Below are 72,089 nucleotides of genomic sequence, written 5' to 3' on the forward strand. Positions count from 1 at the left end.
AACACTGTAGATCGTTTTAAAAAATATGAACAAAGTAATGGCAAAACAAGTTTTATTTAAATATTGTGGATTACGTTTTAAGGTTCATACTTGTTTAAAATGTACAAAAAATCATCTGAAAAAGCTCAAAATTTGGCTTACTTATTGTGTTGGAAATACATATATGTATGGAATGCATACTTCATTGTTGTAAGATGGTTTCTTAAAGACATTTCCTCTTGTATAGACAATTGTAAATTTTGAAGAAAAAAAGTGCACATGGTATATAGTTGTCCACATTAAAGTAAACACAACATGTCAAGTTGTCAAAGTGTCACAGTAAGGCACAACATGCAGAAAGAGGGGAAAATTGGTCCTTGGCAGGGTAAAACCTATTTCCTTGTCCAACAAAGTCCTTCATAAACAAAGAGGTTTGTTTGTTTGTAATATCTTTAAATAAACAATGAAATAAATCGGTGACATTTCAAAAATCTACTCAGAAATTCAAAACATATTCGTAAAGACCTTTCAAATTCTGGTGTACCTTGCTATTAATTTTTATACAAATGTTTTTACCGAAAATGGTAAAATTCACACTTAAAATTAAAAAAACGTAGATTTCATCATAACGTATATATATAACATTCTGGTAATCCCTCATATCTTAAAAATGTCTGAAATGTCTTTAATTTCTTAAAAATACAAAGTTCCAAATTTCTGCATAATTTGAGCAATCTGAAAAAGGCTGTCAGTAGAGATCTATGTCCTAAATATCAAAGCTGTTCAATTAGCAGTTTTGAAGAAGATTTTTAAAGATTTGTTGACCAAAAATGACGAAAATTGCCATGAAACATAAAAAAATTGAATATTTCATCACAACTAGCACAAATTTGACTAGGGTCATTCTTAGGGACATGTTTACCAAATATTGAAGACGTCAGTAAAAGAGAAGAAGATTTTTGCCAAAAATAGAAAAATATAAATTTGCATAGTTCATCATAATTTGAACATATGTGATTAGGGTAATCCCTGGGGACCTGTAATCCAAATATTAAAGGATTCGAACAGGCTGTTTTGAAGAAAAACCTTGGGATGTACAAATTTGAGGGCAATGCTACACATCCACCTATTTAGCTGACGGCAAAGCTAAAAACCAGTTGCTAAGAACAAGAGACGTGTTGAGCTACAATACAAAATTCTCTTAGGTTAGGTAGCATGCTATGATCAACTAAATGTTAGAAGGGCATAAGCTTCCAAAGACGTGAAGTCTCCGTTATCAGATACAAGGGGGAATGAAAAATTGAAGCAGAAAGGGACAGAAAATTCAGAGTGAAAATTTCAGAAAATTCAGTAATTCAGAGTGGACATTATTACTCTGAATTTTCCGTCGCTTTCAGCTCTTATTTTTCATTCCACCCTTGCATCTGATAAAGGAGACTACACGTCTGTGAAAGCTTATTCTCCAGCAACATTTAGTTGATCATAGCATGCTACCAAAGCTTAAATTAATTCAGAAAAAAATACAGAAACTTATCTAAATTCAGTTACTGACCCTCGGAAGTTTAAATCTACACTAGAGATGAACTGAGGTTCTCAAACTTGTTTCCAGACAGCTACCTGTACACTCATCTTCTTCATTATCTGTACCACCAGCTTCTGTAACAACTCTTCGATTTTCAGTTATATCCCACTTTTTACATCCTGAAAATAATGCAACACTAGGTAATGGCGAGATGAGACTTTAAATGAAAGACAAGGAGCTGATTAGGTTAAGGAAAAGGGGAGACTTTCATATACAGTGCCTCTTTTCAATACTGTTACAAAATATTGGCTTCTTCTTGTCATCAACTGATTAAAATAAAAAAGCCAAACTCTTTTATGCTGAAACAATACATTGTATACTCTACAATGTTCAATTGATTATTTACATGCGATTGTCTCTACTAAAAGACATGTGTTAGCTGTGATTACGCAGCGGTTCTATGCAAGGCGTATCGATCGCGCTCAGGTCAAGGGTTATCGCTACAGTTGTGTTGCAATGACCCTTGACCCGACTGAGATCGATCGATAGGCCATGGCCAAAGTACCACTGCGTATTCACAGCTTGTTGTTGGTATACCAGCCACTAAAAGGAAAAAGTTTTTTTCACGTAGTTAAGCTATTTCAAAGTACAATACGATTAATTTCGAAGGATATTAATACAGATGCTTCAAAATCTAATACCTTTTACTATTTTGGAGAGAAAACTTACCCTTTCTGGTCTTGCTTCCGCACGATCACGACTTCAGGGTGCGCTTACAAGAAAAATGTCGCAACTTCCGTTTTGATGCATCATGGGATAGGAAAAAGCACCAAACTTGAACACCAAGTGTTTAGAAATAGAACGCCTCTTGCACGCCGATGTTAAAATTAAAACGTTCATGATGGTTTTCTGATTTTCTTTTCAAATTTTCAAAATTTCAACATGTAATAAATGTATAAAATTATTTTGTATACTTTCTTTTTTAGAAAAATCATGCTTTCAGCAATTGTAGACCGGAAATATTTTTCACTTAGTGGGAAATTCGTTACACCAAAATCCGTGTACGTTTGCCGGACAGCGAGGCAGTAGTAAATTTAATATAGCCATTGTAAAGTAAAAAAAACAGAAGATTGTTAATTGTTTCACAGTATTGTAAAATTTCTGTGATGCTGAGTTTTTGAACACTTGAAGGAGATGGTTGTTAACACCATGTGTTCAGGTTAAGAACACCATTGTTAATAATATGAACACTAGTGTTAACAATATGAACACTAGCCGTTCAAATTTGAACACCGACACGTACATTTTGAACGCGTAAAGACGCGTCTGGCGTCCGCTATTTTTACAGTGTATATAGCTAATAGGTTGAGTGGCAGACAGAATCAAACACGGGAAAACCATTAAAGGAGCCCGGGCAGTAACGTGCTGACACTGCCTCCCACATATGACAAGCGGATAAAATGACACTGCTGCTGACCCAGCCGATCCAACAATGTTGTGGAAAAACACAGCTGGGAAACAAATTTCAAAAAGGGAAGACGCTGTACCCACAGCAACACCCTACATATTGGACCAGCACAGCCAAATCCAACCATGAGGGAAATTCCACAAGGGAAAAATGCAAAAGCTGAACATACAGCAACACCCAACATATTGGACCAGTACAGCCGAATCCAACCATGAGGGGAAAACCCAGCTGAAAAACACACTAAATTCCACAAAGGGAAAAAGTGAAAATGCTGTAAACACAGCAACACCCCACATTGAGAACCTGTAATGGGCTGTAAGCCCAGCAAAATTCAGCTTCATGGGAAGCAATAAGCAGGGCTGCCAAACATAATTCGCATGACTCAGTCTGACGCCACTTTGTTGCAGCAAAAGCTCGACCTCAGCAATGAAATGTACAGCAAGCAAACTTTATGAAGTACAATCTGAACAAATGTGAACTGGCTGATCTTGAACACATAACTAGTAATGGTAATGAAAAAGCACACTAGTTGTAACCCAATGTTGGGCGACAAGTCTCTCGCGGACATGAAGTCCACCGCGAATTTATGATATCTCTACTACTACTGCTCTCATAAATTTGAACTGACAGAAATTACTTCGCGTAGAATCCCTCAGACTGACAGCATATGAATGCTCCAAAAGTAGTGCATACGTCATTTGCCTTAACAAACTGTTTTTACCTGTAGGTGAAAACAGGTATCATATACTTACTTTAGCCCCATTTGTGGATAAGGTAATTGTTACCTACATGGAGTGATGTCAGCGTGACTCTACATCTGCCTTTTGATTAAAAGGACCGTGTTATGGATAGTGTTCTGCAGATGTGCCTGTTGTTGATGCTGTGGTATCTCAAGTAGGCTGTTTTGACTGTGAAGAAGCTGAGTTGAAGCCCTTGCCACTGTTGTAGAAGCTGATGACAATGATGCTGTTAACTGTCTGCTGCTGAAGACAACTACCATTGGCAGGAACCATACCTGTAACTGCTCTTTTACTTGAGGCACTTGAGCTAGATGCCTTCTTCTGTGCTACCTTTTTGCTTCGAGCCATGGCTATGAGCTAAGAAAAGGAAAACTAGGCAGCAAAAGGAAATTACCTGAGTTCCACTGAATAGTTTACAATAAACCAAACCATTCCAAACTTACGACAGCTGGTCACATGCTAAACTACTGCAAATCTAAGACAGAAAACTGAAATTGCAACGCTCCCTCAATTGGACATGTGCACGACTACAGGTGATGAGGAAAAGAAAAGCTCTGGTTGAGTGGTAGCAAGATTTAAGGCATGGAGAATCCACTCAGGGACGCTGCCCTGAAAATACATCCACCCCTTCCGCAGCCAAAATGTCAAAGTTGCATGCCCAGCCGGTCCAACAATGAAGGGCCCACAATTGAGGGAAAAACAAGCTGAAGAACACAGCTAAATCCAACAATTTGGGAAAAAAAAAACAGCGCTACAAGAGCAGCTGACATTCCACCGAAGTGGAAAATGAACAAGCTGTAAAAACAGCAAAAACCGACATTTGGGACCTGTAATGGGCTGTAAGCACAGCAACAACTTGAACAAGCCGCGTGGGGAGTAGTATGTAGCAAGATTCACACACATGATTCCCATGCCCTGGTTTGATGCCACTCTGTCGACACTTCGACCACAGCTAAAACTTTAAAAAAATTTAAAAGATGCCAATGCTCGACAAGCGCAAAGTAAAGCACCTCGTACACTCCGATAATCCCGGCGCATACCCGGCGCGTTAAAGTGTACCCCGTCACTGTAGAATACTTGTAGCGATGACCGCCATAACCCGACATGTGACCAGAAAAACACAAAGGGATTTCCCGCCAAAGCCTCCCTCAAGTTGTTGTACAGGGCGTCTACACGTGCATTGAAGTCCCGGATGTTTTCTGTACACGGGCCCCGGGCACGATGCAAAACTTAGCTTACAACTAATGATAATACTCGAACGTTGAAATGCCGATGGAGATTCTGCATGAATAAAATAATCCTATGAGCAATAGCCTCTGGTGAATCATGCACACTGCAGAGATCGTTTGTACCGATGTCGAAAATACAAAATCTGGCGATACGTCTCTCACGTACGATGTCCTCCGAGAAAGTTACCTCCGCTGGTACCCCTCACAAACACGCTTCGAACAAACAGGAAAAAAATGAGTGAGTTCCGGCGCGTATATTTTCCTAGACGGCGTATGAAAGAATGCCCCAAAAGTACTACACGGATAGGGGCATGGTTTCTTGTGAAGAAAGGAATGTTATATAAATACCGTTACCGTTGTTAAAGTTCAGATGAGGTCCAGCTGCCGAAATGGCAGTCTTGCCTGGAGGACGTCTCAGGGCAAAAGAGGATGGTACAAGCCCACACGATGACCTCTTGACCCCTGCCACAGGCGGCGCTGTATGAACGTTTGCAGGATATAAAATTCCTTACTTTTGTTACTTGTTATTTCTTTGGCATGGATGAACAATTTTCTAGATGCCATGATTTGCATACTTAGCTATTTCGTTAATTTGCATAAATACAATAGAGTCGCCAACATACATACAAAAGACACTTTCTGTCATATATCATGTATTGAACAAACTTTCAGCCATGTTGAAGTTTAAATATATTTTTTGAGCATGAAGAAACACCTTTTGCGGTTCAATGTTTTTAAAAAAACGCTTTGATAAGTTTCAGAAATTAAATATGGCTGCCAAATTAATGACCAAATAGCTTCTTATATAAATAAGGTTCTGTAGAGTTTTTCGCGACCGGAATATCAAGAAAAAACTTTTAAGAGGGCACTGCACCAAATGCAGGGTATTTTGCTCAAAATAACTTTTGCAAATATTCAACCAATTTGATTAATTTGTTAACCCAAGATTAAAAATTGGTTAAGTTCACCTTTTAGCTTGGCAAGCAGTCGTAAGTTGCATGATATAGGTTTAATTTATGTAACTTATGCAAATCACATGATTTCCTGCTTCCCTTTTATCCGAATTTCAATATTTCAAAAAAATATAACCCCAGTCTGGCTGGGTCAAAGTTTCTGAAATTTTCACATTGTTTTTTAAATGCTATATAACAAAATAACTATTTTATTTTGCAATAAAATTCCAATGCAAACAATGTCAGACTCTTAAAAACTTGATCAACACAAAAACTCAAAAAAAATATGAAAATTGCATGCTTAGGAAAGGCTTAAAATTAATTCAAACAACTCATCAGCCCAACAGAATCCAACTGTTACACGATACAAACATGTACATCTGGAAAAATGACACTTGAAAAAATGACTAAAGATGTACTTGTTTGTATTGTGTAATAGTTGTATTCTGTGTTTGGATGAATTGCAAGCCTTTGCTAAAGCATGCAGTTTTCAAATTTTTGGAGTTTGTGTGTCCATAGTTTTTTGATGAATCTAACATTGTTTGCAATAGTGCTAAGTTTCAATTTTTTCTGTTTTTTAGCTTTGTTGAGTTTATTGTATTTTTGCTGTTATGTGTGATGACTTCTTGCCTATCATCTAGGGGATCTTATAAAGATGCACCCATCCATGAGAAGGGGGTTCAGTCTATTTTAAAAACTAAAGTCTTTTTTTAACAGTAAATATTACACATTACATGTTTTGGCACTGTATAGTGTTAAATACCCATACAAATTACGAAAATGCCGTACACAGATGAATCCAATGTTATATTCAGAAAGAGAATATATTATTCAGAAGACTAACAATCATTAATAGTCGTCATATATAGAAAAATTAAAATTTTAATGAATGCCCAAGGACTTAACAGTTTCTTCTTGATAGTTTCCTAGTGCTAAACACTAAACCAAACCCTTATTTATATTAGAAGCTATTAAGCCATGGGGCAGTAATATGGCAGCCATATTTAATTTATGCAAATTATCAAAAGTTCTTTGTAAAAATTGAACCACTAAAAGTGTTTCTTCATACCCAAGAAAAATATTAAAAGTTTAAAATCACTGAAACAGCTTGTTTAATGTGTTGTATATGACCGACAATATCCTTTGTAGGAATGTTGGCCACCATATTGGATTTAGCGAGGGCGCTGTCTGACGCGTACACACGTCTGTATTATCGGTCCTGAAAATATTGCTAAAATTTCCTCAAACATCGACTAAACTTGTTTGGAAAGTTAGTCTGTGTTTTACTTTATAAACAAGGTAACCAGTTTTGTCAAGCTTGGAGTAATAATGACTTCTAACCAGGAGAAAAGACCGCGACCAAGTTCCACCGGTTCTGAATCTGGAGAGAGCAGCGTGGTAGCATCGAACAATGGAGATGACATCTTTGCATTGCTGCAGGAGTTACGTAATGGTCAACATGGTATACGGCAATCTCTAGACAGCAAGATAGACAGATTGAAAAACGACCTAACATCAGTGATTGATTCCAAGATGAAGGATTTGAAAGATGAATTTACCATGGAAATATCAAGATTGGAAGGTAAATTGTATGAATTGGAACATAAGCTCCGAAACACGCCAGGTGCGAAATATGGAAATTTGCAAAATGGTGACCCAACTGACGTTGCCGACATTACCGTCATTGCCACGGGTATTCCCTATGAAGAAAACGAGAGAGTTGAAGAGAAAGTAGATTCATTGCTGCAAGAACTTGGTGAAGAAGTGACCAATGTAGTGAAAGTAGTACAGGTTGTTCGTTTTCGAAGTCATCGTCCAAATACACCAGGACTAGTCAAAATTGCCTTTGAAAATGTGGAACAAAAGAGGAAAGTGTAACAGGCGAAGCAACGTCTCCGTGATAGTCAATCGTTCAGCCGGGTCTATCTCTCACACAGAGAGACTTATTGAGCTGAACGCACGTACAATCCTGAGTGAAATTCCAAATGGAAAAGATTATCGTATCACAGCGAATGGCAGAATCGTGAGAAAGACGGCTCGTAACCCTAATCAAGATCCTGGTTTAACACAGAGAACCATTCAACATGAGTAGGACACCCAACCCAATGGTATTAGGATTGCCCATCTTAATGTTGGTGGGTGGACAAACTTGAATGAAGATTTGAGAAGACAAATATTGACATCTATTGAAGCGGACATAATAAGTATCAATGAAACTCATCTACACCGAAATGAAACAATTAGTATGGAGAATTTCCACTGGATTGGTTATAACAGACAATTTATGCACGTTAATTCACGTAGGAATTTTGGTGGAGTGGGTATTTTTGTAAAGCGTTCCCTCTATGATGATTATTATATATCAATTATTGATAGGGATTATGAGGGAATTCTTGGAGTCCGCTTTAACAATAAGATATCAGATTATTCATTTATTGTGTTTTCCTGTTACTTACCACCTGAAAATTCACCCTGGGGTAGAGATTCTTGTAGTTCCGGTGTTCTACCTTTACGAATAGAAACTGGGAGATATAGGGGAGAAGCTGTTGACAATAGAATCTGTATTTTCTGTAATCAAAATGCTGTAGAAAATGAGACGCACTTTCTTTTCCATTGTAATCTATATGACGATTTGAGGGAAATGTATTTAAATTCAAATACTGATTTTCAAACTTTGACATCAGATACTGAAAAATGTAAATTTTTGATGTCTAGAAACGTTAGGGGAATATCAAAGTTTATTGAACATGCATTTACAAGGAGAAAAGAGCGTTTATATGTGAATGTTTGAAAGTGCATTGGTTTCCGCTTACAATGCCCTCGTGACCTTTATTTTGAATTGTCTTAAAAGTGACATATAAGCCCATTGGGCTGGGAGGTGTTAACCTTATGTTGAATTGTATTCTTTTTGAACCATTGATATCTCATGTCACTATAATAAACTTAACTAACTAACTAACTATAAGCTCATGGGCATTAATATGGCAGCCATATTTAATTTATGCAAATTATCAAAGGTTCTTTGTAAAAATTGAACCACTAAAAGTGTTTCTTCATACCCAAGAAAAATATTAAAAGTTTAAAATCACTGAAATAGCTTGTTTAATGTGTGGTATATGACCGACAATGTCCTTTGTAGGAATGTTGGCCACCATATTGGATTTATGCAAATTAACAAATTACCTATGCAAATCATTGCATCTCGAAAATCATTTGTCCATGCCAAAGAAATATACTTTTAACTTTAAAATCACTGAAATAGCTTGTTTAATACGTGGTATATGACCGAAAATGTCTTTTGTAGGAATGTTGGCCGCCATATTGGAATTATGCAAATTAATTAATAGTGACTCTCCCAGAAATAAGTAAAGGCAACTGACAAAGGTTCATCCGTCCAACCGCAGTTTTAACTGGATGTGAAATTTCCGTTTGCCAAAACTCTTTCTATTGGAATATCAGCCACTTCGTCAGCAAAGGATGGCCGCCGTTTTGTTTGTTAAAATCGAAACTTCCTCTTGTATTGAGAATTTTGTAACTTCCACAATTGTTATCGTTGAACACTGCAGCTGATATGTTAATTTTGAATTTTAATAAACCCTGTGTATAATTTCGGAATTTGTGTACGCCAATATCATAAATTTGCGAATTCAAGTTTTCAAAAGTGTTGTCCAAATTGCATCTACTACACTTAGGAGTATATTTACATCTTGTACAAATCATCGATAAATGTTCTGAAATCTGCATAGACGAGATCCTGTTGCATAGCGCCATGACTAGTAGCCAGGGACCATAGCAATCATGCAGGCTAAAATGTGAAGATACGTTGTATCATCCCTCCCCTCGTTAAAGCCATATACTTATCATGTTTTCTAGCTTACTTGATATTTACTACAGCTACATTTAACAGATGTACGCTGGACAATACATTGCGCTAAAATTACTAAAAAGTATTGATGCTCATTCCCTTATTTCATCTGAAGTATGTTAACAATCGAAATAGTATCTGCTTGATAAAAACTCCCTCTGTCAAAAATCATGTTTAAAATACATGGCAATTCACAGAAAATTTCGATATTTTTCCTAACAACATATGGTCGGGAAATATCATCAAATTTCTTTTTCAAATTTATTTTCAATTCACCGTAAGGAGAGAAATTTTTCTTATCTACATAATGTGGCCATGTCCCCAGCTTTTTGTGGATTACAATGCACCAATATTTAAGGTTGAGGTTTAAGGCTGCAAATCGATGTCAGTTTACTTAGTATATTGAATTTCAAAACTGAAATTTCAATATCTAGTATTACAAAGGACACAATTGCAATTTGTTTTGCTGAAGTCGTATAAAAATTTATAAATGACATCTTTCACAGGTTAATTATTCTTTGGTCTTGTTCGTGTAAGGGGATTTGGCTGGATGAGCTCCCGTACATATTTTACTTTCAAGCAGTTTATTCGTATGTTTATTGTCATACAAAAATACATTGTCATAAGAAATAAATATGCCCTTTTTTCATTCTTATGTAAATTAATCGTCCTTTGTTTTTTTCAGGCCATAAAGAACACGCCGGGTACCTAACATCAGAAGGGAATTTATTTAATTAAATGTGCAACAGCAAGCCTCGGGATTATTCCTTCTGATTAATTGGAACTGAATTCCACTGGAAATTCTAAGACATTTTCAATTTTTCTGGAGATGACAATAGTCAAATGGACTATATAAGTACAGATGTACTCCAGCGACCATTTGTAAATGGTGGATATTTTGATACATGTTTGTAAGCGTATATCCACAGTGCCAATTATGTCAAATTTGCTCTATTGTAGGCGATAATTCTGGCAATGCTGTTAGACCAATTCGAGTGGTATACTTATCAAACGCACTGATTTTGCCTAAAGAGTCTAGCAAGTTTAGCCAAAAGATTTTGAAAACGTTAAGAAGATCACAACAGGTCACGGATGAAATGCACAAAGTAAAATACGAGTTCAGATAAAAAAAACAGTAGCATTCTACCATATGTGGAAAATATGCTGCAAAATCGATTTTAGCAAGGCTCAAGATAAATTGTATTATACTGTGCTACCATGCGACATTTTGATTTGACAAGAGCTTACTCTACCCATGCTTAAATACAGTTTTAGCACTGATAACAGTGCTATACGGCCCCTAAGTCAGAATTTTTGAAAATTGCCCAGTCGGTGCATTTGAACGCACCTATTTTAAACTTAATACGAAACAATCCGCTTTGTTTCAACAACCGGAGTCCTAATTTCGATACAGAGAGATAAAGTGTGGGTATGTAACTTACCTCTTGGTGAAAATAAGTGGCGGTCGATATAAAAGAAATCTCCGAAGCAAAACATTTATTTGGGTATGATGATATACACAAATGTTTACGGTAACAGCGCACAGTGAAGTTAGCTTGATTCAGTAGGTGTCGAGACGCGACATACCGCTCTTTAAAATGAAGCTACTATTCGTTCATGCACAAAAAATGACATTTCCTTACAGTAACCGTATGTCAGATATTCCTTCCCAAAGTTTGGGCTGTAATAGACCAATGTGTTCTTACGATAGCCAAAGAAGTTAAAAAAACAATCCGATGATTCCTAGTGACTGAGACGAAATTCGACATCAGATGCAACACGATGCAGTGTCAGCGTCCAGCTGTCGCTGAATCAGGCAACACACTCTTTTCAACTGTTCAAACCTTGTCATCCCATGCCTGGATTATTCAAAAACTGCACGGTTTCAGGTAAAATAATCCATCATATTTTCCGTCCAAATTATCAGTCAAAATATAACCTGTATCCTCACAGAACTACCTATATATATATATATATATATATATATATATATATATATATATATATATATATATATAATATAATATATATATATATATATATATATCGAAGTATACAGATGTCCTCGAGGGAAATTACAGTGCTCAATGCAAAAAGCAGAGCGTTATAAATAATTATATTATAGCTTTGTCAATACCAGTGAATTTTGTGACGTCATATCCATACATTATTACTGATAATGTATTCCATTATTCAGCATTGCGGCCCCACAGCGAGCAAGTTTTTTTTTGGAAAACGAAAATAGGACTGCGCATTTAAAAGGAGGGGAAATATCGGATAAACCATGTAATACACAAAACTATAAATCTTGACAATGGTTCACAATATTGATAATAATGTCTTACTGTACGATTTATTACATTTTTGAGTCCTCATGCACGCACTTGCCGTCTGTCTGGCTGGCGCTCAGCATGCAGTCCCCGTCCGATACGCTGGTTGTATTACTACGTTTGTTTACAACATGGTTCGCTTCGTTGCCGTATACTATAGGTGAAACAGAGCTCAGTACGTTTGCAAACTCCTTGACGATACTGGGTTTGACACATGGCATATTATGTATGTCAGTGGCCATGTAAACGATGCAAGCGTGAAAGGCTACTCGAACCAGCCGTAAACAGGCCAACAACGGCAGCTTGCTGTCATCAACCTTGACCGGAAGAGTCTACGGAAATTAATACGGAGCCATTCAAAGTCTCGGTCCAAGGTCAGCTACTACCAACAATCATGACGACCGTGGACTCTCCGTTGATCTAACATCTCGGCCACCTAATTCTGATGCACTGACTGTAATCGGAGACAACTTTCATTCATCGTTTTTTTCTCCATGTCTGTGATTTTACCTTGCCTTGTTCTCGATATCGCGACGGTACCGAAACCCTCTAGTATGTTTGTCAACTGTACCTTTCAAGCACCCGTTTACGTCAAGTTCTGTCGTTCGCCGAAATAAAATAGCTCTTCTCAAGAAGCCATCGAAAATTAAATTTATAGACACAGTTATTATTGAAATATAAACATTTGAATAACAATGTTGAACTCTGTTGATATCGTTTGCAATGAATGCTGTACTACTAGCGACATAATAATGATCGTATCCATGGCATGCAGCTCGCTGATCATACTGATGTCGATGCGTGAACATTCCGTTTTCTTCATCTCTGGCATTTCACCGTGTCGATTAAAGAATGGCATGATATTTAAAGGTGATGTTTCAAGTTTGATATAGACGGTAGGGATGCAGTTACTTTTCATTTCCTTCGAAAATACATCGTTTTTCAATTCAAAATGAACCGTGAAAGTGCTGGTCATTTTTTTGTGCTGAACGTGCGTGTTCAGTGCAGTGCACTGTAGAGTGTAGAGTGCATGTAATATGTACAGAGTCAGGGCCGATCATGCTGGACGACGCTCACTGGCTTCAAACTCAGTTAAAATTTCCTTTTTTATTCGTTTTCTACAACTACAAATTCACTGGCATTGCCAAAACTAAAACTAATAGCAATAATGCACCCCCTCCCGGCCCATAATGGACTCAAGCAAACTTTGCACTCCATAATGTACTCGGCTTCGCCTCGTACATTATGTCGTGCAAAGTTTGCTTTCGTCCATTATGAGCCGGGAGGGGGTGCATTATTGCTTAAATAAAGAGATTACTTCAAGTACAAAGTAATGAAATCTATTACTTAAGTTTCATGCATCTTGCAATCCTCAGATAGAGTGAAAGGATTTCTAGCTCGACACTCTTACATATATGATTGGGACGAACCATTCTATTTGTAGGTAGTGTTAAAATTCGATAAATAATATTTGTTTTGGTGGCGACATTTTAAAACCAACTCAGAGCGTTTGTTTAACAGTGTAGACTTGTCAGCATTGATAATGTGCAGCTTTTCTGATATACAAAGATTACATCGCTTGTTCATGTTAGAGTAGCTCAATGATTTATCAATGATTGACCATGAAATGTCAAAGTCTTGTCCCTTATTTCTTAAGTTCCATACATATTTTGATAACTCGGTGTCGTTTTCCGCAACGAGAGATACAATCATTGATAAAGCATGTATGTAAATGTACGCACAGTGACAAGAAGGCGGCAAACACCTACTCACCAAGCACATCGAATCGGCGAAAAGAAGCATAAAAAAGCTAGACTTATCGCCAAAACAAACGGGCCAAGCGCTAACAAAAACCCATACCAAGCGGCCCTTTTCAGGGCCACCAAATACTCAAAAAAGAGAACTACTAAAAAAACATAAAATTACATAGAACACACAAACAAAAATCGTACACATAACAAACAACTGTAACACAACATTAAATACAAAATAAACAATCACCGTAACGTAACAGAAAAAATGGCAGTGGAAATAAATCAGCTATTTCAAAAGAGAAGCCGACAGCAACATGAAATTCAACAACAACCTATCATCGCTCAAACTATGAAACTCCGTAAAATAGTACTAGGCAAAAGCCTTAAAATTAATTCGGACACCAACAAAACCAAACAGAATAAAACCACCTCAGGATTTCAACAAATAAAGTCGTAAAATATGACTACGCTACGTCGTGAGACACAAACAATCGCAACAACACCAAAAGTCAAATTGGGCTCCACGAACAACAAATTACAAAACCTTGAAAGCTATCTGAAGCTGCTAAACTCGCACTTCTAGAGATACCCTTTCAAACAAGGAAACAAAACTTGTCGCGCGCTAAAAGAATCGCGATAAACCAGCTTGCAAACAATAGACAAATTTCGGGAAAAAAACCCTTCGACAAGGGTCGGGTGTTCGTCATTGTCAACACAAACGATTACGTACTCGAATGAGAAAGACAATTACGCAACACTCAGTACTATACACAACAAGCCAGAACAAACAGTAAACAAAGCAAACGAACTGTTAATCAAAATGTACGAGAACAAGCACATCAACCAGGATACTTGTAAGTATCTTGATCCAATAAACATAAAATCCGTACCCCGCAGTGGTACTTATTGCCTAAAAATTCACAAACCTCCGCAAAAATCTAAAAGACACACCAGTCAAAACAAAATTTACCGAAGTAAAGAAATATAGAACAAACAAACCGAACCACCAAACGGACTCACAACGTGACCAAAAATTAATATACTTGCCTCGCTTATCGAAAACCAAGACCACTAAAATGCATTAAAATAAATTTTCACATACACAAACTAAGGAATGAAACAACACTGCGACTTATGAGAAACCACACTCGGGTTTCGAAACGCTAGCGTCAAAGGGCGACTTTATCAACTTTTGTAACAACATAGGTCCGGCTGCGTCTCGCCATAAGCTTTCCCCACACAAACAAAACATTACCGTACACACTAATCCAAACTTCTCTACAAATATCCAAAGCGAAACAAATATTTCATTAACACAAACAATCGGATAAGAATGTAGGAACACATTTTCGAAACGAATCAAACACAAACTCGATACAAAAACATTTAGGATAGTTACGTGGAGAGCCTCTTTCACATTTTTACATCTCGCTATACTGTCTATGATTCTAAAAATAAAGTCATCTGCCACTTTTTCTGTATACGCGGTTTGGCAAAACTCATCTCTTCGATCGAAAGTTGGGTGATTCCATGGTTCTTTGGGGCACTTAAGTGTACGTCAAGCTTAGGGAATGTGGTTACATTCGTGATGTTTTATTCGAAATTATTTATTTCTTCTAGGGCAAATGCACGTAATTCATGCTGTTGGAAATACTGGCCGCTCATAAACAAGACAATAAACTCAATATCTGTTTATCTTTACTTTTATTGTCAAAGTATCACCGACACCCACAAAAAACCAAATGGTTCAGTCCAGGTATTTGCAACTCTGCCATCCGACTGGTCAACAGGAAATCAACCATAGGTGTCTTTTGGCATGCGTATACGCCAGTCACCTAAGCGACGGTAATCTGCACCACTTATCACCATCGGGAAGGTACTTCTCCCCCTATACCACTGGCGATCCCACCCTCAAGGCACTGCGTCATTCGACCAAGCATTGTTATTGTAATTTCCTGCATAAAATTAACAGCGAGGTCAACCGGTCAAACTCTCTTGGGATTTCCTGGCATGGATCAGGACTTCTTGGCAAATATTTAATTGTTGAGTTTTCCGTAGCCCCTAAAATATTGTGGTATTTTTGCTCCCAAAATTTTCTTGGGGAAAGGGATGCCCCTCCCCTTAAAATCCTCCAAGCCCCTATCGGCTCGTGCTATATGTCGCGCATTGTACCAAAATCCCTTGTATACCCACCTGTGGCGGGGTTACATGAGTTACATGTATTTGAGGTCCATTGCTAATCTCACTACACTTACTTGGAAAAGAGCACCAAGGTAAAGGTGATGGCGTCGTGTAGTCAAAACAACAGCCAACACTTTCACACCCAGGTTGTCCCCCACCAGCGTCGTTACAGTTGATCCTTTCGTCTAGATCTTCAACAATGTCGCATGATTCACCTTTGGGACATTGGAAAGAACGTATAATCTATCGTGAGTGCATTATCTTAACTGTTGTTTCAATTCTCTGTAAAGACTACATCGAAACTTAGACTTGTTTTTACTGTTATCAATATTTCATTGCGGTTGTTAACAGGGCGATATTTAATTAACAACAGTCATGTGATCGTGTGGTTTTAGAATAGCAGCTACTGCATGCGATGCTTATCAATTTCTTCTGCGATACCAATCCCCTTCAAGGTGGCTAGTTGAATGCACTATTATGTAAAACAATTGCTACGACAACCATAAGAACGTGCACCTAACTGCGTTTCAGGAGACGTTCTTCACGTATTTGACTGTTAACGAGCCCAGGGCATTTTTTTGCTCGCACAGGATGCATAATACTGGTTTTCACATTCTTTAAAAGTTTCTTTGTCTGAAACAACATCAAATCTATTGTAAAATTTATTATACGGTCGATATATGTAGATACGGACACTCCGGACACAGCATTTATGACTTCTCGGTAGTTGTAAGACTGGCAACTGTTATTATGAATTAGGAAATCCCGAAACCTGCCTAACCGTTGACGTTGGCCTTGAGATTCGTAGATTAAGTGTTGTTTGTATCAAAATTCCCTGCCATTAATCCGTTCACAGCATAACAGTGAATATCGTGTCTTGAAGCCCTGTTTAAACCTTGTTTGTTAATGGACATTGTGAACACCAATATCTCCATCATCTTCAAACACAAATATAAACACGCACGTGCATATGAAAAGAACAAAGTCAAAATCTTTATAATATGCAATATAGAGTCCATCAGAAAAATGACAAGATAAATCCGCTGACGACAGCTTGACTTAGCAACTTCGGGAACACAGGATTGAGGAATGCCACTTCAATGTATTGGTTATGTCATTGACCATTATCGAGCATTATTAACATGTACCATGTCATCTGTCAATCGCATTTTCATTGATCCAGCTAAACTACGGGACTGACCACAAATACACAGTAATGGTTCAGTGAATAGAACATTTGTGTATACAGGTTCTTGGGCGCCATTGACTTTTGCGTGGGGAATTTTGATAAATTTCGGCGGTTTTCTTTGGTTCGGTGATAAATATAATAGAATTAATAGACTTCGCCCTGACCATTAACATTTACTTATAGGCGCGGGCGAGAGGAAAGCCAAATTTAACGGGCTCGGCAAGCCTCGCCCGTTAATTTTTGGCTTTCCTCTCGACCTTGCCATAAATAAACGGTAATCGTCAGGCCGTTGCCAATTATTTCTGTAATATAGATTGGTAAGCGGTAACATTTTCCATAAAAATGTTATGTTGCAACTCGAGAGACTACAACTGCCCAGCAAAAGATTGCAGTACAGTTTGTGTCAAATGGTCCTCTAACATGTCTCATAACAACTTTTCGTATTTACATTGCTGAGTCACTTTCTTAAACAAGCATACCGTATTTCAGCCAGCTTCCCACCGCTCAAAATGCAAATACCTGTGCACCGAAGCTCTATAACGACAACATGCTCTATGCATTGCGAACAAGTTATATGGAGCGCCATGTTCATGAAGTAAGGCTTTTCATTCAAACGTGTACGTACATTGTATATCACGGTGTATTTCAGCGTAAACATGATTAACTAATAATGACAAACAATGATCTAAATGTCAACAGTGTATACATAGATAAATGTGTACGCTTAATTCACACCTCTCCCTGTTTCGGATGCAAAGGGCATGCCGATGTCACAAAAAGTGTAGGCTCTCCCACCGACCATGAAAATAACGAAGTTCTATATCTCTTAAAATAATCGCAATCATACCAATCCATAATCCGAAAACCCTAGGTCAAAATTCATAATACAATAGCTATAAACATAGACACAGAATAGCACAGAACAGACAGTAACGCACCGGTACACACAACAAAGTCAAAATCATGAAAGAAAGACATATTGACCTCTGGCCAAAACAATTCCACGGGTATTCCTTGCGAACATATATTAAATGTCGCCATGTAATTCTGCTTGTTAACTCTATGATCATATTACAGAGCAAACGCTCATTTTTCGTGCATATAAACTAACAGAAACGAAACTCGTTCCCATCAAATTATACAAGACAGTGGAAATACCGAGAAGCAAAATCCAAGTCCTCGATGGTCAAAGTCGATGGCTTCAAAAAAGTTAGTCTCTACACACTGCATTATCGATTTAAAAATGCATCTGCAAATAGAAATTCACTTCAGTCTATTCAGCATTATTTGAGAAATTGGTCAAAAACTGGTGCCATGTAAATGTGAAACCTAACTTGCTCATCAACGTTAAAATGTTTAATCAACTTTTTAACTGCATTGATGTTTACGGAAAACATGCACAATTTCATTGTAATGAAAATCAGATAAGGTTGGTAATATCAGCACATCATAATATACGGGGCACCTGAAGAACAGTGGACCCTGTAATAGCCAGCGTACCAAACACATTTTCTTAGGGGGTACAATTAATGGAAATGCCATTATCTCTTAACGTGACTTAGAAGGGGCGACGTGGTATTATGGAGGTAGGATTTGAGAATGTGGATCGGAATCTTAGAGAAAATGATGGGAATAGAAGCGACCCATCCGCGCATTTGCTATTCATTGTACTGTATTCTTCTTCACCCTCGTCTTGTGTCTTCATACCCCTCCAGACTTCGTCTTGCACTTCTTAACTGAGAAGGAAGGTGTTATTACATGAATAACGACGACTGTAATATGACCCTGGCAAGGATTTGACCCGTAAGTCTGTCCCAGCAAAGTCAAACTGTCTAACAACTGACCCACAAGGACACCGACAAAGGCAAGTCTCCATCGTACAAATACAAGGTATGATGAAAGCAGAAAATCTACAAAAGTCGTAGACAAAAATAAATAATTGTAAGATATCTAGATTAGAAAAGTTCTTGACTATCGCATGCCGCTGAAAATACACTCGGTTAATAAAGATTGATATTGTGATAACGTGAATGTCAGGAACATGTTTATAAAGTTATATTTACCTTGAATTCTTGCAACCGACAAGGTGACGATAAGGTAAACCGTGAAAGGCGAGACACGAAGTCCGACTCTGTAGATATCCATTTTAACTGTGCGTATAGGGAAATGTTATCGATGAGGAAGTAGGGTATGTTTACTATAGGAAAATTGAAGTATTTAACCTCTGACTTTTAATCGTACGGTTTCGAATATCGATATCAAAGTTTAAAGGTCTACCAAAGTCAACAAAAGCATGAATGTCCGTCCTTGTCCTCTTCAGTACACCATCGAATCAGAAGTAGCGGACGCCATAGTAAACATATGGTGCTGGCCAAACGAATATGCGATAGAATATTAGATTATACATCCCTTGCAAACTCGTGACTATACTTTCTTGCCAGAGAATACTCCCTTCTACGTTATTTGGTAATAAAGTGCACTTTTTCGAAGATGAGGTATGTAAAAACGCAATAATCAGTCTTTGAAATTAAAATGGCGGCAATTCTCCGTCGAAATTACTTGGAAAAACTCAGCTAGATATTCAATATGTTCGACATTCAACAAAACGAGTGCAAATGAATTAAAGATTGCAAAAGATTTTTAGTACTCTTTGAGTTTAAAAATCTGCTCCTCTAATTCCACTCTTCGTTGATTATCTTTCATCGTGAAGGTTTAATTATTTTAAATAAATAAACGTGAGCATTACATACACCAGCAATGCTTGACACGAAAAGGGTGGCAATGAAAACGCAATGAACACCAAAATAAGTTACATTTTAAAGATTAGACGTACTAATTTGGTAAAAACTGACTGGATAAAGGGAGAAGTAGAGGTTGCTACTCCGACATTTTGACAGTTTGATTATTTAAATTTTACTGGCATATGCCAAAACAACCGTCCTGTCGAAATCGGTGTAATATATCCTTGCAACAAAAATGTTTCAAATGTTATTCATCAGATTGAAATTTTGAAAGTCTACCTGTCGGAATGCGCCAATGAATGGCAATGTCAGAAGGACAAAAACATATAGATGATGCCCGAGTCAGGGGCACAAAATTAGGAACGAAATTTCCAAATATCGAAATCTCTCCTGACATTTTTGTTTCCTTTACTGTTCAGAAGAGGAAGCTGTTTAAGAACCGTAACATGCAATGTACACAGTCAAGCAAGAGCAGAGAGAGAGAGAGAGAGAGAGAGGAGAGAGAGAGAGAGAGAGGAGAGAGGAGAGAGAGAGAGAGAGAGAGAGAGAGAGAATGAGAGAGGGGGGTGTGGAGGGAGGAAGGCAGTGGCTATTTTAATTTAACTACATGCCTCGTATATCGAACGTCGCGCGCTCCATGGCAATCATTGAAACACACCACATGTTAATTCCGTGCTGTGATTTTTCAGAATAAGTCATGTGACGAGAAAATAACTGAATTGACAAAAGTGACGTCAGAAGGTATTTTTGAAAGACCAAATTTGAAAAAGTGTCCGGTCACGTGACAATACGCATGGTGTCGTCTGCAGCTCGGAAACAATGACAGGAGACTAGATTGTGATGACCGCCAGGGATTAGCGAAGAGCCTCTCTCTCTATAAAACAGCCAGATTTTCCATTCTAACTGCTTAGGAACTTGAACAGATCATCCTAGACAAAGATTAAAGGACAAGCATGGATGTTACTGGGTCGCTGTAGAGAAATCGCCAAGTAAACTCGCCACAATGGATTGTTGCAGAGAATAATATCAAATCACATTAAACGCTATTGACCATAAAAGCAACATGAGTTTGTGGCTTACTATAGAAAATTAATAACTTGGTCCTTATTCGGGCTATAGCACCCGTTGATTACCTCCTGTGGCAGTGCGTTACGAGCGATTCGATATACCCCTCGACCTATGGCCTACGCGTTTCTTGCAACGAATGGCCCCTCCAGGAAATAAACGGGCACCACCCTCATGACCAGGTAGTAGATGACGTCGCGGGCCGTATACATGCAGTTCCTCAAGTTTCACAGCTCCCTTGTCAACCTATTTTTGTGACTAGAGTAGAGTGACATCCAGTCGAAATGGACTTGTTTCTTTGTTTTCCACTCAACCATGAAACAAAGGAGAAGCATAGTCGGACGAAGAAGACTAGCAACAGAAATGCGCAAATAGTGGTGATAATCTAAAAGTATCTCCATCGCCTATCCATAACGTCACATATTCGTTAACGCACTCTAAATAAATAGTTTAGGCTGGGCTCAAAGTTAAGTACCGTGTCAATTAAGTGAGTGGTAGGTCACATAACAGTATTCTTTGTAGTTAGTGCAAGGTCAATAGGAAAATCCCATCCCGAGTTCACTTAATCAGTACACGGAGAATAAGCTTGATTGTTTGCGATTCGCAGCCAATTTTCGATTGGTTTTCGATTTGTGAATATAAGTGATACCTAATGTTATGTGTAGCGCCACAGCTAACCTTACTGACCCAGGTTAATACAACATAGGTAATTATCTTAACTTGAAGTTTGTGTTTAATAATTTAAATTTTGTCCCGCTTGCCTATTTATTATTGGAATTTTACAACCTAACATATACATCTAGTTACTCGTCAAGTCATCGTGTGCCAAAGTGTGCCAATTATACTATAGCTCGCTAAATACAGGGTGCACTTTACTTCGTTTCGCAATGATTATTTTTTAATGCCAAAGGCCAACACAAAAGGCATCATAAAACAACAATATTATATAAGCAACAGAAATACATAATCCTGACATGAAAAGTGTTTCATAATTGGTGTTTAAACGAGAAATACCTGCAAGGACTGTCGAAGACGTACCAATAATTCAACTAATCATACTCTACACTCTTGATACAACTTTTTGATCGCTGCTGTATATACCTTGAGGCCTCGATCGTGTAACCTTTTGTAATTGCTCCTTCATGAGAGCAATAATCAGGGACACTAGCATGATGATAGTTTGTACTAGTTTCTACATGTCAACGCGCAAACGAATAGTCTCTTACTGGCAAGTGACTCTCGATCACTCGTCTTTGGTATTGATGTGTGGTCAATGTTTACCGACCAAGTGTTTCACGAGTACAGTCCATTATCCGGCTTGTTGTCATCTTTGACGTGAGAGGAGTTGACAATGCCGTGACTTTACGTTACCGCTTTACCTGATCAGCTGATGACAGCAATGAGGAAAGTTAATAACTATATGCAAAGTTAATTAGCAAGCTATATTCCAATTGACGGGAGTAATGAGAGGTTTATCAAACAATCTGTATTGTTTAACGTCACTCAGTGCACATACCACCCAGCCGCTTTTGATGCATGGCTGCAGATGCAAGCTTATCACCAAGTCAGTGATTAAAGTGAGAAACTTACTGCCGATTTCCGTTCATTCAACGCACGCATAAATCCACGACCAAGGGAGTTAACGTTTTACGCGCGTGAAGACTGCGTGGATTCGTATTGTGGAATCTCGGTCAATGCATTTTAGGTAAAAAGGAATACTAATGCCTTAAAAAACTTGCTGGAATGATTGAAGCTTACACGAGAACAGACTTTAACCAAGAATAATATTAAGTGCGAACATTTATAGACATGTCGTTCGAATGTCCAGACTTTTGAATTGACAACTACAATTTCATTTATTTTCTCTTTATCCCAGAAAGTTCAGACATCTTGTACAAAACCTGCATATTGTCTTGGTGAGCTTTGTATCATCAGCTAAATTTGATACAACAGTCTACACAATTTATTAATACACGATCGAACCACAAACTTAAAGTTTACATAGTGCAAGAACCTTCACATGATTATACATTTGCTATGTTTGTGTAATATGACAAAGAACCAAAGTCACACGTTTAACTGGTAGGTTAAAAGTTTATGCTAGTCACTGCCTGATTTAATGACTGATAGCAGCAAGAGACAGTGAACTTGAGTTGCAAAGGTAAATAAAGAAAAATATGCAAAACGATTGGAACTCTTTTGACGAATGAAGTCTTCACAATGGAAATCTATTGACATGTATTGTGGGAAAATTATTACTTATCAATAACTTACATATGGTTGCCTCACTGTTATCTCCCTCAGATTATTAAGCAATAATGAACCCCCTGCCGGCCAATAATGGACGACAGAAAATTTTGCACAAATAATGTGTGAGGCGAAATCGAGGACATTGTGGAGTAAATGTTTGCTTGCGTCCATCATGGACGAGGGGAGTACATTATTGCTAATATTTTGTAGTTTTGGCAATGCTAGTGAATTTGTAAATGTAAAAAATATCTTGGCTACAATACTGGAAAAAGGACATTATCAGCGGTGATCTTTGGGATAACGTCACAAATTAACTGGTATTGATATAGCTACAATGCAATATCGTACAATGTTCTTTTTTCTCTCTCAAATCGCCGTGGGATTCAGATGGAGCTTATGAGGCTGCATTGGGCCCACGAATCTACATGATTGTCTGATATGTCGTGTACTTAAATGACATGATTGCTTATGTAAGTAAGAGGGCACCGCCTAAAATCTTCAGATCATTACATTTAATGCTGCCCTGACATAAAGTTTGCAAATGTCAGTCAAAAAATTATGAGAAACAAATAACGTAATTAAAGTTAAATGGGCTCAGGAGTTGAAATATTATGCACTGTCTCTCACATGAAAAGTATTTATTATATAGCTTGCACAGAGTAAACTTTTTTTCCAAAACAAGCAACTCTCCATGCTAAAACGACATATTTTCTCCTCGAATAAATAAAGTATTGTTAATCATACCTTTAGTATTGTTAATCATACCTTTAAAGTCAGTAGTGCCATGACTCAGTTATGTTAAGGAGTGTATATTACCAAAAAACTATGCGTCAAATAATGCAACTACAAATTATACTTCAATCTAATTAACAGACATCCGAGAAAGGGTTACAAACATACGATTTTCTTGCACTCAAACATATCGCACAGAAGTTGAGCTACCATATATGTCGATAACTGGGATTCGGAAGTACCAATTCTCGCTAATCCCATAATTCTAAAAATCAGTAATATCACCAACACCATTTCGCACCAAGCTTCGGCAATAGGCCTTGAAAGCGGAAAGTAAACAAAATCGGGGGAGGAGGGTTAGGTGGTAGAGTACAGTCAATACGGGTGTCAAAAGGTATGTGTAATAATTCTTGCTTCTGCAAATTATCTAACGTTCCATTATTGAAACTTCTTAATTGACATGACTGCCTTGTATGCCGTTTATTTGAGATACCGTAATTTAAGAATTACATTTCCCTAATCTAATGTCTTCCTTTTAGGCTTGGGTAAGAGACATGTACGAGGACTCGGGTACGATATCCGGGCAGGAGTAGAGTGTGTCGGAATCAGGAACTGTTTTGTCATTGTTCTTTTCATTTTGCGACCCTTTATGTGATACTGCAGAGACACTGGATTGGCCTAAAAGAAACGGAACAAATTTTCACAAATTAATCATCGGTTTTCAATAACACTGAACAGTTAGAAAATGGTTGTGTTTACTTAATATATGTTATTCATAACGGATATTGTCCACAAAAAATACTTCCTCACAGAGCTGGAGAGGGAAAGTTATATGTCCATTTTGCTATGGCCTCATTTCTTAACGCATGGCTATCTTGAGCATCAAAGTTTTGCAGAACTTCATACTGATGTGTAAATACAAATAGCACAGAAATATTAATGCAATTAAAGGTATTTGTATCACATTTGCCATAAGTTCATGATATCACGTATTCTCCATTTATTTCATAAATTTAATAGTTAAGAAATCCCAACTTTTCAATTGAAAATAGAATACCTTGCACATCTTCATATTCATTAAAATTTGCATCAATCGTTTTGTGGGTCCTAAAATGATAGAGGTATGGGGTAAATACAGAATGAAGATTAATAATACTTGACGCATTTGAAATTTTGGCACACTCCAGCTCCAGATAAATGTCAATGTCATTTTAAAAAGTAAGTGCGTTGCTTCAAAATACTGTTGCCCTAACACATATGGCATACACAGTAATAGGTACTTTAAGCAAAAATAAAGTAAAAAAAGACTTCATTTAGAATCTATACAGACAAAGACCAAGGTTGACTTAATCTAATTCCTGAATGCAAGATACAACAGAGAAACCAAAATCTATCTTAGATGCAAATCTTCTTCCTAAATTATATCACAAATTTATGAATTCATAAAGAACCCATATTTCAAACACTTATCTGTACAACTGTGCAAGAAATTGGAAATTGACTTTTTCCGAATATATCAAACACAATTTTTCAATGCAACGTCATAACTGCTTTGTCAGCTGTATATATCAGCAAATGCTGACATACACTTTGTACAATTCGCATACCCGTTTCTCGTTTCGGTGCTGAGAGACGTATATGAGGACTCGGGCCTCAAGCCAGGGCAGGTGTACGTATCGTCTGAGCCATTGACCGTGACGTTTTGTTTCTTCTTCTCTGTTGCGACAGTAAAATGTTTCAGAATACACATGAGCTTCAGTAATTTTATAAAATTGATAATGTTACTGGTACTGCACACACAAATTTTCCGGTTCAAAGGAGAATGCTCTGCAGACAATGTACATTTTAGGAGCAATCAATGATTTTGACTTGTGCAATCAAAATTCACAATTCCATTGATAAGGCGTAGCTACCAGTACAGTGGTAGTATCTGAATTAAAATACAAATATAAATTATGCAACTGCAGGGAATCAAATTTGCCGAAATACTGAAAAGCGTCTACCTGGTGCAACATCTTCATTCACATTTTTGTTTTCATTGCTCGATTTACTTGCCCTGAAAAGGTATATTTTATATAAATTTCGCATAGTTCTGTCAAGCATTCATAAAAATCGAGATATAAATAACTTCTAATAAAAGATCTTAATAAAGTAAGTGTATCGTTGTAAAAGAACTCTCATTGCCTGAAATCTATACCAATATTAAACTTCATGCTATCTCATAGTACAGTGTGTTACTCGTTTAAGTTTATGTTGTAACACTCACTGAGACATTTAACATTCTTTATGATTACTAATTACAACGATAAACGCAAGAACATTACAAAATATCTTCGTTTCTTTTACAATCTACCACTAAGCAATGCAATATATTACTGTCTTTGTTGCTGCACAAACAAATAACTCAGTTCGTCGCAACGTGTTGTGCTAAACTCGAAAATAAAACCATGCAATCTATAGTTAAAACGTAAAATACTCACCGTTTTCTGAAATAAAAGGCTACGAACATTACGACCAGGAAACAGACACAAACAGCTGATAAAACAGAAAATACTATAATTCCAGATGAATTGGATCCTGTGAACGATTGAATTCAAAAGCATTATACATGTAACTCTTTAATTATGAAATTTTCATACGTAGTGTTTGGAAGCGTAATCAATACACATCTTTCCTTCAAAATAGTCTTTCATCAATGCAGACTAAGCAGTAGGTAAATATTATTCATGTCAAACATAATATATGCATTATTTGAGTTGATGTGCCAACATCAATTGCATGGCGCTCAATGAATATTCTACTTCCAGTCATTTGATACATGCATCCATTGCAATTATATGATACAGTAAATCAGTACCCGGTAAAACGAAGATAGAATGGGCCAAATAAGGAGGATACACCGGCACTTACATAATACTCTCATCAGTTGGATTCACAAAATGCTCCCTATTCCTTGAATTCTTCTGGTAACCCCTTCCAAATAAAAGCTCATCATCAAAATATTAGATGCACATTCAGTTACGTTGGTTCGGTGTTAGATTTGTATCGCACACCTATGAAACAGTTACTTGTTCTTTCTAAGTGGGCATGCTCACTTTGTAGCTGGCTGTTGGTCATGTTTACCTGTCCTAGTAGGATGACCAGTATGAGACGAAGAGTTTTCTCCAAAATATTGGATGACATTTGGCCTACTTTTGCGTATCTCAGCAACTGTAAGGGCTACAGATCATGTTTTTGTCGAATGTGACCAAAATGAGAAAATTTTTATTTCTTTTAAAGTGGGACGACCGTTGATGACCCTTTAGCTGCTTTCTCAGTAACTACCTGTACTAGAAGTTTTGATTTCTGCTGTATATTGATATGACTAAAGATTTCCTAAATTGTTGATGACCTTTGCTCTATTTACCGTATCTCGGCAACTGCAATAATTATAGGTACAGTATTGTCAGCCTTTAGGTACCTTTATTAGCTAATCAGTGGGACAGGTAAACCTGGCCAACACCAAGCTTCAAAGTAAGCAGGTTCACTTTGAAATAACAAGTAACTATTTGATGACGGGCTATTATTTGGAAGGGGTTACCAGAAGAATTCAAGGAATGGGGAGCATTGTGTGAGTCCAACTGATGAGAGTATTGTGTACGTGCCGGTGTATCCTCCGATGTATGAAGCGTAATCAGTCGTTGATGACCATTACCGGAATATGCGGAACAATTTGTAAAATTGCTTCACATATAGAATATGGCTATTTACTTGTTCTCGAATTTCACACTTAAGAATTAGGGGCTTTTTTAAATTTATAATTTTAAGAGAAAATCCTTGTTAAGAACAGAATATCAAAAATATTTGCAAATTAAACTTTTCATGACTTTCCTTACGAATGATTTTTCCGACATTTTACATTAAGGGCAGCATTTCTACTATATTTGTGCATCCAAAACCTAACCAAAATTAACATACATACTTTTGCCTCCAAAACCTGACATTGCTTTGTTTTACAATATACCTAGAAGATCGCAAAATAAGGTAAAACAAAGTATGTAATATCAAATAGAAATTTACAGTATTTATTCATTCGAAATAAACAGTATAACGTTTTCACACTTTCAAAAACTGAGATGTATATTGTAATACGAATGTGATCTGAACAGACAAGAACAGTAGATTGTAATATTATCTGTGTTGGATTTTCTATTTACACTTACCTAATGTTGAATTAATTATTAAATTTCTGTTAGGACAATGGTGACGCTAATTATGCATTAGTATTTTGGCTGAGGTTGTGTATTTCAATCTATACAACAATTGTACAGCCGAATGTTTACATATTGGATCGACAAAACAATGTTAGCTGATTAACCGATCGCAACAACGAACCAGGCGAAACAAGAACTAGATTGTCTTCATCTATCACAGATGTTAATGAAGATATCATGTGACACAGAACACTACATAAGGTGACCTAAGCAGGAGCATAACATTCAGTAAAATGACGGGCAGTGAAACGAGAATTTGAAATTCTGTTCTGATACTATTTCAGATACTATTATTGGCTTGCAACGTCTATTGAATAGTTTGGAACCATATTGCAAAACGTGGAAATTAAAACTGAATTTGAATACGACAAAAGCCATGGTCTTTAAAGGTGGTGGTGTGCTTTCAAAACTTGAGAAATGGTATTGTAATCAAGAAAGACTTCAAGTTGTGTCATATTACAAATATTTGAGAGTCCTTTTTTCATGTACATTAAAATGGCCAATGGCTACTAAAACGTTAGCACAGCAAGCACGTAAATCCCTTATGGGTATCTGTAAAGTTACAAGGAAAATTGGTATGTTGCCACATGAAACATATTTTAGGATCTTCGATACTATGATCCTTCCTGTTATTTTTGGCTGAATTGATTTCTACTCAAAATCATAGGTAAATTGACTCTGACCATATGGCATATGCGACGGAATGCAATTTTTCAAGGACCGATAAAACGTACGACCGATACGGTTATGCCTTGTGTGTGGGCGGACTTAAAAGTTTTCGCCAAATAATTTTTTCAGAGGAAGTTTGTATAAGGTGATATGTGCTGACAGTGATAGATTACATGGCACTGGTTTAGAAATTAAATCTGTAAGCCCAAGCACGATAAATACTGAAGCCCAAGCTTGATAATTATTAACATCAAAAGCAGTTTGTTAGCTGAGAATGTATGATCCTTACTGCCCTATTTGAAAAGAAACACAAGTATCCGACAGCAGATTCAGCTTTAAACTAAGTACATGCCTACAATTCGATATCATTCAAAATATTCAAAATGTGAAGTTTCAAAATCTTAAAAGCAGTAGTTTCTGCGATTAGGACCGACAAAGCATCCATGGAAGAAGAATTAAAGAAGAAAAGTGGAATTCGAAAGAAACGAATAGGGGTCAAGCCTATAGTTGTTTTGGCCGCTAATAAGGACGTTTAAGTATGACACAAAATATTGAGCACGTTTACAATCCTTGCAACACGTAAACCCCTAACGTATCTTAAAACACTTTAAAAGGTATGGTTATGGCAATGCATCAACATTTGTATCGCATCACAGCCTGTTCCAGCATCTTGTCTTGTTGTATCCTAATTTATGAAAATTCGCTGCATTTTAGATGGGTTTTACACTTACTATCACTTAGAGTCTGCCCCACAACAGAAGGACCAAGATCCCCTCCACCGCCGACACCGGGTCTGTGTGTTTTCACTGCAAAGGTGTAGTCAGTGTACGGAGATAATCCTTCCACTTTGTATGTCGTTGTCTGGTTTGTGGTATTACCAGCCTGTCTAAACTCATCGTTGCCAGTCTTTTTGAAGAAGATTTCGTACATTTCTATAGGACCATCTCCATGATCTATTTCGTCGCTCCAGGCATGCCAGTTTACCGTCAGCTCTGTTTTGTCACTGTCGGTGATCCAAGGCTCGCGAGTCAATACTGGCTGAACTGGAAATAGGACAAAATACGGTTGTATGAGTTATATGAACAGTAGGCATAATTTTCAAGTGTGTTTCACCAGTATTCTGTGAAACCCTTGTGATAAGGTACATCAAATGTATTTCCGTTGGCAAATTGAACAGTTGCGCGCCATGTAATGACAACATGGCATTATATAAATGGCTTCAACATTTATACTGTCAATTTGATCAAATCTGCAATCAGTGTCTAGAATATTGCTGCTTTGCAGTTGAATTTACCGATCCATTTCTTCGACATCAAGACACTAGATTGTCGAAAAATCTATGCATTCGCTTCAGAAGGGGTTCACCTTCTCCATTTAACTATTTGTATTCACAATGATAGCCTCACCCACTTTTTGCCTTGGCTAGATATAACTCATTGCATCTCATCAACATGTAGCGCAAAATATGACACCTTTTTCCTTACATGTATAACATATTTCATTTCTTGTATTTCTTATATTTCATTAAGGTAATTCAACTTCTTCAAAATATGAGAGAGAGAGAGAGAGAGAGAGAGAGAGAGAGAGAGAGGAGAGAGAGAGAGAGAGAGAGAGAGAGAGGGGGAGGGGCATGTTTATGCAACCCGTTGCAAGAAGACTATGAGGCATTATAATAAGAAACATGACAATTATTCTCAGTAAAGCATTCAAATTGTTTCCGTAGTATGGGTTGTTGCATAATGATTTTAAGCAGCAAAACATTCAATTTTTTAGTATCATACATATTTTTGAGGGGTATAAGGTGATGACAGTAAATAACTTAGCAAATTACCATATGCATCGACTATGATGCTGTCTGCAACAGAAGTAGGCATCACTTCACAAGTAACATTTTCGATATTTGTTACAATGACATCAGGGAAAGTGTTTGTAAATGTATAACCAGGATGGTTCCCACTTGTATTGAAACCGATGTAAGACATCGAAGATGTTTTCAGAGTCACTTCCATATCCTCGTCATTGGCAGTAACATTGCACGTAAAGGTAGTTGGCTGGCCAGAGTTGACTTTCTCCCCTTGCTGCAAACTTACTGAACGGGTATTACCTGTAAAAATGCAGTCACGGTCGACACACTAGACTTAGAGTTTTATTTTTTTCGATTTCTCTGTCTTCAAACTCAGAGCATTAACTTGCAATTAAGAGCATTTATTGTGCGTTCAAAGTTTCAAGGAAAGCATATAGTGCAGTTCAATCTGGCAAGGGCCGATTATTATATATATATATATATATATATATATATATATATATATATATATATATATATATATATATATATATATATATATATATATATATATAACACAAATTACTTCAAGAACAAAGTCATAATATATGTTTAATTACTTAAGTTTCATGCATCCTGCAATTTTCAGATAAAAGTGAAAGGATTCTAAGCAACACTCTCATTTAAATGTTTGCAACGTGCCATTCTATTTGTAGGGGGTGTTAAAATTTGATAAATAATATTTGTTTTGGTGGCGACATTTTGAAACCAACTCACAGCGTTTGTTTAACAGGGTAGATTTGTCGGCATTGATAACGTGCAGCTTTTCTGATATACAAAGATTTCATCGCTTGCATATTGACAAACCTGCATATTCACAAAGTATCGAGCTACTCTAAACTTAGCAAGCGATGTTATCTTTTATACATCCTAATCAATTTCTCGGCGAGTATTTCAATTAGTTTCTTTAATCATAAATACAATATCTGATCGTTGTTTCCATAATTACCATCCTGACAAGTGTTACCGATGTATCCGTAATCACAAGAGCTATTGCAGTTTCCTGAGTTCTTCTCACACATAGTCAGACAATTGCAGTCAATACATTCATCATTCTGATAAAACGTGCCATCCATACAACCTTTAAAATATACAAGTGAATGTAAGAAAAAAAAATTGAAAGAAAAAGGTAATCGCCTAGTTTCTTGGATTTCTTTTATACACTGTAAGAAGTGTGAATCGGTTATATTTCACACACTAAAACGACTATCTGAAATTTAACACAGAATGTCAAGAAGTACAGAAAAGATCATTCTTTTCTATGTAAAATATGTCAAAGTTTGTCATGCCGTCATAGAATAATGCTCTCGGCAGTTGCATTTGCTGCATGAGGTTGACGTGTAATTGTCAAACAGAGATTTAAAGAGAGTTAATTAATTTGGCTTTATAGCGTTGTCTTCCACTTCTTTTATTTTGGAATCAAATCGATTTCAGTGAGTTATACACTATCAGCAAACGACAGAGAGGTTAAGGCGATACCGAAGGATTCAAATTGCTAGGCAACCGTTGCTATGGCAAACTTTATATATGAACTCGATGTTTTTGGAAGTGGTTTTTGAGATAAATTGTTCAGTGGAGCCTGCCCTCTATCGAGGGATGTGTTACCAAGGGTAGTAAAGGTCGACGCTGTTGATATGCAAATGAGATGACTTTTACTTTGAAACGTCTCAGCGTTCACAATATCTGCCTGAATTTGCCGAGATTTCACGATGGTAATCAGTGTTTAGTACTACATCGCCCCTAGCATGGAAATTTATGACCGTGAAAATTCATCGTTTTGTATTCGGTTTTGTATAGCGAGCTATTTTGGCGATCTTCTGCTGTTAAAAACACCCGTATCTCACTAAGTCGGTTGAATTTCGGCAATCGCATGCTTATCTTCATTTGTAGCTCGCTAACGAAGTTACCTGTAGATTTTTGTGTAGCTCCGTGGAAGTACAGGGAAGTTTATACGGTTTCTGTGTCAGTTTGAGGCAAAATACAGGGTTTTGACAACATGGCGGCGACGGCGACTTAGCGTCGTCGCGTCGTAGCTTGGATACGCGTCCAGTTCGCTGAGCTGAAGCGAATGTTTCACATGTGGCTTGAACGACGCACGTACCACAGGTCAGTTTCAATTCTATGCAGTATTTGCCATGTGATCTAATGTATGGCAGGTTTCCTCAAGAAAATTCGATGTGTAACTGAACGTCTGAATGCGAAGTATTGTTAGGACTTTCTAAAAATCGCAAACTCATGGATGTATCGCAGGCTGAGACATCTCAGACAACGCACGACCACAGTCCCTCTGTGGATAGAGGGACTGTGGTGGCACTACAAATGCAAGGCATTCCGGCAGAAGCGAGAGGTAAGTATCACATAATACCATGTATTTTTCTCTTAATATATGATGATTTAGTGAAAAGTAATGTGACAAGTTAAGGCGATGAATGGTTTGTTCACTATGATGATATTAGGGATAGTTTTCGTTATATCGATATTGTAAATTAATTGCCAGTAGTATGGCTGTATGGTTGTTGTAAAAAAAAAAAATAGATTCCATGATCTCAGCATTGTAGCACTTCCACAAAGAAAACAGTGGAGTGTTCTGAACATTTAACTCTATGTTCTGAATGAGAGAATCATGCAGCAGTCAATGTAATCCCCGAGGGATCCCATCTCGGGCTATATGGGACAAATGTGGGGGATCAGACATTATTTCATGACATTATGCCCGAGGGGGTGAGGCAATTGCCTCAGATATTGATTCACTTGTCACTTCACAGACAAGCAGAAATATGCCCCAACCATTGGAGTGGGTGATTTACTTGTTTTAGGTGGGGGTATTCCAGATTGCCATGCCTCAGGGGGTTGGACATTTGACAGATTTCATGACTACTTTCCAAATCCCCACCATGCCCTGAGGTGGGGAGGGTGGGGTTGAGATTGACAGTTGCATAACTGACATCAGTGAACCTTAGAGGCTATGAAGAAGACCATCTTTACATCTGAATGTTCAAACTTTATAGATGAAACAATTTAAAATTGATATTATGAGCTTTAAAATGAAGTGTGATTACAGTTTGCTCTTATTCTAAACGGGGCAGCTGTTTGAACAAAAATTTTCTTCTGTTTGAAGCAACTGATTTGCAAAAAGCATATGCCAAATCTGTTGTGCAGTTTCCAGATATGCCTGAAAGTAACCAACCAAGGCAACAGTACTTTCCAAGTTTGCAAATTGTGATCTTATGGATGTGGATATTGTTTAATTTGGCTGAGATGGTGCCCCAACATATTTGACCTATTACTTTACCATAACTGTTTTACAGATATATGTACCAGGCAGTTTGTTCAGTTGGTGATGTATGGAAGACACTTTATAGAGTTGACTTGATAATCTTACATTATTAGGGGTAAGTTGCTGAGGTTTACTGAGTAAAAGTTGCATGTTTTCAGTATTTTTCTATGGCATATCAACAAGTTTCTTTTTTTCTTCAGTGTGAAATACAGTCATTGTTGCACACAAAACTGACAGAAAACGCTTTACTGCAAGGTAAATTATTATTAAAATTCAATAATCATTTATTACTAAAAATAAAAGTTAGTGATATATTGAAATATTCTACATATTTATAGAAATTAGGAGTTAAAGAAATAGATTTGTATTCTTTTTACTCTATTATTTACATAATTCCAATCTCATTTCCCACTTATCACACTACTAACTATCCCACCGCCCTTAATGTGACTCCTTGCTAATAATATACAGGTACACTATCACTCACAACATATACAGTGACCATACTTATCCTGTAAAACCAATCATTACCCCTATTATAATCCCTAACAATCTACCCTATAAAACAACACCCCATCCTTCTGTGACCTTATCCATTCTATAAATTACTCAACACTCGCCATCATTTTTGCCAATCCACCCCTATAAAAAAAACTAAACGCACTATAACCCCTCACTCTTCACACATGTTTCCTTGTACTCCACCTTCATTGTTCACATTGTGACACCTACAATTTAAACAGCCATTGTGGCCACTCACTGTCCATACCATCTCTGAAAATGTGAGCACATTGCATTACACCAATTTCTATTTTTTATTCCTTTTTCTGATAATGCGGTTTTGAAATTCTGCATATTCCCTGCATGCTGCTGATACAGAGTGTCTAAATCTTCATATGATATATGGTTTTGAATAAGCTTTAAAACAAGACATTTGCTCAAGCTGATGATATTGCGGCCATGCATGGTGTGATTTGCGAATTGCAGCTTTATATGCTTGCTCTCTTTATATATATCAAATTTCTGTCTCCACTCATTGACAACTCTGTCTGCAGACTTTACTTCCATACGGTTGAGATGGTTTCTAAAGGCTTGTTCCTTGAAAATGCTGATGAGCGCCTTTACATCTGCCAGAGCTCTGTGACCTGCAAAAAAAGATGCATGCACATTAAAACTACATGTACATGCAGATGCAATTGTTTTAGCTATCCAAAGGGAATTGAACTTTGTCACAATGTTCAGTGTCTTTACCCAATTTTGTTGTTAGCAATTCATATACAACAATGAGATAAATTAAACAACCTGAACAAACAATATATATACAAATACCATTATAACTTTGACCGGGAAAGGCAAGTTTGAATAATGCTTCCTGTGATAGGCCTTGATTCTTCTCCAGAAATGGTGCTATCTTCTCACTTTTTAGCTATAATGAAACATAAATTGTACAGTTAATGTAGGAAGTGAAGATTAACTGATATATAAAAAATGAACATACAAATATTCTGTTTCTGTCATATGAAATTCAGTATTCCCTTACATATCAATATTAATATCATAAATATATATTTTAAACTATTTCAGTTAGGTTAATGTGATATGGTCATGCTTGATAAAAGTGATGTGATAGTTACCTTACGACAGAGTTGTAAAGTGTCGGCAAATTGCAGCTTGATAGCGTTCATTTCCTCTACATAGTGATCAAGTAGACCTCGGACATGTAACTCATGGAGGAGTATAGGAAAGTCATACACACACCCATTGTGAGCAACAAGTGCTGAAAATAATATCAACAGGTTGATCTTAATGTGATAAAAATAATATAATTGGTATTATTCTAATCCAATTTCTTGACATTCAGCAATCATCAGCAGATTTAGCAGTGTCTCTAATTTGTATTATACTATCTTTCAGGTGTCAAAACATACACGCCATGCTTTGATATTTACAAAAGCAGTATCATTTATATTATCTATGATGGAAAAATCCAAGTGTATAAACAAGGTAAGTTAAATTGTTAAAATAAATCAAGTCTTCATGCATGGTAAATGTTGGTTTTTCTTTGCAATAAAAAAAACAACCTTTTACCATGCATGAGGACTTTAAATTTAAAATTGATATTATGAGCTTTAAAATGAAGTGTGATTACAGTTGTTTAAATATCATTCACCTGTATGCAAATGGTAACAAATCTTCTTGATGTTGAAACTATATATTCACATGTCTTTCATTCATTGCCACTATCTGTTCCCATGCCAAAATACTTTTTATAACTGGGTATACTAAAAGTAGATTTCAACATTTCTGTCACTTATAAATATTAATATCATTGAGCAATACATATGTTATCATTTAATTAGTTAATACTTACTTGGTGAGTAACTCAAGCCTGTTTGTCTCTCAGCATCAGTTATGGAATCTTTGAGCCATTGCATAAAAGCTGACATCACAGTTGACAATTTTGGTTTCCCTGTCAACATAGCTGGAGTTATACCAGTCTTTTGTTGTGCTAAGTGAGAGGATATATATATATATATATATATATATATATATATATTCATTATGCACTTATACCAGTCTTTTGTTGTGTTAAGTGAGAGGATATATATATTCATTATACACTTATCAATTTTGATACCTATCAATGAAATTAAAGCGTTACAAAACAACAGATTTTGTTTACTTATCCTGGGCATAGAGTCCCCAGCCCTATTGATCATGCAAGCAAAAATTTTGAGGTCACATGCCACAACAGAATATACAGATCTTTTGTCATATTGTCATCCATTAAAACTAATGTAGAACATGTAGGTCTAAAGCTATATTGCAATGTTCTTGTGATGTTTATATTTCTTTATCAAACTGATATGTGATTACAATTACTAATTACACTTTCTAACAGACAAGGTTTGAAAAATGAAAATGACCTTCATGCATTGTACTTCAAGTCAAGTCATCACTGAATACTCAGAATATTCACCCTTTGTATTCATTCTTGCAGATGTATGGATCAGTTGACTGAACTCCATGTTGCCTGTGAACAGTTTGGCAGCTACTTCAACTATACTATCTGAGTATGTATTCAATCCTGTTGTCTCACAATCATAGAATATATAGAATGGTGTAGCTGTTTCTGCAACATCAGGTGAAGACGTGCAATCTCTTTCACCCTGAACTGTGTCCTGTGATTCATTGCACATATCTTCTGAGTGCCTGTCTGTCTCCTCTAACTCCACTCCTTTCCATTCCCAACATACTCCACCACTGTCATTCCTGTCTTCCTGACATTCTCCATCCTCTTTTTCTGTGACGTAAGCTTTTTATGATGCTCTTTTCTTTGGGTGGCCCTGCATAAGACAGATAAATTCCTCTGAAATTCAATGGCTTTTTATTGTGGGATATATCTTAAATATTATACCTTTTTCCATCAGCTATCTTTTGTAACCCCTTTATGTTAATACTACAAACAACAACAAAGTTGTTTGAGTTTCTTAGCAACAGTGTCCAATGCCAATCATACGTCCTTATTTAGAACAAAAATGCAACCTGCAACAGCCATATTGAGTCAGATGTACCTTTGTTTTGCAACTTCTGGTCGCTTGTTTTCATTTAGTCTCCTCATCCATTCTTTTTGTTCTTCCAGAATGGAACTTACGGCATGATCTGGTACTGCAATATCCATTTCCATAAAGACAAGGAGTTTCCAGATAGGACCAATGTTCTGAATAAAGTGTTTGTTTTGAAATAAATATCCATGTTAAAAGAATGCATAAAATGAAATTTTCCAGACAATAGTTTCCAATCAGCTTGACATTTTCATAAATTGTGATTATCTCGTATAATCAAATTTGATGATTATTTGACCATGTTTTGTAGTGCACTGTGGGTAGAAAACTATTATTTTGAATGTGTTTAGATAAAGCCTGTCAATATGAAAAAAACTGACATCAAAATAAAGAAATTTGTGATTTCAAGATTACATGTGCTAAATATTAAATAAAAAAAATGATTTCACAATAAATGAATTAGTATTCTATTAAAATAACCTTGTGAAGTATTGCCATATCAGTTTTAAGACAGTAGTGTGTATGTCCTAAGTTGATGCGCTTGTCCCTGTATCTCAGAGCTGCACCATGGAAGGCCTCACACACATTGGTGGTAAATCTGCCAGCAGGATTCACATACTCTTCAGGATGACTTGCCATTTTCTGAAGTAGGTCCCTGAATGCAGTTAGCTGGATAGTGCATGTTATCCTGTGCAGTGTCGTATAGGGCCTTCCGTCCTTCTCCTATGTTTACACAATGTATAAATAAAAGTGAGTAAAGGCATCAAATCAATCCTTTTGACTTTATCTGACAGGCCCTAGTTTGATAGTTCTCTGAAAACATGTACAGGCAATCATAATTGCTCAGTGAAAATGGGTGTGGGCCCTTTCTACATCAGGAGAGGAGAAAACGCATCAATGAATGTGGATGTGTGGACTGATATTGGATATTTGTTAATTTTAGTGTGCCCTTTACTAAAAAGATCTCAAGAAACTTCTGAGTCAATTTAAAAGTTGTTGAAATTGTGTCACAATGTATAATTTCAATTTCCTATTCAACTGAAAATTTTCTTGCGTCACAGAGAATATTCATGAGTCAATGAGTTATGGCTGGCCAAATAGGCTTACAGGGCACACCGTGTGCATGTATATATATATATATATATATATATATATATATATATATATATATATATATATATATATATATTATTATATATATATTATATATATATATATATATATATATAATATATGTATATGCATATATATACATGCACACGGTGTATATATATATATATATATATATATATATATATATATATATATATATATAGATATATATAGTAAACATTGATAACAAGTAGAAAACACGACTTAGGCGTTACTCAGAGTTTCACGCTACATATATTCTCTGTAGTTATCTTCAGATGTATGGTTCAACTCAAGTTATCTTCAAATGTTTCCGTTGCTTATATATATATATATATATATATATATATATATATATATATATATATACACTGTTAGGATCACATAATACACATAGGGTAGATGTGTAAAGATGTGTTTACATTCTACATTACATGACCGTACCTTGGCATGAAATTTGCACCACTCACTCGAGTGATTATCAGCGTAATGTTCACCAAAATTAAGGAGAGCAGCTGCAAAGTTGTCCATGCTGTCATCCCCATCAGTTATTTCTGTGCTGCTCACCAGATTATTCAAGGACCGCTTCATACTCGCAATTGTGTCATCTGTCAGTCTTTGACATTCCGTTTCACCTTGCACTGTAATCATAATGTAAATATGAGATATATTTAAAGAGGTAATTCTATCAAATGAATAATCTGTCCTGGGTACTGAAGAGAAGATTCAGTCTCTTTGTGATACATTATCAACTGTTCTGCTCTGCCCTGGTGCTAATGTGTTTTTATAACTGTACAAGTTACTTCAATGTTTGATGCACTCACAACAATGAAAATTAGATGTGGTGGTCTGATATTTGTCAAATATTATGAAAGACGATCCTACCTGACATTTAAGTTCTTTCAGTTTAAGAAGCTCACCATGAAAAGTCTTGATAACATGATTGTTACAAAAAGTAATTTCTGTTTCAGGAAATACTTCCAACAGTATTTTGGTCAATGCACAATCTTTGTCCAGTATGGCCCGGGATATAATTATGTCTGCATCTTTGACATTTTTACAAATTTCAGCAAACATATCCCCCTCTGCACCAGCACTGGTACCTTCCCAGTTATGGTCTTGCCCTGTTTTTGTCCTGTGTGATCGGAAGGCGATCTTTCCAGTCTGGAAGTCATGTAAAGTGAAGGAAGAGTTGTTTGCCTGTTTCCTCGAACCAAAGAAACCATCACCCGCACACTCCCAACTGTTAGCATCTCCTCTTTCCCTAATATGTCGCTGAATTTGCCCACAACTCCAATCAGTTAAGGATTTAACAGTGGGATACATCCATTTTATGATATTATTGTATGTGTTATCTGTATAATGGGACAAGCCAAGAGTGTTTAATATGGTATCATAGTCGGTAAAATACTTGCCATTCATAAGAAAACTCATTGCAAGGAAAGTAGGAGAATACAGGCGTTTGTTTGTAGAACTGGATGGTATTTTACGTGTATCATTATCAAAATTAAAAGAAAATTTACAAGAGGAGCAAACAAAGATCAAGGAGTCAACACCAGAAAAAGATGAAGAAGATCTACATGAAACTGTGAATTTATGGCAAATGCGACAGGGAGTGTGCGAGACAAATTTGATAATGCTATCTGTGGTTGTGAGGAACAGGGAGTCCCCTGTAGACAAACGTCGCGTAGAACCATCCAGCTGATGTTTCAACGATGCTAAAATGCTGACAATATTGCCCGTTAATGAATCTTTGGGCTGGTTTACACTGGATGAGGCTGCGTTTTCCACGATGTCAAAGACCTGTGACGTTAACTTGTCAGGTTCAGACAGTACTGTGGGCACCCGGGCATCCTCAATGTCAATAGTGTCACATTGCACCAGTGCACCTACATTGAATGTAAAAATGAATTTGTCAAGTTGACATAACATATGTTTGAGTTTCTGCAGGAAAATACTGAAAAATACTCTACAAATCAATTTGCTGTTATTTTTTTTTACCTACTGATTTGTATTGCTTTTTCGAGGTTCATATGTATGGCGATATTTACCTTTCCTTAGGGTAAAGAGTGTCAATATAAAGTATTGAATAGACATTTTATAGTGTTTTTCACCAAATATCATTTATTTCAGTGGAAAAATACCGCAAATACTCAACAAATCACAAGAGTGCAGATATTCCGATATTTTTTAGATGCCTTAACAATGAAGGAAAAAAAATTAGATTTTTTCGGAAAAAAGTAAAATTTATGGAAAGTATCGCTTACCGGTTGCGGTGTCGTCTGCAAACCGGAAGTGCCGCCGGCAGTAGCGGCCGATCGAGGTGTTTTGGCGGTGTCCATCGGACAGATGCAGCCAATGTTGCACGCCGTTTACGCTTTGTTGGCTTACCCATTGCTGGAGGCACGGTTTTTGCAAGTTTCGGCGAAAAAATAAACGCTTTCTCAAAATTTTCAATGCGTGAGCGAAGATCTAGAGAGGTGCAGCAGTACGCTATCAGAAAGTTCAATGACTCTACAATGTTTACGTTTGTATCTCCCGCTTTGCGCAGGCGTAGAAGATTTGTTTTATGCTAATATTGGTTCAAAGGTCATTGGTTGCTATAAATCGAACGTCGATCGCGTCGACGCGTTGAATCCTTCGGTATCGCCTTAATTACAATACATTTCTGACCAAATGCAACTTTATGTCCAAATGATGCTGTAAACGTAGGAACAGCATGACTAAACTTGGTTTTCAGAGTTCGGTTACTCTTTTTGACCCTGCAATGGGTGGAACATAAATTGTACCCTCTCGCACAAATAAGTTACATAAAGAATGATATGTCCCAACTTGTTGAAGTATTATGCATGCGATCATCTTGAATATTCTATAATTCAAACACCGTTTCTTGTGCGAATTTAACATGTGTACCGCCATAATAAGACCCCTGTAATGGACCTGTTACGATCAGATTTTGAATGAAATTCCTGATATGTATTACCTATTGATCGGAAGCAGGATGTATCATAGCAACATCCATCTTGCAGACACTCATCAATGCCGGCATGGTCACAGTTGATACGGTTACTTGTTTCTATGGCACATTCTTCTACATGAAGAATATAAGACAAATTATTTATGATACGGCATACAAAGTACTTGCATGCTCTGAATATGGAATTGATCATTTAAGAGCTGTCGTACAGCACAGCAAACGTTAACGATATGTGGAATCTTCAGAGTAAGCATCACTAATATTTTGTCCAACGTTACCACCATACCAAAACCTGTATCATTACCGAATGGTACAGAGCTAAAATGTGTTTATCAAAATTATATTTGTTTATCGAATTAGAATTTACGAATTCTTGTTCTCCTTCAAACTTCTTTATGTAAAACCATCTTTGCCTTCATTGCAATATTTAAATCAATTTTCGGATGATGATATTGAACAATGTAAGTGTCGCATAAAACGAGTTATCTCAAAACATATAGTGAGGAGTAACGTGACTGTTTGACGTCAAGCGCGCGGCAGATGTTCACATATAGCGATTCCCGATGTAAACAATCAAATGACCGTCGGAGATGAATGTATCAGGTTTTACCTGAGGCGTGTTTGGCTTTGCAAAGAACAACGTTGCCTAAAATCTAAAATGGAGTTTGGAAACTTTTCACTACTGTATTTCTATTGCTCCTGAAATTAGTTCTAAGAATCGTTGAATGAAAATGTCCAATGTCCCATTCGAGGGGGACCTAATTGGATATTAAGCAGCAACGTACGAGAGAGTATGATGGCTGCACATAATTATTACACAGACGCGAGATAAATGTAAACATTATTGTCGTTGGTGGCGCCTAATAATTCTTCATTGGGTGTTCCAAGATGTCATCGCCGTTGGGAACTCGATTGCGGCTGATATAAATGATCTGAAACGAATACGCTGACCAACAGGAGAGATCACCTTATGATCGAAGTACTTTATGCAGTACATTTTTTGTAATGAAAAAATTCTGGTTTTTCGCAGTCAGTTAAAAACTAGTAAAAATAGGGCGCCATTGTATGCAACCGGAAGTGCACTCATTTCAAAGTCTAAGGGGATTCTTGCATATGGTGAGAAAGTGTGCAATTCCCCTAAACTTGCCAAAGTTGCTTGTTTTTCTCGGCAATCGTTACAAGCTTACCTGGCAACAGGTGTACCTTGCAAACGTCCTTGAGTGTTCAAATAGTCTGACTGTTTGTTGACATAATGCTGCGTTCACAAAAATGGTGAGGGGCGGGATAAAGTCAAGTCGGCTAAGACTGACTTAGACTGTTAAATCCGAAAAGTCCACAGGTGCATTTAAAATGAATAAATTTGATAAAGTGCTTTATGAATATGGCTATTCAACCTGGTGGTGAGAGGTAGTATCGAACATCTGCGAGCAGAACTACGCAATACATATTTATTTTTACAATGCGTGCATTCCTAATAAGTATACGGCTATATGAGATTTGTCGGACTTGAACAATTTTGATCATATAGACGGGGGGACTTGAAATTGTTGAGGGTATTGAGGGGTGATTGGAAAACAAATAATATTTCAATTCTGCTTCCTCAAGCCCCCCTTCCAATTTTTTTTTGTGAACGTAGCCAAAGGATACTAATGATTGACAAGGAACTCGGGCTTACGAATCGATCGGTTTATCACAAGAAATAATCTTGATTTGAAGCTGATGGTTCTCAAAACATGATAACGGATGGCAATTTATGGCTGTTCAGTTTGAATTTACAGCCTTACCGAATCATTTACTTCATTCTCCAGCCGAAAAGAGTAAAATCGTCCATTTGAAGTGAAAATCATGATTTGAAGATGATAGCGGAGTTAGCCTACGTTGAAATTTGTGTGAAGCAAGTAAAGATTCGCTTGCAATGCGACCCTACTTGTGCATTACAAATCTTCATCGCGAAATTGCCGTATTAAATACACATATTACGTTGCAGCTTTGAGGGGCGAATATGGAAGTCATTTAATTGAAGAACATCAAACGCCTCCTCAAGATTGATCATGAGAGGATATTGCGATAATGTAGCTCGGGAAATGGACACTTTCTCACTATATGCGAATAAGAATATATGCGAGAATCATACTGTTTTTCATTACAACTGCTTGATATGGATAGCTATGTAGCTTCATAGCAAGATTTAGATAAATTGAAGAGGAGTTGATTTTGTACATACTATTCAGAAAGCAATCACCATCAGTCGAAGGGTCACTAATGTCTCTATTAAACCAGCAACAGCCACGTCCAAGACACGTTGCGGAGTCAATGCTGCTTTCACCACACTTCAGTCGCTCGTCACTTTCTATGGAACAGTTTTCTGTAGTATATAATTCAAGTGTAAAGGGGAATGTAAAACATGATTTAACAGAATGTGTTGAAAAACGTCGGGCCGGGTATGCTACAGTTCATTGCGGATGGTACGACGATATGAATAAAATTACTAATGTTGGTAGTAGACAGATCATATGTATATGTCAGTGGTTTACATAATGCGAAAACATCACTCATCCTGTGAGAAAATCGCCATTATTGGGAATTTTTTGGCCGACAGGACTTGCAGTTAGAACCTCTTTCAACAGTAGAAGAAATTTCAAACGAACTTTTTTCTTCCATTCTCATCCATTCAAGTGACTCAACGAGTCGAATGTTTCCTCTCCTAATTTTTATGATGTATTTAACTAAAAGAATGTTTAGCGGGGAAGTAGTACATTGTTGAAATACTGACTAAGACATACTCTTACTATCATTATTGACAAAATTTTCACTCAGCGATGTTGAATATGTCAAGGACGTTTTTTGTTATATACGTTTATCTATTTCCTACCGAATGTATTCATGCGAGTACGTTTGACTTGGCATGTAGTTCAAATAGTCAAAAAAGTCAGAAAGTTATTTTGAAATGTATCCTCTCATTTTGTGCCGTCTTCTTACAAGAAAGCCGTTGTGGGTATGCTGTTGTTAATAAATTTGAAAATTATGTAAATAAACAATCAAGTTTTATCTAAACATAGCATTTGAATAATTATTCAAAACTTGTTATCAACCTTGTATCCACTTAGAAAAGTGTAGTATTTGTCCCTAGATTTTCATATATCAAACTCAAAAATTATGGTTTTAGATGACATTACTCACATTCACGAACGCTTACAGAGTTATTGCAAAATATAATATCAAATATGTACCGCTAGCTAGCAAACCGAAAGTAGACTGTTTACGTTCACCTGTAGAGTTCAGTGGCTCTCGTGTTTTCTCTGAATTAGTCAACCCAAATTGGATTATTAATGACATTAATTGAATACTATTAATCATTGCAAAGCAAATGTATAGCGTAAACATATTTATAAGAAAAGAAACGCTAACTTTATTCATACGATAAATTTGTAACATTATAGTTTAGATGTATAGACACTGCTTTACATTACTTTAAAACATGAGCTTATGGTGTAGGCGTATGGCGCGCAAAATGTTTCAAAAAATTTTATCATTTGAGTATAAGATATTTCATCTTGAGACCGTATTTTATAACTAGGGGGTAACTTTTAATCTTCATTATCATATGACATGTATGCAACAGTAGATTTTGGATCGGATTCGAACTCACAACGTATGGCACCCAGTCAATTAGCGAAGACATCACTGTCAAATCCGCTCGGCCAAATCCCTACCCTAAAGAAAATTCAGGATATCTGAAAATAGTTTAGTAAAGTCCAAATGCAGATCACTAGACGCATCCCTCTGCATAGTGACACTAAACGGGTACTGTTTACGGCGCATGCCCATTATATTTCACAAGTAGTCACCCGCTCGTGCCCGATGCAAGCATCCCTCCACACCGCCCGAACAAGCGCCGTACTCTGAGACACAGTATTTCTGCAATCACATTAAATCATGTCACTGTTTGGTATTCCTATAAGTAATCCTCAAACCAATCAAGATGATCATAAAATAAATTATAGTTTTGAAGTGTCTTTATACGACATCATACGTACACGCTATATGTTGTTCATATTATGGTTTCAAGAAGAAGGGTATCGTTGAAATGATCAAAATATCTCGTTAAACATTGGGGTATGATGATCGGATTCTCATGCCAAGAGCTGTCAAGTGTTTTTCAATTGACAGACACGCGAGTCGTGACGCTTTGAAGGTCTTACATGCAATTCTGCATGTTGTGGTCTTGTTTTTCTGTCAGGCGTGCAAGTGACCATTTCTCCCTTTTTGAATACACAGTATCAACTTTTATCTAGCGCATTAGGGTTGACTTTTCAATTACTGTTACGTCTATATCTTTCTATTTATTTCCAAGATTCAATAATGACTTACAATATAGACATAAATACCATTCTCTGTCCTTTTGTATGAGATTTTTATTTCTTTTGATTTCTTTCTTTCCTTAATTTTGCTTGAGTTTTTTTCGTTCGAGAAGAGCGATAGTCCTATCGGTACATATACATCCACATATCAAATAAATTATTCCCTTTTAAGATAAACATTTTATGAAAGTTTACATCAATAATATGCGATCGTAAGATTTCGGGCAAAACACTTTTCCTCTGTGTTATACGTATGCATGCTAGAGGATTTATGTAGGAACACAAATTAACACGTTATTTTTATACTCTAACGATAAATATTTTGGGATATTTGGTGCGTCATACATATACATACTAGACAAAATCGCTTGCCAGAATGAAGTCCTCTTATATCATTAAAAGAAACGTATTTCATTACAAATATCGTTCATATTGTGTATGCAACATTCAAACAACTAGAAGCACAGAATGTAACACTGGAGGTCAAGAAAGTTGAACAAATGCCACTAGGACTATCCCTAGCTGTTGTGGTATTGTTAGTTGATGGTCATTTGGGAATTTTAGCCATACGTTATGCTATATCTCCAATGTTTACATTCTTTGCCCCTTGAAATACTAAGGTCGGGCGTGAATTTACCAGAAATTAATTAGGAAAGACAAGTGACAAAGGTTCGTATTCCGACCGCAGTTTTCACCTGATGAGAATTTCCGTTTGCCAAAAACCCTACGTCATAGACAAATAATTGCCGCCGATGTTAACATATCAGAATTCCGAATTTACTGATATTTAATCGTTGGCATAATAATATCGGCTTTAAGGTGTATCGCGAGACAAATAAATAAGCCCTGTGCATGATTTCAGAATCTGTGTGTAGTAAGAGTTACAATATCATAATTTTGCGACTTTCGGTTTTTCAAAGTGTTGTCGAACTACTACACTCAGGAGTTTATTGACACCTTGTTCAAATCATCGTAAGTGTGTGCAAAATCTGCATAAATGCGCCATTATTCCGTGGCCACATGAAAAAATAGCGAGGACCTATATCAATAATGCCGGCGAAAAAGTGAAAAATATCTTTTATCCGTCGCCCCTATTGCATTTACTTACTTATCGTGTTTTCCGATTGCTTGATGTTTACTAAATCGCATTTAACAATTCCACGATGTACAATAAATTGTGCTAAATGTATTTAAAAGTTTTGGATGCTCATTCCCTTATGTCATCTGGTGTTATGTAAATAATTGAAATATTATCCGCTTGATAAAATCTCTGTTGGTAAAATAAGAGCATAACAAAATTGTTTAGATCCGTTTAAAATACTAAGCAAACTAGGGAAATTTATATATATATTCAAGCAACAGTTGGTCGGAAAATCTTCACAAATTTCTCATGTAGTTGATTTTTTTTCTTTTCGATTTAGCATAAGAATCTATGTCACTTCATTTCGCGCCAGAGCAAGTAAACGATAATTTTTTCCCAACCAAAAAAACTGTGGCCTGTCTCTATTCTGTGTGTGAATTTCATTCGCGAATTTTCAAGGTTGAGGTTTAAGGCTGCGAATCGATGTCGATTTATTTAGTATGCTGTACAGGAAATCTTAATTTCAATATTGCGTACTACAAACGACGTAATTGGTTTTGCTGAAGGTATATCACAAAATTGTATAAATGACATATATCTCTCACAGGTTCGCTATTCTTCAGTCTTGTTCATCTTATTTTTTGGGATCCCGTCGTGATTTTGGCAGTATATGAGTATGTTTATAGTCATACAAAAGAAATGTTTTCATAACAAATTATAGTATAAGTTTTCCAATAAAATGTAACTTGATCGCCTTCTGTTTTTAAGCCATGACGAACATATGTACACTAAATAGGAAAGTAATATAGTCAGGCAAATTTGCAACGACAAGCACGGGATTATTCCCACTTGTTAATTTAAACTGTGTTACAAAAGAAATTCAAAGAAATTTAGAATTATTTCACGCAGCTGACAATGGTCAATATCGACGATCTGATTACAGTTCTATTCCAACAACCATTTATAAATGATTGGCATTTTGATACATGTTTGTAAGCAGATATGCATCTTGCAATGATTTTAGACCCGTTCAAGTTGTGTTACAGTATTAATTAAAAACATTGATTTGGCCAAAGAAACGCCTAGAAAGTTCAACCAAAAGATTGTCAAGATGCTGAGAAGATCACAACAGGTCACAAGTGAAATCCACCGAATAAAGAATATAATGAAAACATAGTCGCATTCCACCGTATAAATGTGCTGCAACGTCTATTTTAGCAAGACTCAAGATGAATTATATGACTTGGATAATCAGATTTTTAAGTCCATTTTAAGCTAACCATACTTACTTTGAAAACTGCACCAAGTAATAGGTGATGGCACCGCATCATCAAAACAACAATCACTGCTTTCACACATAGATTCTCCCCCACCAGCTTCGTTACAGTTGATCCGTTCGTATGGATCTTCAACAAGGTCACATGTTTCACCTTGGGGTTAATTGAAAGGACGCAAAATTTATCGTGAGTGCAATTTCTTCACAGTTGCGTCAACTCTTTGTAAAGACTCCATTGAAGATTATACTTATTCCCACTGTTGTAAACATTTCATTTCGGTTGTTAATAGGGCGAAAATGTGAGTTATCACATCTATTTTAGAGGGAAACAGTGATCAAAAGCAAGTGTGTTTCAACGCCACTTTCAACCCTACTCATGCATGTGATAGGATAAAATTTATTGATCATTCTCCATCACAAAGAGAAGTAAATGAATTTTAGCTATGCAATATATGACATTGTGTATACTTCACAAATCACAATTAAATTCGAAATAAACATAGTGTACTCAATGCAATCATTATTGACAAGGGCAAGTGGTTACTCTCAAAACATAAGTATGAGAATAAAAATCACTGAGTTTGGCGGTGTTTGTACATCTATTTCGATTATAGTGCAAAATATTGCACAAAATATGCCATGGCAATGCAATTGCATTCACTTCAATCTGAATATTGTTGATATACTAAAAAACGTAATTGTACTTTTTCGTATGGAACGCCGTACACGTCATAAATGCATTTTAAGCATATTGTCTTTTCCAATTTCAGAACATGATTCGCATTTTCATAATATGCTAGGCATTACTCCCACGTCACTATGCATTAAGATGAACATATTGACATTTACAATAACGTTATTGGCATTCAATAAATCATGTTAGGCATTTGCATTACGTTTGTATGCATCCAGTCAATCATGCTAGGCATTACTCTTACGGCATTAAGCATTGAGATGGTCATGTAAGGCATTTGCAATGACATTATTCGCATTCAGTTAATCATGTTAACCATTTGCAAAAACATCATTTGCATTTAGTTGATTATATTTGGCATTTTAAGCAACACCATTTGCATTTAGTTAATCATGATAGGCATTCACAATAGCTTTGTAGGCATTCAGTTTTTTATATTGGCATTTTCATAAATGTTACAGAAAATTTAGTTGACTGTTAAATGCATTCAGTTTTTATTTTAGGCATTTCAAACACTGATATAACCATTTTTTTAAGATTGTAAGCATTTTTATTTACTGTTATCCTTGTGACTGATTTTTGAGGCATTTATTTGGTCATTTTACGAACATTTAACAATTTAATAGGCTTTTAATTAATTATTTTACCACTTTACAAACGTTGGAGTCATGTAAGTAATGATTTTAAGAATCAGCGAGATTTTTAAGGCGTTTGTGGTGTAATAAAGGGAAAGTGGCTTCACACATCAGCCATCTCGTCTTGTATGTGCTTTGGTGTGTTTAGTGTCTGAGTTGTGTTTTGGCTGTTAGTGTGGAAATTAACAAGCGAGTCGTTAATTTTAAAAATAGCACGGCGTCACCTTCACTTTCCTGTGTTTTCTGCTTGAATATACGCCTGGCATAACTGTTTAAGACGTAGCTGGAGACCCATTGTGCCAACTCCCAGTCGCATGAGTTGGCCCTCACTCATAGATGGAACAAGCGTTGGATCGATTCGCTCAGCTTCAAAATTCGAAGCCAAAGTACTGAGAGACATTTGTTCGAGGATTCGTTTCATGGCCATGGCGAAAAGCGTACAATATCATGCGAATGCCCGTTGGAGACGATAGCAGTAAAAGTGGGTTAAAAGTGCGCGGAATTCGCGGGAGCGCTCCGTTGATTCGGACCTATTGCGCAGACTCGGAGTTGAGAACAGCGCCCTCACAAATGGGCTCTACAATGATGAAAATGCCTAAGACGATGAGCTGAATGACTTTGACTGTATTGTGCAAGCCTACTATTGACATGGTAATGAGTTGGTCAATCTAAAATAACAGAACAGCGCCCGCACAGTACGTTTAGGGTAATGTGAATGACGAATACTGCAATGTCAGTGGATTTAACGATAAACCAATATACAATAAATGATGCTAAATGCTTTCGTGTGAAGATATTGAGCAAATAGCCGTATTTAAGTGCCAAGACAAAATTCGCAACTGTTGGAAAATAACCATAATACTATTTGAATTAACTAGCTAATATCAGTTTCGTAAAGACTAATAAATGCCATGAAAACAATTTACTAAAATAAGTGACACGATTTATAGAATGAGGAACCCATTGTAAAGAATCACTGAAATTATATAACAAGTGCCTGCAAAATAACAAGCACAAAGTCACTAAAAAAACACCAGATTATAGTAAATATAAGAGAATTAAATGACGTCATGTTTGTCTAAATTGATATAATACATGCTTAGAATACTACACAACACTTAAGAAAAATGTAAGTAAAGATTTGCATATAGAGATGAATGCCTGTGAGGATGCCTTTACTGCCTTGTTATGTAATGAATTGACTGAAGTATAATTGGAAAAGCAACACATAATCCGCTAAATATCACAGTAAAGTTGCAAACACCTTAAATATTTCATTAAATGCCTATAACAGTATTGCAAATGCCGAAAGTGAACAATCGAGTGCCTTCAACAATCACCTTAATTGTCTATAACATTGTTTGAAATGCCTAACACGATCATTTAAATGTCAGTAATGTTATTGCGAATGCCTAAAATGATAATTTCAATGCCTATAACATTGTTTGAAATGCCTTACACGATCAGTTGAATGTCAGTAATGTTATTGCAAATGCCTAAAATGATAATCTCAATGCAGAGTGACGTGAGAGTAATGCCTAACATGTTCTAAAAATGCGAAACAAGTTCTGAAAATGGGAAAGAGAATATGTTTAAAATGCATTTATGATAGCCACGGCGTTCCACATTTTCGAATTTGACAGCTTTGTATAGACCTTTTGAAATACCATTACCAGCAAAATGGTCCACACCTTATGTGTGTTAACACGTTTGTTTTCTACATTCAAACTTTTTCCCATACAGAAAGTGACCTGGTTGGAATTATAACACATTCTACGGCGCGCCAAATGTTCAAAAATATTTATCGATTCCATGCAAATATAAACTGTCTTTCTCGATTGAAATAAAAATTCTGTGTCATTACGGAAGGAAATAAGTAAGAAAAGTATAATTAAAAACCAAGAGACAGAAATGTCATTTACTACTTCATTTTAACTTGAGAATATTCTTTAAAGCGTAATTAGGAAATAAACAATTTTCAACGATTTGAAAAAGTCATACATCCATGCTTATCGACATACATACACGTATATAAGTTTGCGTAAAAGTGCAATTAGTGCTGATTTTACGAAAAAGTATAAGATGTTTACAGTGGTACGTACACAAAAATCACGAGAAAATCACTAAAAACCACTACTACGACTCGGGAAAATATTATAAAATATCAAATGTGAAACCACATACAGAAAATCATTATAAAAGAATCAGACAAAAAGCCATGCATACATAAAATTATTTATGTACTTTAGAAAATTAAAAAGCAGTACGTCTCATAAAAAACGTAGTATAGATAATCAAAAATATAATATGAACCACCAGCCGCTTTGACAGTAAAGAAAGAAAATAAGAGAAAAAAATCGGCAGCGATGGCTCTAGACAAAAGGGGACATCATCTGCTAAAAAAAATAAAAAATTTAAAAAAATTTAAAAAAAATTCCATGGACACAGCAAATACAAAAAAAAAACGCGTGGGCCTCTATCATCGCCGTTAGGTGATTTTTTACACGGTAACGTGTGGTTTGATACAAGGCGGCCATCGCGTAGCATGCATGCCACGCGGCGGCCGCTATGTATCGAACCACACGTAACCGTGGATTTCTACGATGGAATGAATTCAAACACCATGATAATAAACCACCTCGTCGTCTGGTAATTCCTCGTCTATCCTCACAGATAACCTTAATCGTTAAAAATGAATAGTTTTGAAGAAATCTGCCGCATGTTGAGAGAACGTCAATCGTCTTCTGTGTTCGACAAGACGAGCGACGCAATAAACATGCACTATGATGCAACCGCGATCCCCAAGGACCGGCACAAGCCTTACGAGTATGGCGAGAGTATCCGGCCTTCGCAACGCCAGACACTCACTATACTTGCAGGGCTAGACCGGCACATACACAACATGTCGATCCCTATTGCAGGAAGCTTTTTTTCCACACTGTCCAATACATGTATATGGAGCTACGATATTTGTGCTGTAGCCTATACATAGTCTGGGTGACAGGGCGGTGAGTTACCGGCGTTATACGGCCTGGCCGTGTAACGCCGATAACTCACAGAGGTACAGTATATAGAGAAATAGCGGCTGCTTGATCAGTGTTTGTCAAGTCGGGCGCATTTGCGTTCTACATGTACTACTGAAAACGTTGCCTCGAATCTAAACGGAGTGTTTTATACCAGGCGCCTGATGTAAAAAATTAATTTACACAATCAAGCTTTTTCAGAGTAGAAAAGAAGGAAAATGTATATATAGAGAGGAATTATATATATATATATATATATATAATATATATATATATATATATATATATATATATATATATATATATACATATACATATATATGTGTGTGCGTGTGTATATACACACATACAGATACATTGCCCCACACGTTTGCTTATGCATACATAAGCATATATACATATAGAAAAAAAATACGCGCATGCATATAGCGTATTCATTCATACATGTAGAATACATATTTACATACACCACATACACACTTGCATACATACATACATACATACATACTACATGCATACATACATACATACATACATACATATATACATACATACATACATACATCAGTTTGTGTACACTCTAAAATAGGAGACATTTGCTGAAGTCATGACCTTTTGTATTGGCCAATCGCAGAAGGGCATTTTTCATGAATATTTAAATTCGTGAATGCGGAAGTGAACGTACGATTTTGCGGGAACGAGCCCATTGGCAACTTTCGGCGGGGTTTTTTAACCCCAGTTGACAGATATTCGGTGTCTTTCGGATGAAAATATTTCAAAATGAACTACACTTTAAAATGGCAGCTTTGGAGGGTGGCACGTACGAGATTTTTCTCGTTACATCATTTTGAAGTTAGTCATTGAAATACGCAAATCGCCATTACACTTGCCCGCGATTTTAACGTTGACAGTTGACTCATTTTTGCGGGCGTTTTACGATCGTAGTTCTAGCTTACTTAGTTATTTCTTATATCATTCGAAGGGGCAGAAAACCAGCTTTCTAACGCTGCCTAACACGTGGGTGCCACGGAAAGGTGCGCAACGGTGCGCGGTTTTGAAAACGGGAAGCATTGTTGAGCGCAGGTCGCCAGACTAGTACAGTAGTGTATTCCAGCCGTGGCCCTGATGCGTTCTTTTTCAATTTTTTGTCACTATACGATGTCGATTATCAACGGCCGGAACGACGAAGCTCGGTCCGGACCGTGGACGAAGACATGAAATGACTGGCTATCCGATGGTTACATCAATAATGAGTCCTCAGCTAAAAACGTCTGGAAGACCATGTGAAAGTCCGTCCATGGCAGAACTTTGTTTTTCTCTATAGGCGAAAATGAGCAGTCGCGATATGCGCATGTGTCAGACTACATACGTACGTCTCAACGTTGCGGCGGTGTTCCGCATGACATTATCGACACGGTGATTGGTTTATTTCAGTCACATGGGGTTTTATGGGATATATTTTAACGTCTCCAAATTTAGAGTGTAAACGAACTGTACATACATCCATACATACATCGGACTTTGATACAGCTCGAAGATTTTACATTAAGCCTCGTTTTGAGGCAGCTGCTGACGTTTACAGTATCTGACAGCGCTGCAAAATCTTACATATACAGCCTCGTTCTGATGAAGTATCGCTGTATGAGAACGAGGTTCTATATGTAAGAAACTTACTCAGCTCAGCAAAGCTGCAAAAAGTTTATATATATCAGCTTCGTTCTTATGATACAACTACACACAGCAAAATTTTACATACAGTCTCGTTCTGAGGGCAGAGCTATAGCTGGGAAGTTTTATACACAGACTCGGTGGGTAAATTTTACATACAGACTCGTTCTGAAGAGAGCTATAGCTGAGAAGTTTATACACAGACTCGGTGGGAAAGTTTTACATACAAACGCGTTCTGAAGACACAGCACGCTTGGAAGTTTTATAGACAGACTCGGTGGGAAAAATGTACACATACAGACTCGTTCTGAAGACAGCTATAGCTGAAAAGTTTTATACAAAGACTCGGTGGGAAAAATTAACACATACAGACTCGTTCTGAAGACACAGCACGATGGGAAGTTTTATACGCAGACTCGATTGGAAACTTTTACATACAGACTCGTCTTGGATTAAGTGTAATACCTAGTGATGCTTGTGCTCAGAAAGCGTGATTGAACTCTGCCCGGTATTGTACGCGGCTAGACCCTGGCAAGACGAAATCTAATACACGCATGGTGCTGGCGCTTGTGCTATTCAAGTGCATTTGAACTTTCCGGTTTATTTGATCTAGTAAGCTAGCCACTACAATGATCGTGGTATTGCTATCAGGTGAGATCACCACTGATCTGGGCTGCCCATAGCAATTACTCACTTCTGTCATCTCTGTACGCTTATCCATACCTCTTCTCGAATATCTATGACATTCTCTTCTTCCAGTGCGTTATATCAAACACAAATGCCAGCCAAAGGACGGCGCCCACAAAAGTCGGCGAAGACGTAAGCGAAATCGACTCGTCCTCGAGTTCAACCCTATATCAGACCCACAACACGGACACAATCCCACTGGGCCTACTACGCTATACAGGCTGGCTACAGACCCCAATAAAAGTGGATCAGCTAATAATCTAGACAGGAAGATCCGTCACTCGAGGGCGCTCTCTACGCGCTCTCTACGTATAGGGAGCATCCGCGAGCGACGGATCTTTCAGTCTACTAGTAATCCTTTGCCAGGCCATGGCGATAGCTCCCTCCCCCCCGTACGGGTTCAGCCCGATGCTTCTGCCACCACCGTTTTCTGTTTCGGAGGTATAGGACATGCTGATGTCAATAGATAAAATATGTAGCCTCTCCCATTGACGATCAAGGCAGTAATTTAAAAGTTCATACACATTAAAGATAACAATTCAACATGTTTATCTTGCGAGAATATATTAAATGTTGCCATTGTAATTGTGCTTGTTAATTTATATCACATAGCACAAGATCACTTTTCGTGAATGAGAAACTAACCGCCATGATGCTTCTTCACATTAAAATTATAAGTTATAGCGAGAATCAAAATTCAAGTTGCAATTGTTCAAAGATGACGGTACATAATACGAAACCTTTCTCTCTAAACAGGATGAACTATATCATTTTTAAACTGCATCTGCACATAAAAATTCACTTCTCTATTCAGCCGTAATTAATGTTTTTTTCGCAAAGACGCAATTACACAGAAAAGCCCTACAAACCTACTCACACAATCATTACATTCATTTATGCGCTTAGACTAATTAACCACCACAATCATCGTCTCTTGTATTATACGGGTCTTGGCAATATAGATGTTATACATGGTACTATCCAACGTACAGTAATTCCATCTCATAAGGACTCCTACATCGCGGTAAAAGATGTGTTCACGGCAGTGATTAGCGTCTCGTTGAACAGCGGATATTTGCATTTTACTGTGAACGAAGCCCGATCTCCTCGGCTTTTCGTTTATAATTACCTAAACTTTGATAATGCCTTAACTACCTTATCCAAGGTTGACTATCGAAAAATAATTTTAATGGGTCACATGATCAAGTTTATCTACTTACACCGCACAAAGGACAAATTAATCTAGAAATATCAGTCAAGAAAATGGTACGGCGTAGATGTGAAACCTTAATTGCTGATACAGGAAAGATTTAATCAACTCATTACATTGCAAATAAAATTCAAACTGCACAATTTTGTACAGAATACATGGAACATTGCATCGTGCCCTTGTTAATATCAATACAACATACGATAAAGGACACCTGAAGAACAGTGAACCAAGTAATAGCAAAAGAACTCATGACACAATCAATGAAAATAACCACGAACCTTGGCGGAAAAAATACTAAGGTTTGAGAATGGGAGCTCGGTATCTTATGTGGAAATGATGAGAAAAGTAGGGACCCATCTGAGCATTTGCTATTCCACCGACTGCATTTCTTCTCCCTCCCCAGACTCGTCTTGCGTCTTCATACCCCAACAGAGATGTTTTTACATTCTTCAGAAGGAGAGGTATTGGTTCATGTAAGACCCCAGCTAGGATTCGAACCATGAGCTTGTCTCACCAAAGTCACACTTAGCTTACCACTCACACACATAAGTTCCAGTTGCCATTGACTTCTCGTATTTACCATTTCACTAGTGTAGTCGCGAGTAAATCAGGGGACTAGCCAACTACTACTCCACCAGTTAAAATTGCATTATTTAATTTATCATTCACTGCTGTCGTATGAACGTGACTAGGCCTCATAGGTTTAGGGCAATATTTATACTATTGTCTATGGGGTCCACTGTTCACAAGGCTTGCCAAAGATGAATGTTTAATGTTAATACGAATAGCGAAATTACAATTTCAAAGGTTTTACTTGACATACACACTGCTCAACGAAAGTTTAGCTCAAATTTGTCGATACTACAAATTTTACGTGAACTTCATTCTCCGTGATAGCTTCAATGTTGCTTAAATACCAGGTTAGAGTGAGAAAAATGACTTATAGTTATCATATGATTCTACACAAGCTGTAGAACAAGTGAATAATTGTAAGATGTCTGGATTCAGAAAACCCTTGACTGTCACATGCTATTGAAAACACTCTCGGTTAAGAAATATTTCAATATTGCAGTAACATGACTGTTAGGAACATACTTATAATATATACTTATAACGGTCATATTTACCTTCAATTCTTGTAGCTGACACGGTGACGATAAGGTAAACCATGAAGAATGACAAACGGAGGCCTTTGTGGTTTGCCATTTTAACTGTGCGTATTTGGGAAGTGTCATCGATGAGGAAGTAGGTCATTTGTTTCTATAACTTATTATAAGAAACCTCTGATCTTTAACTACAGTACAGCTTCCAATTTCGATATAGAGTCAACCAAAACCATGAGTGCCCGTACTCGCTCTCTTAAATACACTATTGAATATATACAGAAGCAGATGTCATTGTAAACCAGAGATTCTGGTCACATGATCATGCGGGAGAGCACATAGTACAAGATTATACATCCCCTTGTAATTATACTTTGTTGAAGAAAACTCCCAACTGGGCTTTTATGATATAGAATCAAAAACATCAGCCAGTGTGCACACCTTCGCAACTGGACGACTAATGTATAAAAATATTGTCAATATTGAAAAATCAAAGTAGCTGCCATTCGCCGTCTAAATAATATGAAAAACGCAATTTAATATTCAATAAATTTTACATTAACAGGATCAGTGAAAACAAGCTAAGATCATCGAACATTTTCAAGAAATTGATTTGGTTAAAAATGTGCTTCTAACCTGCAACTGATTCAGCTCACCGCCGATAACACATCATTGTAACAGTCAAAGAAAACAACATAGCGTATATAAAACACAGTACAACGAAATATGTACAATCAAGTACAAAACATTATGCTAAAAAATTAGTCACACTATACTGGCAGTAATTGACCCTGATACAACCAATCAACAAATTGGAACAATAACAGAAAACGTACATTCTGATTCAAATTCATATACAATTTTACTGAACGCCAGAAACTCGGTATCAAGTGTTGTCATGAAAAAATCATCTACCCAGCCCGACAACTCCATACGCTGTGCTGTTTTCTTTGTAGAAATTTAAAGATTTCACAATAAAAAATTCGGGTTCTTCATTCAACACTTACTTCGAGAATATCTTGCATTTTTAGACATTGACAAAAATGAGTTGTTACTCCCATCAAATGATTTTTGAAAAAACTTTCTTTTTAAGGTTGAGCTGCACGTTGCCAACACAGTTTTTTTCAAAGCAATATTTCTAATAAAAGATGGAAAGGAAACCCCCTCACACTATATACTTTCAAAACGCAGAGAATCTAAAGTTTAGAATGATAGCAACAGTTTACTGCAAATATGAAGGGGTGTATATTTGGGGTAAAAGAAACTCAATTTTGGTATTAATGATCAAGTAATTTGAAAAACATGATGTGAAATTTTTTGTAATCAGGTGATTTGCATGAATTAACACTTCTTTATCACGCAACTAATAACTACTTGCCAAGTTAAAAGGTGAACCCAACCATATTTTCATCTTTGGTTAACAAATTAATTAAAATTGAATTATTGTTTTGCAAAACAATGATTTTTTGAGCAAAATACGCTGTGTTGGGTGCATCGCCCCGTTAAAAGAACTAACGTATGGAATCTACCAGTTACTTGTTCTTCGTTTTCTTATATAACAATATGTACATCTTAATATTTGACCTTATCATTTACAATTAGATATTAACATACTTCAAGAAAACCAATAATAAATAACATGATATGCGCTCGGAAATTACAAAATTAAGTTTATTGAGATTTCAATACGAAATACAAAAACGTTTTCTCTCTTCCAGTCAACGTTTTCTCTCTTCCAATGCAATTTACTATTTTTCTAGAATTGTAATTTTAAAAACACTTTGCCCGTTTTGACAAGAGATATATACGAGGTCTCGGTCCTACATGTATAATCTTGGTAGGTATCTGTTGTGTCGGAGTCAAGGACTGTTGTGTTGTCATTGACCTCTCCCTTTTTCAGTGCGTTATATTTATAACTCAGTACTCTAAAATATGATGCAATGAAAAATAATCATTAGAAGCATAAGTAATAAGTATAAGAAGCACAAGTAAAGAGCTACTTGGAGTAACACGATCTACTGGAAGCAGCTTAGTTTGTCTTTGTTAAGATTCCTAAAAAACAAGTCTCTAAACTGAAAAGCTGTTAGTGACCAAATCTCATCAACTTGTTGCTCAGCTAGAAGACTCTTAGAAAAAATGTTAACGTTTATCTCAGGGGTTTCTATGTTTGGGGAAATTATTGATCATAGGGCAAACGTCCTTAATGATGCACTAAGAGTAATGTGTTTTGCAGACACGTGTAATAATGCTTGCAGCTTAGTTGCCAAGAGAGTCAAGATATTGGTCAAAGAGTTCTGTTGCATTTCAGAAAAAAGGTATGTAACTCTAGCTTTCGGTCTTCTGTGAAAGCGTTATCTCAATCAACCAGCTCATATTTTAAAAGTTTCAAACACTGTGTTTTCCTTTAACAATAAAACGATCTGCATAAATAAATATGACAAAGCTGTTTCGTTTCTTGCAGGGGCTATGTCGGTTTTCTATAAAATATAAAACGAAATTACAAGATTAGGTTTTTTATTAAATATAAAACAAAATTACAAGATTAGGCTTACACGAGCACCGACTTGAACCAAGACTAAGATTCAGTGTGTACATTTATAGACATGAGATTCGAATGTCCACACTTCTGATTTGACTACAGTTTCATTTATTTCTCTATATCCGGGGAAGTTCAGATATCTTTGTATAAAACAGTAATTCACATAGGCCAAAAGGGACACGGAAAAAGTATGCACACAGAACCTACAAATTGTCTGGGTTAACTTCGTGTCAGCAACTGAATTCGATATAAATATCTGTGCAATGTATCAATACAGGAACAAACCACAAACTTAAGGTTCAGATAATGCAAGAACCTTCACATGATTATACTCTTGCTGTGTTTGAGTAATAGGACAAAGAACCGATGCTACCCGAAGAAATAGAGTTATGCTAATCACTGCCTGATTTAATGACTGGCAGCAGGAAAAAAAGAGCAAACTTCAACTTAAGAGATGCGAAGGTGAATAAAGTAATATAATTATGCAAAACGATTGTAACTCTTTTGACGATTGAAAAATGCAGTGAAAAATCTATTGATATTAATTGTAGAAAAATTATTATGAATTAATATCTGATATAGGGTTGTCTCACTGTTAACTCCCTCCGATATCACCAAAAGATCATGCGTCAAATAATGCAAGCACAATTTATACTTTAATATAATTAACAGACAGTGTGTGTATTCACAGCTGAGATAGGGTTACAAAATACAACTTTCTTGCATCTTGACTACCATATGTCGATATCTAGAATTTAGAATTGCCAATTCTTGCTAACCACCTAACAATGCTAAAATCAGAAATATTATCATAATCATTATGCGCCAAGCTTCGGCAATCGTTCTTAAAACATGGACAGTGAAACATATCGTGTTTTATTTTTATTTTCGGTTATATGGAAAAGTAAAGTGCGTCAAATCATTCTTGTATCCGCAAATAATTTTACATTCCGTTAATAAGTTTTCTAAAATGACATGACCGCTGTGTGCGCCTATCATTTGTGAGGTAGCGATACTTTCAAGTAAGAAGTACATGGCACTATGTGAATGACTCCCCTGTGGTAAGAGACATGTACGAGGATTCGGGTACGAAATCCGGGCAGGTGTAGAGTGCATCGGAATCAATAACTGATTTTTCATTCTTCTTTTCATTTTCCGACCGTTTATGTACTACTGCAGAGACACTTGATTGGCCTGAAAGATATAATGGAACAAATTTTCACGAATTTATCAGTATGCTTTTTTATGCTAAACAATTAAACGAGTGGTCGTGTTGTCTTGTATGTGTTTAACGGGTATTACGCAAAGAATGATATAGTTCTTAATGACAGTGATGAGAAGGAAATTTAAATGTTCATTTTAGCTCTGTATGTTTTCTTTAATGCATGTCTATTATGTGAATAAAATGACGTCTTGCCTTATTCCGTATTGATGTGTAAATAAAAATAGCACCAAAACAATAATACACATGAGATTATTCGTATCAAATTTTCAAGTTCATGGTATTATGTATTCTTAATTTATTTCATAATTTTAATAGTTAAGGAAAATCGAATTTTTCAATTGAAAATATGGTACCTTGCACATATGCATATTCATTGAAAGTTGCATCGATCGATCTGCCGGTCCTGAAATGATAAAGGCATGGGGTTAATACAAATGAAGAGGGACATGCTAGAGTCATTTGAAAGTTTGTCACACCTCGGGTTTTGCTAAAACACTTGTAAACTGTGAATGTCATTTTAAATTGTAAGTGCGTTGCTTCAAAATATTGTTGTCTGAATGTAAGAAAAAGACATGTTTTTCAAAAGCCATAAAGACAAAAACCAAGGTCGACTTAATCTAGTTTCCGAATGCAAGATACAACAGAAAACCCAACTCTCACTTCAATGTAAACCTTATTTCTAAATTATATCACCAATTTATTACTCGATCTCATTAAATGAATTCATAAATTACACGTTTCAAACACTTATCTGTAGAACAGTACAATATATCGAAGTTTTCCGAAATTATCAAACAAAGTCACGTGTTTGAATCCAACTTCATTACTTATGTGTCTGCAGTAGATATCTACATGATATGGATGGTGTCATGCAAACTGTATAATGCACATACCCGTTTCTCATTCCGGGGCTGAGAGACATTTACGAGGTCTCGTGCCCCAGGCCAGGGCAGGCATATTCTTCGTCAGGGTCATTGACCGTTGTGTTCTCTATTGAGAGAGTAAATATTTTTGAAATAAAGATCACTTTTAATAATTTTATAGCAGAGTAGAAAATTAATAATCTTACTCACAAAGAGTATTGTAAAGACAAATTTACCGGTCCGAAGGAAAATGCTCCAAAGAAGGTGTACATTTTTTAAAATCTTTAGGAGGTATTAATGAGTTTGACTTGTGTAATTACAGTTCCAAAGTCCATTCACAAATCGTAGGTAGCAATAGCGGTGGTGTTACATAAATCAAATAACACCAACATATATAATGCAACTGAATGAATTATTTTTTGCCGGAATAGTGAAAAGCGTCTACCTGGTGCAGTATCTTCATGCACATTTTTGTTTTCATTTCTCGATTTACTTGCCCTGTGAAGATATATTTCAAGACAATTTCGGATAGTTCGGTTAAGGATTCAAAAACATCGTGACGTGACTAACTTCTGACTTAATATGTTGATGAGATCATGGTATCGTTGTAACTAAACCTGATATTATCTGAAATCTACCAAATGAATACTGAACTGGATGCTCTCCAACAGTACAATGTGTAAGTCGTTTAGTCGTTTTAGTTTATCTGGTAACACGCACTGAGATATTTAGCATTCTTTATTACTACCAAAAACAACACAAGAAAAATGTGCATTATTTCCTGTTTCTTTTCCAATCTAACATAACGTTATGCAAAATATTACCAGATGCTGATCGCAGTATATTAAAATAAATTGTAGTTATTCACGTATTGTGGGAGATTTTTGATGTCCTTAAAAAATTGCACATAACACAATTACATGCAAGATACAACAGAAAACCTAACTCTCACTAATGTGCAAACCTTGTTCCTAAATTATATCACCACTTTATTACTCGATCTTAATGAATGAATGATTTAATGAATTCGTAAATTAGACATGTTTCAAACACTTATATGTAGAATTGTGCAAGATATCGAAGTTTTCCGAATATATCAAACAAAGTCACGTGTTTGGATGCAACTTCATGACTTCTGTGTCTGCAGTAGATATCTACATGATATGGATGCTGTCATGCAAATTGTACAATGCACATACCCGTTTCTCATTTGGGGGCTGAGAGACATATACGAGGTCTCGTGCCCCACGCCAGGGCAGGCATATTCTTCGTCAGAGTCATTGACCGTTCTGTTATCTTTCTCCTTCCCTATTGCGACAGTAAAACGTTTCAGAATAAACATGTTTCAATAATTTTATGTAAGAGAATAAATTAATGATGTTACTCATAAAGAGTACTGTAAACACAAATATGCCGGTCCGAAGGAAAGTGCTCTACAGAAAATGTACATTTTGAAATCTTTATGAGCAATTGACGACTTTAACTTGTGTTATTAAAATTCCAAATTTTCCAAATTCGTTTATTTGGCTTAGCTATCAGTAGCAGTGGTAAAATCGAAATCAAAATATCATTAACATAATTAATGCAACTGGGAGGAATCAAGTTTGCAGAATACTGAAAAGTGTCTACCTGGTAGAGCATCTTCATTCACCTTTTTGTTTTCATTGCTCGATTACTTGCCCTGAAAAGATATATTTCAAATATATTTCGGATAGTTCTGTCAAGCATTCATAACAAAGCGAGACGGCAGTAACTCCTAACTAAATATCTTGATAAGATCATTGTATCCTTATAAAAGAAATCTTATTGCCTGAAATCAACCAAATGAATACTGAACTGGATGCTCTTCCACAGTACAATGTGTCTGTCGTTTTAGTTTATCTTGTAACACTCAACGAGACGTTTAACATTCTTTATCACAACAAATAACAACGATAAACAAAGAAAATGACAAAATGTAATATATTACCAAATATTATCGTTGTACATAAAAAATGTAGTTATTCACGTGTTGTGGGAATTTTTTATATCCTGAATTATATATTTCAGTCTTTATTAGGCAACGTAACAGAATTACATGCAAGATACAACAGAAAAACGTTACTCTTACTTATATGCGAGCCTTCTTCCTAAATTATGCACCAATTTATCACAGGAGCTGGTAAAAAGAATAAACAAATTACCCATCTTTCAAACACTTATCCGTAGGGCTGTGGAAGCTATTGAAGTTTTCCTAATATATAGAACAAACTGTTTCAATGCAAATGTATAACTGTTCTGTCGGCAGTAGATATCTAGATGGTATGGATGCTGTCATGCAAACTGTGTAATTTAATGCACATACCCATTTCTCGTTCCGGTGCTGGGAAACATGAACAAGGACTCGGGCCCCAAGTCTGGGTAGGCATATTCTTCATCGGGGTCAATGACTGTTGGGTTATCTTTCTCCTTCCCTATTGCAACAGTAACAACTTTAAACATCTTCCAATAATTTTATGAAAGCGAATAAATTTAATAATATTACTCATAAAGACCACGGCAAACACAATTTTACCGGTCCGAAGGTAAGTGAACTACAGAAAATGTACATTTTGAAATCTTTATGAGCAATTGACGACTTTGACTCAAGTAATTAAAGTTCCAAATTTCATTCACAAGGCGTAGCTCCCATTAACAGTAGTTTTAACTAAATTGAACCAACACAAACATAAATAATGCTGCAACTGAAGGGAATCAAATTTGCCAGAATACTGAAAAGCATCTACCTGCTGGTGCATCATCTTCATGCGAATGTTTGTTTTCATTGCTCGATTTACTTGCCCTGAAAAGGTATATTTCAAATAAATTTCGCATAGTTCGGTCAAGCATTCATAACAAATCAAGACGTGACTAACTTCCAATGAAAGATATTGATGAATTCATTACACCTCGTAAAAGTACTGTTATTATATGATAGCCACCAAATAGATACTGAACTGGTAGCTCTGAAAACAGTACATTATGCTAGTCATTATAGTGTATCTTGTTACACGCACTGAGACATATAGCATTCTTTATGACTACCAATAAAAACGATAAACGCAAGAAAAATGTAAAATATCTCCCGTTTATTTCGCAATCTACCATTACGTAATTCTATACCTTACCAAATGCTAATCGTTGTAAATAAAAATAAGCTGTAGTTGTACATGTATCGTGGGAGATTTCTGATATTCTTAATTTGATATTTAAGTTTTAAATAGGCCATATAACACAATTACCTGGAAGATCATCAGAAAAACCTAACTCTCACATATATGCAAACTTTCTGCCTAAATCATATCACCAATTTATTACTCGAGCTTATTTAATGAATTCATAAACTACCCATGTTTCAAAAAATTATATGTAGAATTGTATAAGATATTGATTTTCCAAATATATCAAAAACCTGTTTCAATGTAATATCATGACTTCTGTTTCTGCAGTAGATATCTACATGGTATGGATGCTGTTATGCTAATTGTATAATTCGCATACCCGTTTCTCATTCCGGGGCTGAGAGACATATACGAGGTCTCGTTCCCCAAGTCAGGGCAGGCATATTCTTCGTCAGGATCATTGACTGTTGGGTTATCTTTCTCCTTCCCTATTGCGACAGTAAAAATTTTCAGAATAAACATAAGTTTTAATAATTTTACAAGAGAGAATAAATTTAATAACGTTACTCACAAACAGTACTGCAAACACAAATTTACTGGTCCGAAGGAAAATGCTCCACATTAAATGTACATTTTTAAATTCTTAATCAGCAATTGACAATTTTTACTTGCGTAATTAAATTCGAAATTCCATTTAGAATTCCTAGCTATCAATAGCTGTGGTATTATCCAAATCAAAATACCACCAACATAAATAATGCAACTTGAATGAATCAATTTTGCCGAAATACTGAAAAGCATTTACCTGGTGCAGCACCTTCATTCACATATTTGTTTTCATTGCTCGATTTACTTGTCCTGAAATTATACATTTCAAATATATTTCGTATAGTTCTGTCAAGCATTTATAAAAAAATCTAAACGTGACCAACTTCTAATTAAACAGCTTGATGAGATCATGGTGTCGCTGTTAAAGAACACCTTTTGCTGAAATCTACCAAATGGATACTGACCTGGATCCTTTTCAACAGTACAATGTGTTAGTCGTTTAAGTTTATCTTATAACACTCATTGAGACAGTTAGCATTATTTATGACAACTAATAACAACTACAAAACAGAAAATGACAATATATCTCCGTTTCTTTTTTTTTGCAATCCACCACAATGTAATACAATATATTACCAAATTCTTATCGTTGTACATAAAAATAAACTGCAGTTATTCATGAGTTGTGAGAGATGATTGATATCCCTAATTTTATATTTAATTAGGCCACATAACCAAAGTAACTGCAAGATAAAACAGAGGTACCCAACTCTAACAGGAATACAAACCTCCTTCCTAAATTATTCACCAATTCATTATTCGAGCTTATTAAAAGAATTCATAATTCCCATATTTCAAACACTTATTTGTCGAATACGACGCGGTATCGCCCTAACTTCGTGTAATAACCCCTTTATTATGCATGCATTCTTTGGTTGTGACTGTTTTCCTACAGAAGCTCCGAAATTAGCGACGAAATCAACTTGAAATCGACCTTGCTTCCTCCATGCTGTACTTACAAAAAGTTGCTTGCTAAGGAGTGATGACAACACTATCACTTCTTGATATTATTCCGCTATTGGGCCATTCAACTTCAAAAGAGGGTTTATGGAGCACTTTTAAAGCGAACAATTTAAATATTACGATATTGACACAGGTTTTCACAATTTGAAGAAGATTTATCTTCAATTTAAAATGACGGTGGATGTAAAACATAGGCGGGAGTTCGCAAATGGGTGTGTTTTCGTATTTTGATACATAATCTCATCCCTGCGTGAAAGTTATGAGGCCGTCAAAATCGGGTAAAATACTTGCGTAACGCCAGCGTTCAATTTCTAACTCGATCGAGTATGAACAGCTGAGAGCATGGAGCAGGCAGCTCTGCGATATCTATGAATGCAAAGTGGATATAATACCTGTACCAGTCATATTACACTGAGTTTATCTCGAAGAATTATACATATCCCCAGACGTCATATCCCCAGACGTCAAATATGCCGAATTTACCATCTTAGTAAGCGGATTAGGGAAACATGAAGTGAGTACACTGTAAGCTGTAGTGTCGTAACTCATTCGTGATTTTGTTGCTGTACGAATAAAACATTTCAAAGGTATTTCCGTCGTCTGCTCGTATATTTTCGTTCCTGGCTTGCCTAAATAGAACTAAACTTCCTTTAACAACCTAAGCGAAAGTTTGACTTTCCCTAGATCTTACATTGTATCTGAAACCCGCACCGCACCAGTGCCACCAGACACGATCATGACCTGTGAATCTCACTGACAGGTACAAATCGGAAATATAATGTGCACCTTCAACCTTGTCTGTCGCGAGTATTTTCAGTGCGGTTGGATTTTTGTGGCTCATTTACGGCTGTAAACGATGTAATTCACCGCCCAGATACTTAAGCTCATCAACAGGAAACTTGTCGTAAAGCGGTTCTATGATGCACTGTCAACCGATATCTTACATGTAATCTTCAGCAGCGTAGACGACATGAAAACACTGCACCGCCACGGGACCGGCCGTGAACGATGACAGGTGTCGGCAAATGATACAAATTTTCAATACATTTGTTTGTATGTTTTTGGTAAAACTGTACTTGTGCCTAAGTGCAATGCCCATAAATTGACTGCAAACAACAGAATTTTGACCATAATCATAGTGACGTTTCGGATTGTCATTTGTCTCGTTCGCCAATCTGTTTTATATGTACATATACCAACGAAGGTCATGCGTACGCGTACCTGTAAGTAGTTCGGTTACAGTGAAAATATAATTCGTATTTTCACTAGTCAAAATATGGGTTAATATTAGTACCGTCTGAACAATAGAAGAATGGCAATACAGGGGCATAGTATGCTGACAAAACAGAGAAACCCAACTCTCATTTGCATGCAAACCTTTTCCTAAATTATTCACCTATTTATTACTCGAGCTTATAAAAGGAATCCACAAATCACCTATGTTTTATACACTTACAATTAATACAAATTACCCATGACTGTACAAAGGGTTAGGTTTTCCGATATACCAAACAAACTGTTTCAATGCAATTTCATAACTGTTCTATCTGCAGTGGACATCTACATGGCATGGATGCTTTCATGCAAATTGTATAATTTAATCGACATACCCGTTTCCCGTTCCGGTGCTGGGAGACATGTTCGAGCATTCGGACCCAAAGTCAGGGTAGGCATATTCTTCGTCAGGGTCATTGACCGTTGGGTTATCTTTTTCCTTCCCTATTGCAACAGTAAAAGTTTTCAGAATAAACGTTAGTTTCAAAATTTTTATATGAGAGAATAAATTTAATAATATTAGTCATAAAGTGTACTGCAAACATAAAGTTACCACTCCGAAGGAAAATACTCGATATTAAACGTATATTTTTAAAAATATTTATGAGGAATTGACGACGTTGACTTGTTTAATTAAAGTTCTAAATTCCTTTCACTAGGCATAGCTACCATTTGCAGTGGCATTACCTAAATCAAAATAACACCAACATAAATAATGCAACTGAAGGAAATCAAATTTCCCGGAATACTGAAAAGCGTCTACCTGCTGGTGAAGTATCTTCATTCACAATTTTGTTTCCATTGCCCGATTTACTTGCCCTGAAAAGATATATTTCAAATAAATTTCGGATAGTTCGCTAAAGCATTCATAAAAAATCGAGACGGGACTAACTTCCAATGAAAGATATTAACGAAGTCATTTCAACATTGAAAAAACTTTTTTGCCCCGAAATCTATTAGACTGATTCTAAACTGTATGCTCTTCCACGATACAATGTATTTGTCGTGTAAGTGTATGTTGTAACACTAACTGAGACATTTAACAGTCCTTATGGCTACTAATAACACAATAAACGCAAGAAATAGACAAAATATCTTCCTTTCTTTTGCAATCTACCACTGAGGAATGCCAAATTCTAATCGTTGTACACTAAAAATAAGTAGCCATATCCTTAATTTCATATCTAAGTCTTTGTTAGGCCATATAACAGAATTGCCTAGAAGATACAACAGAAAAGCCTAACCCACACTTGAATGCAAACCTTCTTCCTAAATTTTTCATTGATTTATTACTCGAGCTTGTAAAATGAATTCACAAATTACCCATGTTTCAAACACTTATCTGAAGAACTGTACAATATATTGAAGTCTTCCGAATTTATAAAACAAACTGTTTCAATGAAACTTCATCATTACTTTGTCTGCAGCAGATATCTACATAGTATGAATGGTGTCATGCAAATTGTGTAATTTAATGCATATACCCGTTTCTCATTTGGGGACTGATAGATATGTACGAGGTCTCGTTCCCCAAGCCAGGGCAGGCATATTCTTCGTCAGGGTCATTGACTGTTGGGTTATCTTTCTCCTTCCCTATTGCGACTGTAAGACATTTTCAGAATAAACATTAGTTTCAATAATTTTATGAGAGAATAAATTAAATAACGTTACTTACAAAGAGTACTGCAAACATAAATTTATCGGTCCGAAGGAAAGTACTCTAAAATAAATGTACACTTTTAAAAATATTTATGAGTAATTGACGACTTTGACCTGTTTAATTAAAGTTCCAAATTCCTTACACAAGGCTTAGCTACAATTAACAGTACCATTGTCTAAATCAAAATAACACCAACATAATTAATGCAACTGACGGGAAACAACTTTCAAATTTGTGGGAATACTGAAAAGCGTCTACCTGCTGTTGCAGTATCTTCATTCACATTTTTATTTTCGTTGCTCGATTTACTGCCCCTGAAAAGATGTGTTTCAAATAAATTTCGGATAGTTCTCTAAAGCATTCATAAAAATCGAAACGTGAGGAACTTCTATTGAAATATCTTAATGATATCATTGCATCGTTGTAAAAAAACTATTTTGCCTGACATCTACCAAATGGATATTTAACAGAATGTTCTCTCTTAGTAAAATGTGTTTGTCATTTGAGTGTATCTTTTAACACTCACTAAGACATTTAGCGTTCTTTATGACTACTAATAACAACTATAAACTCAAGAAAGAGCAAAATATCTCCCTTGTTACGCAATCTATGACTAGTGAATTCAATACATTTCCAAACTCTTATCGTTAAACATAAAAATAAACTAGTTATAATCATGTGTTGTGAGATATTTCTCATATCCCGAATTTAATATTTAAGTCTCTCTTAGGCCACACAACATAATTACTGCAAGATACAACAGAGAAACAAAACTCTCAAGGCAAACCATCTTCCTAAATTATATCAGAAATTTAATACTGTAATGGTGTCATGCAAATTGTTATAATGCACATACCTTTTTCTCGTTCCGGTGCTGAGAGACATGTACGAGGTCTCGGGCCCCAAGCCAGGGCAGGTATATTCTTCATCAGGGTCCTTGGCCGTATGGTTGTCTTTCTCCTTTCCTATTGCGACAGTAAGAACTTTCAGAATAAACATTATTTTCAATAATTTTATAAAAGAGGATAAAAGTGATAATGGTACTCCTGGAGAGTACTGAAAACACAAATTTACCGGTCCGAAAGAAAATGCTGTACAGAAAATGTACATTTTAAAATATTTACGAACAATTGGCGACTTTGACTCGTGTTATTTAAATTCCAATTCCATTCAAAAGGCGTAGCTATCAGTGGCAGTGGTATAATGGAAATCAAAATACCATCAACATAAATAATGCAACTGAAAGGAATCATATTTGCCGAAATACTGAAAAGCATCTACCTGGTGTAGCATCTTCATTCACATTTTTGTTTTCATCGCTCAATTTTCTTGCCCTGAAAATATATATTTCAAATTCCTTTTTGAGTGTTCTGTCAAGCATTCATAAAGATCGAGATGTGACTAACGTCTTTTGAAAGATATAATTAAGTTATGTTATCGTTGTAAAAGAGCTCTTCTTGCTCTCTCACAGTACAACGTGTTGGTCGTTTTAGTTTATCTTGTAACTCTCACTGAGACATTTAGCATTCGTTATGACTACTGATTAAAACGATAAACGCAAGAAAATGACAAGATATATCCGTTTTTCGCAACCTAACAACACTAAGTAATCCAATACATTACCAAATTCTTACTGTTGTACATAAAGTAGTTATTTACAACGTATTCTGCCGCTGAACTCGAAAATAAGACGAAGTCATGCCTTGTTAAAATAACACAATTGGAATTAATTTGGGGTAATTAGAGGGGGAAGTAATGTCAGTTTAATCTGCGAATGTAAGCTCATCTGCTTTTCCTTTTTAGTTGAACACTTGTTTTTATGAGTAATTTGAAATATTACCACATTCAGCTATAGGGCACCTAAAAATTTTGAAAAATTTGAAAAATATGAAGACCCAATTATCCCAAATTAGTTTCAATTGTGTTAAATGTAAAATACTCACCGCTTTCTTAAACAACATTCTCCAAGCATTAAGACAAGGAAACAGACTAAAATAGCTGACAAAACTGAAGTTGTTATAAATCCAGGTGAATTGGATGCTGCGAAAGATTGAGTTCAAAGTCATTAAAACTCTTTAATTATGAAATTGGCATTAGTGGTGCTTTGAAGCACGATCATTGCATACCTTTCCTTCAAAACTAATCTGTTTTCAATGCAGACTAAGAAAATAGTAAAATAACTTTGATGTCAAACAGAGTATATGTATTATTTGAGTTGATGTGGGACTTGTAAACATGACCAACGGCCAGCCACGAAGTAAGTGTGTGCCCTTGGAAAGAACAGGTTAACTGCTTCATAGGTGTGTGATACAACCCTAACATCTAACCAACGTAACCGATTGTGTATCTATCATTTGATG

At 36.3% G+C, this 72,089-nt stretch overlaps 1 protein-coding gene across 2 annotated transcripts; it reads right to left on the reverse strand.

The window, feature by feature from the left end:
- Nucleotides 1-34,411: 34,411 nt before the first annotated feature.
- On the reverse strand, nucleotides 34,412-39,363 carry LOC139139151 (DNA polymerase III PolC-type-like). 2 transcript variants are annotated; one of them, XM_070707957.1, is made up of 8 exons: nucleotides 39,182-39,363; nucleotides 38,087-38,329; nucleotides 37,616-37,761; nucleotides 37,021-37,387; nucleotides 36,412-36,549; nucleotides 35,675-35,817; nucleotides 35,370-35,466; nucleotides 34,412-35,185 (listed from the first exon to the last, which is right to left on the reverse strand). In XM_070707957.1, the coding sequence occupies exons 1-4, from the start codon at nucleotides 39,326-39,328 to the stop codon at nucleotides 37,267-37,269; spliced, it is 657 nt and encodes a 218-aa protein (XP_070564058.1). In that variant the 5' UTR covers nucleotides 39,329-39,363; the 3' UTR covers nucleotides 34,412-35,185; nucleotides 35,370-35,466; nucleotides 35,675-35,817; nucleotides 36,412-36,549; nucleotides 37,021-37,266. The 2 variants fall into 2 exon arrangements, with proteins under 2 accessions (XP_070564058.1, XP_070564057.1); XM_070707956.1 differs by lacking the exon at nucleotides 39,182-39,363 and having other exon boundaries at nucleotides 34,414-35,185; nucleotides 38,087-38,249.
- Between the last annotated feature and the right edge of the window lie 32,726 nt (nucleotides 39,364-72,089).

This window comes from Ptychodera flava, chromosome 8, assembly GCF_041260155.1.
Source record: "Ptychodera flava strain L36383 chromosome 8, AS_Pfla_20210202, whole genome shotgun sequence".
NCBI lineage: Eukaryota > Metazoa > Hemichordata > Enteropneusta > Ptychoderidae > Ptychodera > Ptychodera flava.

Bases quoted from the DNA above. Each gene is read 5' to 3' on its own strand.
- LOC139139151 (XM_070707956.1), bottom strand. From the start codon at position 37,240: ATGTGCAATGAATCACAGGACACAGTTCAGGGTGAAAGAGATTGCACG. The intron at 35,818-36,411 runs GTAAGTATTAAC...TATTATTTTCAG, and splicing joins AGGCTTGAGTTACTCACCAA to CACTTGTTGCTCACAATGGG. The intron at 35,186-35,369 runs GTATTTGTATAT...CTTTTTTTGCAG, and splicing joins TCCCGGTCAAAGTTATAATG to GTCACAGAGCTCTGGCAGAT.